The sequence below is a fragment of the Triticum aestivum genome, chromosome 5B (assembly GCF_018294505.1).
Source record: "Triticum aestivum cultivar Chinese Spring chromosome 5B, IWGSC CS RefSeq v2.1, whole genome shotgun sequence".
Lineage (NCBI taxonomy): Eukaryota > Viridiplantae > Streptophyta > Magnoliopsida > Poales > Poaceae > Triticum > Triticum aestivum.
The window spans coordinates 66,247,850-66,319,526 of record NC_057807.1 but is presented as its reverse complement, the minus strand read 5'-3'; the positions used below and the strand labels follow the sequence as shown (position 1 = coordinate 66,319,526).

General features: G+C 47.9%; 2 protein-coding genes and 3 long non-coding RNA genes across 6 annotated transcripts; 2 read left to right on the top strand and 3 right to left on the bottom strand.

Moving 5' to 3' along the window:
- The first annotated feature begins 20,279 nt into the window (after positions 1-20,279).
- LOC123110446 (CBL-interacting protein kinase 4) lies at positions 20,280-21,901 on the top strand. The gene has a single exon (XM_044530961.1). It carries the CDS (start codon positions 20,400-20,402, stop codon positions 21,696-21,698), a length of 1,299 nt encoding a protein of 432 aa, XP_044386896.1. The 5' UTR covers positions 20,280-20,399; the 3' UTR covers positions 21,699-21,901.
- A 511-nt stretch (positions 21,902-22,412) lies between these two features.
- Positions 22,413-25,275, bottom strand: LOC123115690 (uncharacterized). The gene is made up of 4 exons (XR_006456705.1): positions 24,085-25,275; positions 23,795-23,878; positions 23,409-23,599; positions 22,413-23,313 (listed from the first exon to the last, which is right to left on the bottom strand). It is a non-coding gene; the product is annotated as an uncharacterized lncRNA (long non-coding RNA).
- A 23,123-nt stretch (positions 25,276-48,398) lies between these two features.
- Positions 48,399-48,964, bottom strand: LOC123115689 (uncharacterized). Its single transcript, XR_006456704.1, has 2 exons — positions 48,574-48,964; positions 48,399-48,490 (listed from the first exon to the last, which is right to left on the bottom strand). It is a non-coding gene; the product is annotated as an uncharacterized lncRNA (long non-coding RNA).
- A 2,471-nt stretch (positions 48,965-51,435) lies between these two features.
- On the top strand, positions 51,436-53,737 carry LOC123115688 (uncharacterized). Of its 2 annotated transcripts, XR_006456703.1 has the most exons (5): positions 51,436-51,890; positions 51,988-52,216; positions 52,542-52,890; positions 52,968-53,060; positions 53,133-53,737. It is a non-coding gene; the product is annotated as an uncharacterized lncRNA (long non-coding RNA). The 2 variants fall into 2 exon arrangements; XR_006456702.1 differs by having other exon boundaries at positions 52,968-53,737.
- A 2,073-nt stretch (positions 53,738-55,810) lies between these two features.
- On the bottom strand, positions 55,811-60,397 carry LOC123110445 (light-inducible protein CPRF2). Its single transcript, XM_044530960.1, has 6 exons — positions 60,045-60,397; positions 58,969-59,056; positions 58,210-58,330; positions 57,577-57,652; positions 57,373-57,498; positions 55,811-56,300 (listed from the first exon to the last, which is right to left on the bottom strand). The coding sequence occupies exons 1-6, from the start codon at positions 60,168-60,170 to the stop codon at positions 55,941-55,943; spliced, it is 897 nt and encodes a 298-aa protein (XP_044386895.1). The 5' UTR covers positions 60,171-60,397; the 3' UTR covers positions 55,811-55,940.
- Positions 60,398-71,677: the final 11,280 nt, after the last annotated feature.

The window sequence follows — 71,677 nt, the reverse complement described above, 5'->3', positions numbered from 1 at the left end:
AGCATGTGGGAGCCAACATGGGTATCCAGATCCCGTTGTTGGTTATTGCCCGAGAACCGTCTCGGCCATGTCTACGTGTCTCCCGAACCCGTAGGGTCTACACACTTAAGGTTCGGTGACGCTAGGGTTGTATGAATATGAGTATGCAGCAAACCGAATGTTGTTCGGAGTCTCGGATGAGATCCCGGACGTCACGAGGAGTTTCGGAATGGTCCGGAGGTAAAGAATCATATATAGGAAGTGCTGTTTCGGCCATCGGGAAAGTTTCGGGGTCACCCGGTATTGTACCGGGACCACCGGAAGTGTCCCGGGGTCCATCGGGTGGGGCCACCCATCCCGGAGGGCCCCATGGGCTGAAGTGGGGAGGGGAACCAGCCCATAGTGGGCTGGTGCGCCCCCCCCCCTTGGGCCTCCCCTGCGCCTAGGGTTGAAAACCCTAGGGGGGAGGCGCACCACTTGCCTTGGGTGGTACTCCAACCCCCCTGGCCGCCGCCCCCCTTGGGAGATTGCATCTCCCAGGGCCGGCACCCCCCTGTGTCTTGGCGCCTCCCTCCCCCTGCTACACCTCTTCCTCCTCCCACAGTAGCTTGGCGAAGCCCTGCCGGAGTTCTGCTGCATCCACCACCACGCCGTCGTGCTGCTGGATCATCATCAACCTCTCCTTCCCCCTTGCTAGATCAAGACGGAGGAGACGTCACACTGACCGTACGTGTGTTGAACGCGGAGGTGTCGTCCGTTCGGCGCTAGGATCTCCGGTGATAGGATCACGACGAGAACGACTACTTCAACCCCGTTCTTTTGAACGCTTCCGCTCGCGATCTACAAAGTGGTATGTAGATGCATCTCTCCTTTCACTCGTTGCTTAGATGAACTCATAGATGGATCTTGCTGAAGCCGTAGAAAAAATTTTAATTTCCTGCAACGTTCCCCAACAGTGGCATCATGAGCTAGGTCTATGCATAGTTCTCTATTGCACGAGTAGAACACAATTTTGTTGTGGGCGTAGATCTTGTCAACTTGCTTGCCGCTACTAGTCTTATTTTGCTCCAACGGTATTGTGGGATGAAGCGGCCCGGACCAACCTTACACGTACGCTTATGTGAGACCGGTTCCACCGACTGGCATGCACTAGTTACATAAGGTGGCTGGCGGGTGTCTATCTCTCCCACTTTAGTTGGAGCGGATTCGACGAAAAGGGTCCTTATGAAGGGTAAATAGAAGTTGACAAATCACGTTGTGGCTTTAACGTAGGTAAGAAAACGTTCTTGCTAGATCACCTATAGAAGCCACGTAAAACTTGCAACAACAATTAGAGGACGTCTAACTTGTTTTTGCAGCAAGTGTCTTGTGATGTGATATGGCCAAAAGTTGTGATGAATGATGAATGATATATTGTGATGTATGAGATCATGTTCTTGTAATAGGAATCACGACTTGCATGTCGATGAGTATGACAACCGGCAGGAGCCATAGGAGTTGTCTTTATTTTTTGTATGACCTGCTTGTCATTGAAGAACGCCATGTAAATTACTTTACTTTATTGCTAAATGTGTTAGCCATAGAAGTAGAAGTAGTCGTTGGCGTGACAACTTCATGAAGACACGATGATGGAGATCATGGTGTCATGCTAGTGACAAAGATGATCATGGAGCCCCGAAGATGGAGATCAAAGGAGCTATATGATATTGGCCATATCATGTCACTACTATATAATTGCATGTGATGTTTATTATGTTTATGCATCTTGTTTACTTAGAACGACGGTAGTAAATAAGATGATCCCTTACAACAATTTCAAGAAGTGTTCTCCCCTAACTGTGCACCGTTGCTAAAGTTCATAGTTTCGAAGCACCACGTGATGATCGGGTGTGATAGATTCTTACGTTCACATACAACGGGTGTAAGACAGTTTTACACATGCAAAACACTTAGGGTTAACTTGCGAGCCTAGCATGTACAGACATGGCCTCGGAACATAGAGACCGAAAGGTCGAACACGAGTCGTATAGAAGATACGATCAACATGGAGATGTTCACCGACGATGACTAGTCCGTCTCACGTGATGATCGGACACGGCTAGTCGACTCGGATCGTGTAACACTTAGATGACTAGAGGGATGTCTAATCTGAGTGGGAGTTCATTGTAATAATTTGATTAGATGAACTTAATTATCATGAACTTAGTCTAAAACCTTTGCAAATATGTCTTGTAGATCAAATGACCAACGCTCATGTCAACATGAACTTCAACGCGTTCCTAGAGAAAACCAAGCTGAAAGATGATGGCAGCAACTATACGGACTGGGTCCAGAACCTGAGGATCATCCTCATAGCTGCCAAGAAACAATATGTCCTAGAAGGACCGCTAGGTGATGCACCCGTTCCAGAGAACCAAGACGTTATGAATGCTTGGCAATCTCGTGCTGATGATTACTCCCTCGTTCAGTGCGGCATGCTTTACAGCTTAGAACCGGGGCTCCAAAAGCGTTTTGAGCAACACGGAGCATATGAGATGTTCGAGGAGCTGAAACTAGTTTTCCAAGCTCATGCCCGGGTCGAGAGATATGAAGTCTCCGACAAGTTCTATAGTTGTAAGATGGAGGAAAATAGTTTTGTCAGTGAGCACATACTCAAAATGTCTGGGTTGCACAACCGCCTGTCCCAGCTGGACATTAACCTCCCGGACGAGGCGGTCATTGATAGAATCCTTCAGTCGCTCCCACCAAGCTACAAGAGCTTTGTGATGAACTACAATATGCAGGGGATGGTGAAGACCATTCCTGAAGTATTCTCAATGCTGAAGTCAGCAGAGGTAGAAATCAAGAAGGAACATCAAGTGTTGATGGTTAATAAAACCACTAAGTTCAAGAAGGGCAAGGGCAAGAAGAACTTCAAGAAAGACGGCAAGGATGTTTCCGCGCCCGGTAAGCCAGTTGCCGGGAAGAAGTCAAAGAATGGACCCAAGCCTGAGACTGAGTGCTTTTATTGCAAAGGGAAGGATCACTGGAAGCGGAACTGCCCCAAATACTTAGCGGACAAGAAGGCCGGCAACACCAAATGTATATTTAATATACATGTAATTGATGTGTACCTTACCAGTACTCGTAGTAACTCCTGGGTATTTGATACCGGTGCCGTTGCTCATATTTGTAGCTCACAGCAGGAGCTGCGGAATAAGCGGAGACTGGCGAAGGACAAGGTGACGATGCGCGTCGGGAATGGTTCCAAGGTCGATGTGATCGCCGTCGGCACGCTACCTCTACATTTACCTACGGGATTAGTTTTAAACCTTAATAATTGTTATTTGGTGCCAAGTTTGAGCATGAACATTGTATCTGGATCTCGTTTGATATGAGATGGCTACTCATTTAAATCCGAGACTAATGGTTGTTCTATTTATATGAGAGATATGTTTTATGGCCATGCCCCGATGGTCAATGGTTTATTCTTAATGAATCTCGAGCGTAATGTTACACATATTCATAGTGTGAATACCAAAAGATGTAAAGTTGATAACGATAGTCCCACATACTTGTGGCACTGCCGCCTTGGTCACATTGGTGTCAAGCGCATGAAGAAGCTCCATGCTGATGGGCTTTTAGAGTCTCTTGATTATGAATCATTTGACACATGCGAACCATGCCTAATGGGCAAAATGACCAAGACTCCGTTCTCCGGAACAATGGAGCGAGCAACCAACTTGTTGGAAATCATACATACCGATGTGTGCGGTCCAATGAGCGTTGAAGCTCGCGGAGGATATCGTTATGTTCTCACTCTCACTGATGACTTGAGTAGATATGGGTATGTCTACTTGATGAAACACAAGTCTGAGACCTTTGAAAAGTTCAAGGAATTTCAGAATGAGGTAGAGAATCAACGTGACCGAAAGATAAAGTTCCTACGATTAGATCATGGAGGAGAATATTTAAGTCACGAATTTGGTACGCACTTAAGGAAATGTGGAATCGTTTCACAACTCACGCTGCCTGGAACACCTCAACGTAACGGTGTGTCCGAACATCGTAATCACACTCTATTGGATATGGTGCGGTCTATGATGTCTCTTACCGATTTACCGCTATCATTTTAGGGATACGCTCTAGAGACAGCTACATTCACTTTAAATAGGGCACCGTCTAAATCCGTTGAGACGACACCGTATGAATTATGGTTTGGGAAGAAACCTAAGCTGTCGTTTCTAAAAGTTTGGGGATGCGATGCTTATGTCAAGAAACTTCAACCTGAAAAGCTCGAATCCAAGTCGGAAAAATGCGTCTTCATAGGATACCCTAAGGAAACCATTGGGTATACCTTCTACTTAAGATCCGAGGGCAAGATCTTTGTTGCCAAGAACGGATCCTTTCTGGAAAAAGAGTTTCTCTCAGAAGAAGTAAGTGGGAGGAAAGTAGAACTCGATGAAGTACTACCTCTCGAACAGGAAAGTAGTGCAGCTCAGGAAAATGTTCCTGTGATACCTACACCAACTGAAGAGGAAAATAATGATGATGATCAAGGTACTTTGGATCAAGTTGCTACTAAACTTCGTAGGTCCACAAGGACACGTTCCGCACCAGAGTGGTACGGCAACCCTGTCCTGGAAATCATGTTGTTAGACAACGGTGAACCTTCGAACTATGAAGAAGCGATGGCGGGCCCAGATTCCAACAAATGGCTTGAAGCCATGAAATCCGAGATAGAATCCATGTATGAAAACAAAGTATGGACTTTGACAGACTTGCCCGATGATCGGCGAGCGATAGAAAACAAGTGGATCTTTAAGAAGAAGACGGACGCGGATGGTAATGTTACCATCTATAAAGCTCGACTTGTCGCTAAGGGTTATCGACAAGTTCAAGGGATTGACTACGATGAGACATTCTCTCCCGTAGAGAAGCTGAAGTCCGTCCGAATCATGTTAGCAATTGCCGCATACTATGATTATGAGATATGGCAGATGGACGTCAAAACGGCATTCCTTAACGGACATCTTAAGGAACAGCGGTATATGATGCAGCCGGAAGGTTTTGTCGACCCTAAGAATGCTAACAAAGTATGCAAGCTCCAGCGATCCATTTATGGGCTGGTGCAAGCATCTCGGAGTTGGAACATTCGCTTTGATGAGATGATCAAAGCGTTTGGGTTTATGCAGACTTATGGAGAAGCCTGCGTTTACAAGAAAGTGAGTGGGAGCTCTGTAGCATTTCTCATATTATATGTAGATGACATACTCTTGATGGGAAATGATATAGAACTTTTGGACAGCATTAAGGCCTACTTGAATAAGTGTTTTTCAATGAAGGACCTTGGAGAAGCTGCTTACATATTAGGCATCAAGATCTATAGGGATAGATCAAGACGCCTCATAGGTCTTTCACAAAGCACATACCTTGATAAGATTTTGAAGAAGTTCAAAATGGATCAGTCCAAGAAAGGGTTCTTGCCTGTATTGCAAGGTTTGAGATTGAGCTCGGCTCAATGCCTGACCACGGCAAAAGATAAAGAAGAGATGAGTGTCATCCCCTATGCTTCAGCCATAGGATCTATTATGTATGCCATGCTGTGTACCAGACCTGATGTAAACCTTGCCGTAAGTTTGGTAGGAAGGTACCAAAGTAATCCCGGCAAGGAACACTGGACAGCGGTCAAGAATATCCTGACGTACCTGAAAAGGACAAAGGACATGTTTCTCATTTATGGAGGTGACGAAGAGCTCATCGTAAAGGGTTACGTCGACCCTAGCTTCGACACAGATCTGGATGACTCTAAGTCACAAACCGGATACGTGTATATGTTGAATGGTGGAGCAGTAAGCTGGTGCAGCTGCAAGCAGAGCGTCGTGGCGGGATCTACATGTAAAGCGGAGTACATGGCAGCCTCGGAGGCAGCGCATGAAGCAATTTGGGTGAAGGAGTTCATCACCGACCTAGGAGTCATACCCAATGCGTCGGGGCCGATCAAACTCTTCTGTGACAACACTGGAGCTATTGCACTTGCCAAGGAGCCCAGGTTTCACAAGAAGACCAGGCACATCAAGCGTCGCTTCAACTCCATCCGTGAAAATGTTCAAGATGGAGACATAGATATTTGCAAAGTACATATGGATCTGAATGTCGCAGATCCGTTGACTAAACCTCTCTCGCGAGCAAAACATGATCAACACCAGAACTCTATGGGTGTTCGATTCATCACAAAGTAACTAGATTATTAACTCTAGTGCAAGTGGGAGACTGTTGGAAATATGCCCTAGAGGTAATAATAATAATAAAAGATTATTATTATATTTCCTTATTCATGATAATTGTCTTTATTCATGCTATAACTGTATTATCCGGAGATCGTAATACACGTGTGAATACATAGACCATAATATGTCCCTAGTAAGCCTCTAGTTGACTAGCTCGTTGATCAATAGATAGTCATGGTTTCCTGGCTATGGACATTGGATGTCGTTGATAACGGGATCACATCATTAGGAGAATGATGTGATGGACAAGACCCAATCCTAAGCATAGCACAAGATCGTGTAGTTCGTTTGCTAGAGCTTTTCCAATGTCAAGTATCTTTTCCTTAGACCATGAGATCGTGTAACTCCAAGATACCGTAGGAGTGCTTTGGGTGTACCAAACATCACAACATAACTGGGTGACTATAAAGGTGCACTACAGGTATCTCTGAAAGTGTCTATTGGGTTGACACGGATTGAGATTGGGATTTGTCACTCCGTATGACGGAGAGGTATCTCTGGGCCCACTCGGTAATGCATCATCATAATGAGCTCAAAGTGACCAATTGTTTGGTCACGGGATCATGCATTACGGTACGAGCAAAGTGACTTGCCGGTAACGAGACTGAACGAGGTATTGGGATACCGACGATCGAGTCTCGGGCAAGTAACGTACCGATTGACAAAGGGAATTGAATACGGGGTTGTTTGAATCCTCGACATCGTGGATCATCCGATGAGATCATCGAGGAGAATGTGGGAGCCAACATGGGTATCCAGATCCCGCTGTTGGTTATTGCCCGAGAACCGTCTCGGCCATGTCTACGTGTCTCCCGAACCCGTAGGGTCTACACACTTAAGGTTCGGTGACGCTAGGGTTGTATGAATATGAGTATGCAGCAAACCGAATGTTGTTCGGAGTCCCGGATAAGATCCCGGACGTCATGAGGAGTTTCGGAATGGTCCGGAGGTAAAGAATCATATATAGGAAGTGCTGTTTCGTCCATCGGGAAAGTTTCGGGGTCACCCGGTATTGTACCGGGACCACCGGAAGTGTCCCGGGGGTCCACCGGGTGGGGCCACCCATCCCGGAGGGCCCCATGGGCTGAAGTGGGGAGGGGAACCAGCCCATAGTGGGCTGGTGCGCCCTCCCCCTTGGTCCTCCCTGCGCCTAGGGTTGAAAACCCTAGGGGGGAGGCGCACCACTTGCCTTGGGGGGTACTCCAACCCCCCTGGCCGCCGCCCCCCTTGAGAGATTGCATCTCCCAGGGCCGGCGCCCCCCCTGGGGGCCTATATAAAGGAGGGCAAGGGGGAGGGCAGCCGCACCCTGTGTCTTGGCGCCTCCCTCCCCCTGCTACACCTCTTCCTCCTCCCACAGTAGCTTGGCGAAGCCCTGCCGGAGTTCTGCTGCATCCACCACCACGCCGTCGTGCTGCTGGATCATCATCAACCTCTCCTTCCCCCTTGCTGGATCAAGACGGAGGAGACGTCACACTGACCGTACGTGTGTTGAACGCGGAGGTGCCGTCCGTTCGGTGCTAGGATCTCCGGTGATAGGATCACGACGAGAACGACTACTTCAACCCCGTTCTTTTGAACGCTTCCGCTCGCGATCTACAAAGTGGTATGTAGATGCATCTCTCCTTTCACTCGTTGCTTAGATGAACTCATAGATGGATCTTGGTGAAACCATAGAAAAAAATTTAATTTTCTGCAACGTTCCCCAACACCTTTATAGCCACCCAGTTACGTTCTGACATTTGGTACACCCAAAGCACTCCTACAGTATCCAGGAGTTGCACGATCTCATGGTCTAAGGAAATGATACTTGACATTAGAAAAGCTCTAACAAACGAACTACATGATCTTGTGCTATGCTTAGGATTGGGTCTTGTCCATCACATCATTCTCCCAATGATGTGATCCCGTTATCAATGACATCCAGTGTCCATGGTCAGGAAACTGTAACCATCCATTGATCAACGAGCTAGTCAACTAGAGGCTCACTAGGGACATGTTGTGGTCTATGTATTCACACATGTATTACGATTTCCGGATAACACAATTATAGCATGAACAATAGACAATTATCATGAACAAGAAATATAATAATAACCATTTTATTATTGCCTCTAGGGCATATTTCCAACACATGGTAAGTGTGAGAGTACGATCCGTAACCAAGTAGGAAACCTTCATGTGTTTTAGGAGCAAATTTTGAACAGTGATGCTTATCAAGAATGTAACATTTCGAGCCGAATACTCGAAGGTATCCAACTTGTCGCTTGTTACCGGTGAGTAGCTCGTACGTTGTTTTAAGAAGAAGCTTGTGAAGATAAAGTTGATTTGTAGCATGACAAGCCGTCTCAACCGCTTTCGCCCAAAAATGCTTTGGCATTTTGTATTCATCTAGCATCGTTCTTGCCATCTCGATAAGGGAACGATTCTTCCTTTCAAGAACTCCATTTTGTTGAGGTGTGTACGTAGCCAAGAGCTCATGTGAGATTCTTTCCGTCAAGAAATGTATCCACATTAGCGTTCTTGAACTCCGTTCCGTTGTCGCTCCGAAACTTCTTGATCTTCACTTCAAATTGATTTTGGGCCTTCCTAGCGAAGTTCTTGAAGATCTTTTGTACCTACGATTTGTCATCAGAAAGAACACACACGTAAATCTGGAAAAATCATCAACAATGACCAAACCAAAAGAGTTACCTCCAAGCCTCTTGTAAGCATTGGGACCGAAGAGATCCATATGGAGTAGCTCAAGTGGTCTCCTCATGGTCATGATATTCTTCACGGGGGGCACGTTTGCATAGACTTCTTAGATGGGCCTGGCTGAGGAAAAACAACCTATAAACCACCAACTACACATTGTTTGGTTGTGTGCATATAGGTTAGCTGCATGAGGGAACTAATTTTGACTCGCTGTTTGGTTGGCCGCATAGCATTAGGCACACATAGGACATGTTTGGTTGCCACCTGCATTAGGTGTTGTCACCACTTCTCACTAGTGGTGACCTTACCACACACGATCTTAACAGTTTCACTCATAGCTATGAAACAAATTATGGTTCATCCTAGCTACTATCAAATGGCAGTACCCATTATTAAGAGCCAAAAGGCTCAATGGGGAAAGTTCATCATCGCTCCTCTTCCTCTTCCTCTTACCTCTATTGTTGTTCCTCTTCGTCTTCCTCTTCTATTGCTGTTCTTGCTCTTCTTCTTCTTCTTCGGATCCTTGTCTGACCTCTGTTATCCCACATTGCCTTTGCCCACTCCAGCCTTTTGTTCTTCCAGGCTTTTTTGTCAAATGCCTCAACACAATATGGCCACCGAGGTCAAGATCATCAGGCGTCACATCTTCCTCCTCAGGCACCAGTTCATCACAACCCCATTGCAGGATCCAGTTATGCAGAATGCAACATGCAAGAACAAGCTTAACCTCGGTAGGGTAAGTGTGGATTGGCTTCTAATCTTGGATCTTGAACCTATTCTTCAGAGCTCCAAATACCCTCTCAACCGTTACTCTAAGGCTGGAGTGTCTGGGATTGAACAGTTCCTGTGGAGTCCTAGGGTAGTTCCTACTAGAGAACTCATTCAGATGATACCTGGTCTTCCTGAAGGGTGGAAGAACACCTGGCTGACATGAATAGTCAACATATCCTAGGTAGAACTTGCCATCATGAATGTTGATGCCATCAGGATGACTCATGTTGTCACTGAGTATGTTAGCATCATGTGCTGACCCTTCCCAGCCAGCCAGCACATAGGTGAATTTCAGACCGAAGTCAACAACAGCAAGCACATTTTGGCTTGTTTAGTGTGTTGGGGAACGTAGCAGAAATTCAAAAAATTTCCTACGTAACACCAAGATCTATCTATGGAGAGACCAGCAACGAGTAGAAGGAGAGTGCATCTACATACCCTTGTAGATCGCTAAGCGGAAGCGTTCAAGTGAACGGGGTTGATGGAGTCGTACTCGTCGTGATTCAGATCACCGATGATCAAGTGCCGAACGGACGGCACCTCCGCGTTCAACAAACGTACAGCCCGGTGACGTCTCCCACGCCTTGATCCAGCAAGGAGAGAGGGATAGGTTGAGGAAGACTCCATCCAACAGCAGCACAACGGCGTGGTGGTGATGGAGGAGCGTGGCAATCCTGCAGGGCTTCGCCAAGCACCTACGGGAGAGGAGGAGGTGTCACGGGAGGGAGGGAGGCGCCAAGGGCTCAGGTATGGATGCCCTCCCTCCCCTCCACTATATATAGGGGCAGGGGAGAGGGGGGAGGCGCAGCCTTGCCCCCTACTCCAAGAAAGGGGTGCGGCCAAGAGGGGGGAAGGAGTCCATCCTCCCCAAGGCACCTCGGAGGTGCCTTCCCCCTCGAGGACTCTTCCCTCTAGGGTTCCCTAGGCGCATGGGCCTCTTGGGGCTGGTACCCTTGGCCCATGTAGGCCAAGGCGCACCCCCTACAGCCCATGTGGCCCCCCGGGGCAGGTGGCCCCACCCGGTGGGCCCCCGGGACCCTTCCGGTGGTCCCGGTACAATACCGATGACCCCGAAACTTGTCCCGATGGCCGAAACAGGACTTCCTATATATAAATCTTTACCTCCGGACCATTCCGGAACTCCTCGTGACGTCCGGGATCTCATCCGGGACTCCGAACAACATTCGGTAACCACATACAAGCTTCCTTTATAACCCTAGCGTCATCGAACCTTAAGTGTGTAGACCCTACGGGTTCGGGAGACATGCAGACATGACCGAGACGTTCTCCGGTCAATAACCAACAGCGGGATCTGGATACCCATGTTCGCTCCCACATGTTCCACGATGATCTCATCGGATGAACCACGATGTCAAGGACTTAATCAATCCCGTATACAATTCCCTTTGTCTAGCGGTATTTTACTTGCCCGAGATTCGATCGTCGGTATACCGATACCTTGTTCAATCTCGTTACCGGCAAGTCACTTTACTCGTTCCGTAACACATCATCCCGTGATCAACTCCTTGGTCACATTGCGCATATGACGATGTCCTACCGAGTGGGCCCAGAGATACCTCTCCGTTTACACGGAGTGACAAATCCCAGTCTTGATCCGCATAAAACAATAGATACTTTCGGAGACACATGTAGTGCACCTTTATAGTCACCCAGTTACGTTGTGACGTTTGATACACCCAAAGCACTCCTACGGTATCTAGGAGTTACACGATCTCATGGTCAAAGGAAGAGATACTTGACATTGGCAAAGCTCTAGCAAACAAACTACACGATCTTTGTGCTATGCTTAGGATTGGGTCTTGTCCATCACATCATTCTCCTAATGATGTGATCCCGTTATCAACGACATCCAATGTCCATAGCCAGGAAACCATGACTATCTGTTGATCACAACGAGCTAGTCAACTAGAGGCTCACTAGGGACATATTGTGGTCTGTGTATTCACACGTGTATTACGATTTCCGGATAATACAGTTATAGCATGAATAAAAGACTATTATCATGAACAAAGAAATATAATAATAACACTTTTATTATTGCCTCTAGGGCATATTTCCAACAGTCTCCCACTGGCACTAGAGTCAATAATCTAGTTCACATCGCCATGTGATTAACAGTCACAGGTCACATCGCCATGTGACTAATACCCAAGAGTTTACTAGAGTCAGTAGTCTAGTTCACATCACTATGTGATTAACACTCAATGAGTTTTATGTTTGATCATGTTGCTTGTGAGAGAGGTTTTAGTCAACGGGTCTGAACCTTTCAGATCCGTGGTTGCTTTACAAATCTCTATGTCATCTCCTAGATGCAGCTACCACGCTCTATTTGGAGCTATTCCAAACAACTGTTCTACTTGGAGCTATTCTAAATTGTTGCTCCATTAAACGTATCCGGTATCTCTACTCAGAGCTATCCGGATAGGTGTCAAGCTTGCATCGTCGTAACCTTTACGACGAACTCTTTTACCACCTCCATAATCAAGAAAATTCCTTAGTCCACTAGTTACTAAGGATAATTTTGACCGCTGTCCTGTGAGCCATTCTTGGATCACTCTTGTACCCCTTGACTGACTCATGGCAAGGCACACTTCAGGTGCGGTACACAGCATAGCATACTGAAGAACCTACGTCTTAAGCATAGGGGACGACCTTCATCCTTTCTCTCTATTCTGCCGTGGTCGAGCTTTAAGTCTTAACTTCGTACCTTACAACTCAGGCAAGAACTCCTTCTTTGACTGGTCCATCTTGAACACCTTCAAGATCATCTCAAGGTATGTGCTCATTTGAAAGTATTATTAAGCATTTTGATCTATCCTTATAGATCTTGATGCTCAATGTTCAAGTAGCTTAATCCAGGCTTTCCATTGAAAAACACTTTCAAAATAACCCTATATGCTTTCCAGAAATTCTACGTCATTTCTGATCAACAATATGTCAACAACATATACTCATCAGAAATTCTATAGTGCTCCCACTCACTTCTTTGGAAATACAAATTTCTCATAAACTTTGTACAAACCCAAAATCTTTGATCATCTCATCAAAGCGTACATTCCAACTCCGAGATGCTTACTCCAGTCCTTAGAAGGATCGCTGGAGCTAGCATACCTTTTAGCATCCTTAGGATCGACAAAACTTTTCTGATTGTATTGCATACAACCTTTCCTTACGAAAACTAGTAAGGAAACTTGTCTTGACATCCATCTGCCAGATTTCATAAATGCAGCTAATGCTAACATGATTCCGACGGACTTTAAGCATCGCTACGAGTGAGAAACTCTCATCGTAGTCAACTCCTTGAACTTGTCGGAAAACACTTCGCCACAAGTCGAGCTTCATAGATGGTGACATTACCATCCACGTCCGTCTTCTTCTTAAAAGATCCATTTATCTCAATGGCTTGCCGATCATCGGGCAAGTCCACCAAAGTCCATGGATCCGTTCTCGGATTTTATGGCCTCGAGCCATTTATCGGAATCCGGGCCCACCATCGCTTCTCCATAGCTCGTAGGTTCATTGTTGTCTAGCAACATGACCTTCAAGACAGGATCACCTTACCACTCCGAAGTAGTACGTGTCCTTGTCGTCCTACGAGGTTCGGTAGTGACTTGATCCGAAGTTTCATGATTAATATATTAAGCTTCCACTTCAATTGGTGTAGGTGCCATAGGAACAACTTCCTGTGCCCTGCCACACACTAGTTGAAGAGACGGTTCAATAACCTCATCAAGTCTCCACCATCCTCCCACTCAACTCTTTCGAGAGAAACCTTTCCTCGAGAAAGGACCCGATTCTAGAAACAATTCATATTGCTTTCGGATCTGAATTAGGAGGTATACCCAACTGTTTTGGGTTTCCTATGAAGATGCATTTTATCCGCTTTGGGTTCGAGCTTATCAACCTGAAACTTTTTCATATAAGCGTCGCAGCCCCAAACTTTTAAGAAACGACAACTTAGGTTTCTCTAAACCATAATTCATACGGTGTCATCTCAACGGAATTACGCGGTGCCCTATTTAAAGTGAATGTGGTTGTCTCTAATGCCTAACCCATGAACGATAGTGGTAATTCAATAAGAGACATCATGGTATGCACCATATCCAATAGGGTGCAACTATGATGTTCGGACACACCATCACACTATGGTGTTCCAGGTGGTATTAATTATGAAACAATTTCCACAATGTCTTAATTGTGTGCCAAAACTCGTAACTCAGATATTCATCTCTATGATCATATCATAGACATTTTATCCTCTTGTCACAATGATCTTCTACTTCACTCTGAAATTACTTGAACCATTCAATAATTCAGACTTGTGTTTCATCAAGTAAATATTCTCAACATCTACTCGAGTCATCTGTGAAGTAAGAACATAACGATATTCACTGCATGCCTCAGCACTTATTGGACTGCACACATCAAAATGTGTTACTTCCAACAAGTTGCTATCTTGTTCCATCTTATTGAAACCGAGGCTTTTCAGTCATCTTGCCTATGTGGTATGATTTGCATATCTCAAGTGATTCAAAATCAAGTGAGTTCAAACGGTCCATTTGCATGGAGTTTCTTCATGCATATATACCAATAGACATGGTTCGCATGTCTCAAACTTTTCAAAAATGAGTGAGTCCAAAGATCCATCAACATGGAGCTTCTTCATGCGTTTTATACCATTATGACTTACATGGCAGTGCCACAAGTAAGTGGTACTATCATTACTATCTTATATCTTTTGGCATGAAAATGTGTATCACTACGATCGAGATTCAATAAACCATTCATTTTTAGGTGTAAGACCATTGAAGGTATTATTCAAATAAACAGAGTAACCATTATTCTCCTTAAATGAATAACCGTATTGCGATAGACATAATCCAATCATGTCTATGCTCAACGCAAACACCAATCTCGGTGGTAGAGGGAGCGTGCGATGCTTGATCATATCAACCTTGGAAACACTTCCAACATATATCGTCAGCTCACCTTTAGCTAGTCTCCGTTTATTCCGTAGCTTTTATTTCGAGTTACTAACACTTAGCAACCGAACCGGTATCTAATACCCTGGTGCTACTAGGAGTACTAGTAAAGTACACATTAACATAATGTATATCCAATATACTTCTATCGACCTTGCCAGCCTTCTCATCTACCAAGTATCTAGGGTAATCTTGCTCCAGTGGTTGTTCCCCTTATTATAGAAGCACTTAGTCTCGGGTTTGGGTTCAACCTTGGGTTTCTTCATTGGTGCAGCAGCTGATTTGCCGTTTCATGAAGTATCCCTTCTTGCCCTTGCCCTTCTTGAAACTAGTGGTTTCACCAACCATCAACAATTGATGCTCCTTCTTGATTTCTACTTTCGCGGTGTCAAACATCGTGAATACCTCAAGGATCATCTTATTTATCCCTGATATGTTATAGTTCATCACGAAGCTCTAGCAGCTCGGTGGCAATGACTTTGGGGAAACATCACTATCTCATCTGGAAGATTAACTCCCACTTGATTCAAGTGATTGCTGCACTCAGACAATCTGAGCACAAGCTCAACGATTGAGCTTTTCTCCCTTAGTTTGCAGGCTAAGAAAATCGCCGGAGGTCTCATACCTCTTGACGTGGGTACGAGTCTGAAATCCCAATTTCAGCCCTCGAAACATCTCATATGTTCCGCGACGTTTCGAAAACGTCTTTGGTGCCTCTACTTAAACCATTTAACTGAACTATCACGTAGTTATCAAAACGTGTATGTCCTATGTTCGCAACATCCACAAACGACGTTTGGGGTTCAGCACACTAAGCGGTGCATTAAGGACATAAGCTTTCTACTGTCCGCATAATTGCTACTTTCAACTTTCAACTATATTTTCTCTAGGAACATATCTAAAACAGTGGAACTAAAGCGCGAGCTTACGACATAATTTGCAAGAGGTCTTTTGACTATGTTCAGGATAATCAAGTTCATCTTATGAACTCCCACTCAGATAGACATCCCTCTAGTCATCTAAGTGATTACATGATCCGAGTCAACTAGGCCGTGTCCGATCATCACGTGAGACGGACTAGTCATCATCGGTGAACATCTTCATGTTGATCGTATCTACTATACGACTCATGCTCGACCTTTCGGTCTCCGTGTTCCGAGGCCATGTCTGCACATGCTAGGCTCGTCAAGTTAACCCTAAGTGTTTTCGCTGTGTAAAACTGTCTTACACCCGTTGTATGTGAACGTAAGAATCCATCACACCCGATCATCACGTGGTGCTTAGAAGCGACGAACTGTAGCAACGGTGCACAGTTAGGGGAGAACACTTCTTGAAATTTTGTAAGGGATCATCTTATTTACTACCGTCGTCCTAAGTAAACAAGATGCATAAACATGATAAACATCACATGCAATCAAATAGTGACATGATATGGCCAATATCATTTTGCTTCTTTTGATCTTCATCTTCGGGGCTCCATGATCATCATCGTCACCGGCATGACACCATGATCTCCATCATCATGATCTCCATCATCGTGTCTTCATGAAGTTGTCACGCCAACGACTACTTCTACTTCTATGGCTAACGCGTTTAGCAATAAAGTAAAGTAAGTTACATGGCGTTCTTCAATGACACGCAGGTCATACAAAAAATAAAGACAACTCCTATGGCTCCTGCCGGTTGTCATACTCATCGACATGCAAGTCGTGAATCCTATTACAAGAACATGATCAATCTCATACATCACATATCATTCATCACATTCTTCTTGGCCATATCACATCACATAGCATACCCTGCAAAAACAAGTTAGACGTCCTCTAATTGTTGTTGCATGTTTTACGTGGCTGCTATGGGTTTCTAGCAAGAACGTTTCTTACCTACGCAAGACCACAACGTGATATGCCAATTGCTATTTACCCTTCATAAGGACCCTTTTCATCGAATCTGTTCCGACTAAAGTGGGAGAGACTGGCACCCGCTAGCCACCTTATGCACCAAGTGCATGTCAATCGGTGGAACCTGTCTCACGTAAGAGTACGTGTAAGGTCGGTCTGGGCCGCTTCATCCCACAATACCGTCGAAACAAGATTGGACTAGTAACGGTAAGCATATTGAACAACATCAACGCCCACAACTACTTTGTGTTCTACTCGTGCAAAGAATCTACGCAATAGACCTAGCTCATGATGCCACTGTTGGGGAACGTAGCAGAAATTCAAAAAATTTCCTACGTAACACCAAGATCTATCTATGGAGAGACCAGCAACGAGTAGAAGGAGAGTGCATCTACATACCCTTGTAGATCGCTAAGCGGAAGCGTTCAAGTGAACGGGGTTGATGGAGTCGTACTCGTCGTGATTCAGATCACCGATGATCAAGTGCCGAACGGACGGCACCTCCGCGTTCAACACACGTACAGCCCGGTGACGTCTCCCACGCCTTGATCCAGAAAGGAGAGAGGGAGAGGTTGAGGAAGACTCCATCCAACAGCAGCACAACGGCGTGGTGGTGATGGAGGAGCATGGCAATCCTGCAGGGCTTCGCCAAGCACCTACGGGAGAGGAGGAGGTGTCACGGGAGGGAGGGAGGCGCCAAGGGCTCAGGTATGGATGCCCTCCCTCCCCTCCACTATATATAGGGGCAGGGGAGAGGGGGGAGGCGCAGCCTTGCCCCCTACTCCAAGAAAGGGGTGCGGCCAAGAGGGGGGAAGGAGTCCATCCTCCCCAAGGCACCTCGGAGGTGCCTTCCCCCTCGAGGACTCTTCCCTCTAGGGTTCCCTAGGCGCATGGGCCTCTTGGGGCTGGTGCCCTTGGCCCATGTAGGCCAAGGCGCACCCCCTACAGCCCATGTGGCCCCCCGGGGCAGGTGGCCCCACCCGGTGGGCCCCCGGGACCCTTCCGGTGGTCCCGGTACAATACCGATGACCCCGAAACTTGTCCCGATGGCCGAAACAGGACTTCCTATATATAAATCTTTACCTCCGGACCATTCCGGAACTCCTCGTGACGTCCGGGATCTCATCCGGGACTCCGAACAACATTCGGTAACCACATACAAGCTTCCTTTATAACCCTAGCGTCATCGAACCTTAAGTGTGTAGACCCTACGGGTTCGGGAGACATGCAGACATGACCGAGACGTTCTCCGGTCAATAACCAACAGCGGGATCTGGATACCCATGTTGGCTCCCACATGTTCCACGATGATCTCATCGGATGAACCACGATGTCAAGGACTCAATCGATCCCGTATTCAATTCCCTTTGTCTATCGGTATTTTACTTGCCCGAGACTCGATCGTCGGTATCCAATACCTTGTTCAATCTCGTTACCGGCAAGTCATTTTACTCGTTCCGTAACACATCATCCCGTGATCAACTCCTTGGTCACATTGCGCATATGATGATGTCCTACTGAGTGGGCCCAGAGATACCTCTCCGTTTACACGGAGTGACAAATCCCAGTCTCGATCCGCATAAAACAATAGATACTTTCGGAGATACCCGTAGTGCACCTTTATAGTCACCCAGTTACGTTGTGACGTTTGATACACCCAAAGCACTCCTACGGTATCCAGGAGTTACACGATCTCATGGTCAAAGGAAGAGATACTTGACATTGGCAAAGCTCTAGCAAACGAACTACACGATCTTTGTGCTATGCTTAGGATTGGGTCTTGTCCATCACATCATTCTCCTAATGATGTGATCCCGTTATCAACGACATCCAATGTCCATAGCCAGGAAACCATGACTATCTGTTGATCACAACGAGCTAGTCAACTAGAGGCTCACTAGGGACATATTGTGGTCTGTGTATTCACACGTGTATTACGATTTCCGGATAATACAGTTATAGCATGAATAAAAGACTATTATCATGAACAAAGAAATATAATAATAACACTTTTATTATTGCCTCTAGGGCATATTTCCAACATAGTGGTCCTCCCCATGTATGTTGTAGCTTGTGACCTCGGCACTATGGCAATGACATGAGTACCATTTATTGCCTCAATGCAATCCTGAAATGGCAATACAAGATTGTGTTAGTGCTCACCTTGAACAATCCAAGCATATCAAGCAAGGGACTACATACTGCAGTGCTCACCTTGAAGTATGGATACCATCTTGGGATAGTGCAAATCTTGGTAGGAGTCCAACCAGTTGGTGACTTGATCATCTCTCCTCTGAGCTCCCCAACAGCATACAACACTTGCTTCAAATATCTTGAGATGGTCTCCATTGATCTCCTGGTTGTGTTGTGGATAACCCTGAACCTCTGGTTATGGCCAACAACATGAAGGAACATGGCGACTTGCTCTTCCACACTGGTGTGGATGCTATCTTCTAGCAGCCCCCTGGTCCTGAAGGTATGCGCAAGTCTGGCAAATGGCGCTCTTTTCATTCTAAGCATCCACATAGCCTCTGTGTCGTTGCAGTTGTATATGTAGTTCGGATTGGCGGTCCTCTCCTACTCCAACATAAGCAGCGTATATAATGACAGGTCTGTCACCACGACGAACAACTCTCTTGTGCATGAATATGACCCATGCCTGAATAACAGCTATCAGTGCTCCTGCCTGAACTACTAGCCGCATCCGTGCGTCCATAACCTAGTCCACATTGAGGGTGCGTTGAGCAATGGGGAAATCGATCCTACACCTTGCCTAACGGCCTAACAACGTACCTAACATAGGGAAGAGGGGGTGTTGCTTACCAGCATCGGAGACGAGGACGACGAAGGGAGGGGGCATGGCTGAGTCAATGATGACCAGACGGTGGCCAAATGGAAGAGCAACAACAGCTTCTACTGCCGGATCTGCCGCTGCTTGCACAAATCTGAGTCGCCGCCGCCGGTAGTGATGAGGCTAGAGGAAGTGGTTGTCCTAGAGGTAGCGATGACCAAGTAGATGTATGGGGGGTGAGCCTAGATTTGGTGTCGTGGGCGCCCGATTTCCATCTCCCGCCATTCCCACTCACTTTCACCCTGCCCCCCGCCCCCTCCGCGTGCGAGCTTGCGCCGTCCTCAACTCGACTCGCTAAAAACTGCCGATTCGGCAGTTTCTAGCAAGCCAGGCTGAGGCTGCTTTAAGCTTCATGCAGTTGTGAGCCAACCCACTGCGTTCGCAACCAAACGCACATTTCGTGGCCCAACTGGGCCTGGTTGCGATTTTGTGGGCAACCAAACGCGCCTGGGATGACTTCCTTCAACTTGTTTTCCTACTTGGCAAGCGCTACAAAGTCTATCTTTATCAAAGATAATATTTTTCACACCAAAGATGTGATCTCCTTTAACAAGTTTATCAAAATTTCACATGTTTAATATGGTTCGCTGCGGGAAGTTGTGGGGCCAGCCGTTTAATTGATTCCTACCTCGTGATGCCACGATGGTGCCGTAAGTGTAGAGCGTATAAACTGTCTGTAAGTGTAGCATAATTGTTGTTGAAGTTAGCACTAACCATGGCTAACGAAAGCCCTAAACCCTAGTTAACAACTAAACGATTGCACAATTGCACAGCCAGCCAACTCAGCCCTATAAATAGCCAACACCACCACCAAATGCTACGTACACGGTGGCATCTCTGAGACTCTGACCTTGAGGAGCTGAGGTGTTTATGGATTTCTAGCTAGCAGCACGTAGGGACGAGCGTCGTCATTGGTCGTACGCACTAGCCATGAACGGCAAGAGCAAGAAGAGCAAGGGCACGCCATTGCTGGGCAAGTACGAGCTCGGGCGACTGCTCGGCCGCGGCACGTTCGCCAAGGTGTACTTCGCGCACCCGGTCACTGGCGGTGAGCCAGTGGCAGTGAAGGTGATCGACAAGGCGGAGGTGATGGGCATGGAGGGCATGGCGCCTCGCGTGCTCCGGGAGGTGGTGGCCATGCGCCGGCTTCGCCACCCGGGCGTGCTCCGCCTCCACGAGGTGCTCGCCACGCGCTCCAGGATCTATCTCGTCATGGAGCTAGCCCCCCGTGGCGACCTCCAGTCCATGCTCGCCGCTCTACCAAACCGCCGCTTTTCGGAGAAGGCCGCGCGGCGCGTGTTCGTCCAGCTCACGGCGGCGCTTGCCCACTGCCACGCGCGCGGTGTGACGCACCGCGACGTCAAGCCGCAAAACGTCCTCCTCGACAGCGCCGGCAACCTTAAGGTGTCCGACTTCGGCCTATCGGCGCTCCCAGACACGCTTCGGGACGACGGCCGCCTCCACACCGCCTGCGGCACGCCGGCCTATGCCGCGCCGGAGGTGCTCCGCCACACATCATACGACGGCGCCAAGGCCGACGCGTGGTCCTGTGGCGTCATGCTCTTCGTCCTCCTCGCCGGACGCCTGCCCTTCGACGACGCGAACATCCCCGATATGTGCCGAAAGGCGCACCGCCGTGACTACGAGGTCCCGCCGTGGGTATCCCCGCCGGCGCGCCGCCTGGTGCACCGCCTGCTCGACCCGAACCCGGCGACCCGCGTCTCCGTGGAGGCTCTGGCGGCGACGCACCCATGGTTCGTCAAGCGCTCCCTCAGCCTCGACTCGCAGCTCGACGGCCTCCTCGACGGCCAGCCAGAGCGCGCGCTGGCGTTCCGGGCGCCGGCGGTGAACGCATTCGACATCATATCCATGTCGCAAGGGCTCGACCTGTCCGGGCTGTTCGGCGGGAGCAAGAGCAGGGAGAAGCGGTTCATGACGACAGCGTCGCCGGAGCAGACGCTGGAGCAGCTCAGCCGGGCGAGCGGGAAGCTCGGGTACGTCGTGGTGGGGAAGAAAGGAGTGGGGTGCCAGCGCCGTCCTCCAGGGAGGCCGGCAATATCAGTGGGGATTTCGGAGCTGGTGCCGCCACTAATGCTCGTCGAGATGCGGCTGGAGATGGACGACGGCGACGGCGAGGTTCAAGTGTTTGGTTGGGATCAGTTGAGGGTGGAGCTAGGGGATGTAGTAAGGGCTTGGCATAGCTGTGAAGATTTGCAACAAGTTCAGTAAACTTTCTTATTCAGAACTAGTTATTTTGCAGCTTAGCTAGTTAATGGAGGTGTAAAAAGGTACTTTGCTCTAAAATGTCAATATGTGTGAATCTAGCTTGTTTGTTTCTTTTACTTGTTTTCTGTTTTGAATATTACACTGTACACTGCTATATGTAAGTTCCATTTGTATACAAGAAAAGATAGGGTAAGTTTTATGGGCAACGATCTGAATGTGTTGAGGAAGTAATGATGGTACAAAAGATTGAAGAAAATGAAACAAAGTTCTGTGTATGTTCAGCTCTGTAAGCAGCACACTCTAGATCAATGAGAAATTAGCCCATAATAACAGACGAGTAATCAGAATTTAGCCCATAATTATGTCTTGATATACTACTATGCATTTTGCGTATCAGTTAATTGGAAGGCAACTGAACAAGTTTCAAAAAATGGATGGCATGCTGCTCAACAAAATTCTGGTAAATAGTAGGAGTACGTAACTCTAAAAATAATACTACTATTATACAGTTTATACTTCATGTATATGCAATACCCCATTTTTGTTTAGTGAAAGGCACAATATCACAAACTAATAAAATACTTGCAAAAATAAGTTTCTACTGTAATTAACAATACCGCAGTCAAAATCAGGCATTTCTAATTACGCTGATTAGACAGCCTCTTAATCATTTGACAACACTGACAGCACTCGCGGGGCGGTTTAGCCGCTGCCCCTGAATAATCAGCACACTCTGAGCGTTTTTCACAACACCAAGAGACATCTATTTATGGTATCTGAATTGTTATGCTATCATGTATACAATTTGACAAATGAGTGAATGTACAATGATACACGCACCTTTTGCTTTTATTAGTGCTATCAAGATAACGAAACTGTAGTAACAGACAGACACAGAAGCAGTGACATGTTTGGCTCACCTGTGGCCGGCCTGCTAGCACAGATCCGTCGAACCAGGGCTCCTGTCTGCTCCGTTATGTTCATTGCATAGCAAACTAGTTGCCATTTTTTAGCCCAACAACTCAACCTCTATCTCTCTATCCCATTAATTTCCAAGAAAAGAATTCTTGAATTTGAATGAGATAAGTGCGCGGAGAAAAAAAAATACATGCTGAGAAGTAGAGTGTCCCTATCAATGTCTCTGGGGGCTTCATTTCTGGTGAATTAACTTTCTGAAGGATATGTTATCCTGAATAAAGTGAGAGGGAGGCCTGCATCCATGGCGACCGTTGGTTGTTTCCCAGGACTATGAACAGTTGCCAGGTCTCTCGGCATCGTCGATTCGCCATGATATGTTCGGAGAGAATGCGACCATAGATAGATACAGGTACGGAGTAGATGTCAGTAGCATCAACTCTCAATCAAGTGAAGGTATAAGATAGCTAGAAACAACCTGCCGCATCAACTGATAAAGAGGCCTTGTTGGAAGATATTTGTGCACACTCTGTGAAGCAACAGGTGATTGATTGGTTCCTTGGTTTGCAGCTAGCTATCAGTGGGAGCTATTTTCTTCAGAGCAGCAATGCAGGTTTCTCTTGTAAGAGCATAGACACCACAGAAAATTATCTCAGGGTTTTCCCCCTTTTTTGACATAATGGAAAGATTATCCTCCCGGTCTCTACATCGTGTGATGCAACAATGTCAGAGCCAATTCGCCGACGAAGAAAAGATAACCATATTTGGTGTCACTAGTCATGTCAGAGTGCAGATCACCTGATCACCTGCTCCCCTGAATGAAGTTCAACCCATTGAACTCTGCTTCTCACTGAAATTTCTGCGTTGTTCCTGTTACTTCTCTAGGAAGCACTCTGCTTTCCTACGCTTTTGTATCAGTCACTATGTTGCTTCGCTTTGTTCAATGGGGGCAGGGGAACCACTTTACATCTAAAAAATGGTGCTGCAACCTGCAAATTGCCAAAGCTGTTACTCTCAGGAGATGCAATTTGCCAGTTCTTTGTGCAAAACTAATGTGACCTGACCTGGACATGAGGGAATGGAACAACCAGTAGTGACAAACGAGGTGGCTCAGAAATTCAGCTCACCTCGTCATTGGTTCAAGAATCAAGACACTCACACACACATGCGTACAAGATGCTTACCTTTTGTGCGAACTAAGTTGGCTATCCATTGTAACCTCGCCCGGTAAAGCGGTGAAAAGGAAATCAGTATTTGACTGCACCTGTCTGGTCACAATACAGGAGGAGGAGAACTGTAAGCAAAGTAAACAACGTGCGAGAAATATGCAAGACAAGAAGTGCTGGTCTGAATCAGCACAATCTTTTTGGGCAAGATATGTAGCACGCTGGAATCAAGCAATCGTGCGATGCAATCAAAGCTTAAAACAGACCAAGCGCATACCCTTAATCTGCAATAAGTTAGGTGATATTACCTTTTGGGTGTAAATCCTCTCCTCCATGAGTACCCTCTCTTTTTCTACACAGATGACACTCATTAAAATCTGACAATTCAGTTTTGTATGAATGTGTATGTAGTGTTAGCATTTTGATCCAATCAGGAGCCTCTTTCAGTAAGATCTGTGATGCAAAGGACTATGGATGGATAAGCATGTAAATATACATATCAAGTCCCTAGACATAGCAACAAGGAGTTCTGCCCAAGATCAAGGCAACATGTTTTATCCAAAATACGGTGCGCTTTGCTACCATTATCTCTTCAATTAACTAGTCTATCCACTTGGTCATCCTCCTAACTTTCCATTGGAAGTACAGAAGAATAAGTTATCCCCCATATGCTCCAAAAAGTGCAAAGACAACTTGTCAAAGTCACAGAAGAACAGTCTCACACATCATGGTTCTCATGGGATATTTAGCGAAACAAGCTTTATGTCAATGTTAAAAAGAGATGCTATTTTACGCCATCTTCTGTATATCCTGCCTAGATCAGTTTACCATCTGTTTAGGATAGTCGTACGAGAGAATGGACTCATTGACGCGGGCTATGACCATTAGCCATTCATCCCCGTTTTCAGAGAAGAATTTCAGGAAAGAACATTGAGAAAGGGAAACAAAATTCTCTTGTCCATGCGCTGCGGTGTTTCTTGCGCGATAGCTGGAAACGTCTTAGCCTGTTGGGGCCGACGGGTTCGTGTTTATATGGAGTTGGGGCGCACCTCCCAACCATAGCGCATACATTGTTCAGATTACAAAAGAGAGAGAGAGATATTCAAGGAAGAGATAGAACTTGGAGAAGAAGGAAAATAATCTATCTCTATCTATCTATCCTAACTACCTCATGCGCCGGGTGGTGCAACCACATTATGTTTAACACCCTCCCGTAATCACAGCTTCATTAAGTTGAGATTATGCTTGAATTCTTCAAAACTTCTTGAGGGCAAAGGCTTTGTAAATCCATCTGCAATCTGATCCTTTGAATGCACAAATCGAATATCAAGTTGCTTTTGAGCAACTCTTTCTCTGACAAAATGAAAGTCTATCTCTATGTGCTTTGTTCTGGCATGGAACACAGGATTAGCAGAAAGATAAGTAGCTCCAAGATTGTCACACCACAGACATGGAGCTTGCTTGCTCTTTACTCCAAGCTCTTTCAACATAGACTGAACCCATATGATTTCAACTGTAGCATTTGCTAATGCCTTGTACCCTGCCTCAGTGCTTGACCTGGATACAGTAGCCTGTTTGCGTGCACACCATGATATTAAGTTAGGTCCAAAAAAGACTGCAAAACCACCTGTTGAGCGTCTGTCATCTAGGCACCCTGCCCAGTCTGAATCAGAAAAGGCACTGACAAGAGTAGAAGATGACTTGCTGAAATTTAGACCTATATTGAGAGTATGTTTAACATATCTGACTATACGCTTGGCAGCTGTCAAGTGAACATCAGTAGGTGCATGCAAAAACTGCCAGACTTTGTTGACAGCAAAAGATAAATCTGGTCTGGTAAGAGTGAGATATTGAAGAGCTCCTACGAGACTTCTATATTTTGTGCTATCTTCCTGACTCAAAATTTTACCTTCTGCAAGAGACAATTTTTCTAAGCTGGATAATGGAGTGAGTGAGGGTTTACAACCTTGCAATCCTGCTCTTTTTACCAGATCAGCTGCATATTTTGCTTGAGAGAGATGAAGTCCATTCTGATGTTTCTTTACCTCAATCCCAAGAAAGAAGTGCAAGTCTCCAAGATCCTTTAATGCAAACTCTGCACTCAGATCCTTTAAGAGACCTCTGATTGCTTCATCAGATGAGCTAGTCACAATTATGTCATCAACATAGATGAGAACAAATATGCATGTATTGGACTTGTTATAAATAAACAATGATGTGAATGATTTAGAGGGAACAAATCCAAGTTTTTGCATCTTGTGACAAAGGCGAGAATACCATGCCCTTGGAGCTTGTTTTAGTCCATGTAGAGCTTTATCAAGTTTACACACATAAGAAGGAGTACTCTTACTTTCAAACCCAAGAGGTTGTCTCATGTACACATCCTCTTCCAGAACACCATGGAGAAACGCATTCTGTACATCAAGCTGCCTGAGACTCCATCCTCTGGAAACAACAATAGACAAAACGAGACGAATAGTGGCAGCTTTTACCACAGGACTATCTATGCCATATCGTTACTTGAAACCTTTTGCAACGAGCCTAGCCTTATAACGGTCAATGGTTCCATCAGATCTCCTCTTGATTCTGAAAACCCACTTGCAATCAATTAAATTTTTACCTTGCTGTGGTGGAACCAGGTGCCAAGTTTTGTTTTTCTTTAGTGCCACGTATTCCTCATTCATTGCCTTCTTCCACTTATCATTACAAAGTGCTGCAGCAAGGGTTTTTGGTTCATCTGGTTCTCCTGTGGAACAAAACAAACCATATTTAGTCATATGTTTATAATCTACGGGTTGAGTTACCCCTTGTTGCAGCCGTGTACGCCGTGATGGTGGAGCCACAGAGGATCCAGGGTGCTGCGCAGGATCATCCGCAACTGATCCCGAGGCGGATCCTGTCGCTGCAGCAGCACCAGCGCCCGAGGCAGATCCTGTCCCAGCAGCGCCAGCGCCCGCCGGATCCTCCTGATCTTCTGTGGCAAATGGCTGAAGTGCGGCGTCTGAACTCGACGCAGAGAATCCCGAGCCCCGCGCCTCTGCACGCGCGTCGGTCGGTCGGCCGCTCGTGGCGGGGCCCGCTGGGCCCGCGTCCTCCCTGGCACGTGCCAAGTCCCACCGCTTGTACGTGACAGGTTGGGCGCCGTACCGCGCGCCAGTTGGAGGAGGCCGCGTGTCGGGCGCGGGGTCGTCGTGGCGTGAGTCGGGCGCGTGAGCGCGTGTGCCTGCGCCAGCGCCTGCGGTGGCTGATCCCGAGGAGGATCCTCCCTCCTGCGCCGTTGCCGATCCCGAGGTGGATCCGATCGCCTGCGCCGCTGCTGATCCCGAGGCGAATCTGTCTCCTGCCATGGGACACATGGGATATAGCCCGAAATTTTCACCGTTTGCTTCATTTTCTTCACCGTTTTCTTCGCCGTTTTCACCAGTTGCATCAACACAGGACTCATGCATGCCATTAGATGAGTTAGCCAACAGTTGATCATCAATACTTTGTCCCCCTCGATCAAAGCTAGTGAGGTGAGGTGGCAAGAGAAGAATCTCTTCTCGAAGAAGTGCGCCGGCGTTTGGATGGAGATCAGCGAAAGGGAACTTAGTTTCATCAAAAACTAAATCACGGGATATGTAAACACGTCCAGTGGAAACATCTAGGCACTTGACTCCCTTGTGCTGAGCACTATAGCCAAGGAACACGCACTGTTTTGATCGAAACATGAGTTTGCGATTATTGTAGGGACGTAGGTTTGGCCAACATGCACACCCAAAAACACGTAGGGACTTATAGTCTGGTTTTGTGTGAAGAAGCCTTTCTACAGGAGTTTCATAGTGAATGGCACGACTAGGAAGCATGTTGATGATATGAACGGCAGTGAGAAACGCTTCATCCCAAAATTTGAGAGGCATGGAAGCGCCGGCCAAAAGAGCAAGGCCAACTTCAACGATGTGTCGATGCTTGCGTTCAGCTGACCCATTTTGCTGGTGAGCGTGGGGGCATGACACATGGTGTGAGATTCCAAGTGTCTGGAAGAAGGAGTTCAACTTTTCTTACTCCCCTCCCTAGTCGGATTGGACAGCAAGGATTTTACTGTCAAACTTTCGTTCAACTAGAGCTTGAAAGTTTTTGAAAACTTGAAACACATCAGATCATTTCTTTAAGAGATAAATCCAAGAGAATTTGCTATAGTCATTGATAAAACTAACATAGTAGTTGTGTCTACCAACAGAAGTGGGAGTAGGGCCCCAAACATCAGAAAAAATCAACTGTAATGGTTTGGTAGAGATGCTGGTAGAAATTGGGTAAGGCAACTGATGACTCTTTGCTCTCTCACATGAATCACAAATTGTTTCATTATGACGCTCACCAACAAATGGGAGTTTATTTTTCCTAAGCAACTTTTCAACTAAAGAAAAAGATGCATGTCCTAAACGATCATGCCAACGTGTGGATGACAGCTTGATAACACCACAAGCTTGTTTATTTTGTCTTCGAAACTCCGGAATCAACGGATAGAGGCCGCCAACGCATCTACCTCGATAGAGAATTGTCCTCGTTGCCTGATCCTTGATCAAAAAATAATAAGGGTGAAATTCCAAGAAGACATGATTGTCAAGGGCAATTCGATGGACAGAAAGAAGACTTTTATTAGCACTAGGAACATGCAGAATTTTCCTAAGATGAATGTTGCGATGAGGGGTACGAAATATTGAGTGACCAAAGTGACTTATACTCATACCTTCTCCGCTGGCAGTATGGATTTGATCCTTGCCGCGGTATTTTTCCTTCATGGTGACTTTCTCGAGCTCGTTGGTGATGTGGTTGGTGGCTCCACTGTCGACATACCAATTTGTGTGACGCCATAGGAGCCATCGGCCGCCGCAGCAACTTTCTCCTCATCTTGCGAGTCGTAGTCGTCCTCCTCATACTTGTACCAGCAGTCCTTCGCTGTGTGTCCAGGCTTGCCGCAGATCTGACACCGGGGAGCATTGGGACGGTTTCTGCCGCCACCACTAGTGCCGCGGCCACGGCGACCACGGCCTCCAGATTGAGGTGGCGTGGAGCCACGGTTGCCGCCGCCGAACCTGCCTTTGGTGCGAGAGGAGCCACGCGATCGGGAGCCACCACCCCGTCCACGAGTGGCCATGTTTGCGGGCGACTTGAAGCCGACGCCGCCGGATCCTTGGAACTATGCCATGCGTTGATCGAAATTTGACAGCATGGCAAAGAGCTCATCAAGGGTTACCTGGGTCACGCGGGCGTCTAGGGCAGATACGAGGGGCTGATAGTCGGCGTCGAGCCCGTGGATGATGTAGGAGGCCAGTTCGTCGTCGGGGATCGCCTTGCCCGCGGCTGCGAGCTCGTCGGCGTAGCCGCGCATGGCGGCGAAGTAGGAGGCGACGGAGAGGTTGCCCTTCTGCGCGTTGATGAGGGAGGTTCGCATGTTGTTGATGCGGCTGGCGGACTGCGAGGAAAACATGCCGGCGAGCGTCGTCCAGAGCGCGCCCGCGGTGGTGACCGTGAGCAGAACCTCGCGTGTCAGATTGTTCAGCAGGTATCCAAGAACCTGCTGATCCTCCCTGACCCAGATTGGGTGGAGAGGGTTGGGCGATGACACCTCCTTGCCTTCCTTGGTGGTGACGAGGAGTCTCGCCGGCTCCGGCTGAGTGCCGTCGACGTAGCCGAAGACACCGGCGCCACGCAGCTGGGGAATCACTTGCGTGCGCCATAGCACATAGTTTGTGCGCGTCAGCTTCTCGGTAACTTGGCCATTGAGGTTGGATTGGGACGCGCCGGAGGATGAAGACATGGCTAGGGCTAGATGGAGTTTGTTTGGAGCTTAGATGGGGAAAGGATGGCTCTGACTACCATGTGCGATAGCTGGAAACGTCTTAGCCTGTTGAGGCCGACGGGTTCGTGTTTATATGGAGTTGGGGCGCACCTCCCAACCATAGCGCATACATTGTTCAGATTACAAAAGAGAGAGAGATATTCAATGAAGAGATAGAACTTGGAGAAGAAGGAAAATAATCTATCTCTATCTATCTATCCTAACTACCTCATGCGCCGGGTGGTGCAACCACATTATGTTTAACACACTTCTTAAGGCCCATGGGCAAACTTGGACTAAATTACACAAAACTTTGAGCATTTTGGTAATTGAAACACAGTACTGTATGCCATAATACAAATCCACTTCAGTTTGCACACCAAAATTTACTGGGCTCTCATTGGACTTCAACATGTATACTATTGAGAAGGTAATTGAAATATAGTGATGTATGCCATAATACAAATAGACTTTCAGATTTGATTTTGTTATGTTGGTTTGGTGTGCAAACTGAAGTTATGGAACAAAAAATCATTGTATTTGTCATAAAATTGTGGCATGGTCTGATTAAATAAATAGTTCCCTATATATAATGAGAGTCATGTGAGAGTTGAACAGCCCTTTCAAAATTTAGGCAGAATTCCTCAGTACCGTCACAAAGTTAACCGAATGGAAAATAAAGTTTTGCTCATCATTTGACATGTCCAATACAGTTATCTGCTTATGCGTGATATTCACAAGGCTGAGAAGCAGGATCATACAACTGATGTGGTGGAGAACAAGAAGGTGTTTCTCACTTCTTAAGGCCCATGGGCCAACTTGGAGTAAATTACGCAAAACTTAGAGAATTTTGGTAATTGTAATACAGTGTTGTATGCCATAATACAAATCGACTTTCAGTTTGCACACTGTTAGACTATGTATCGCTTCTGTATTTGTGTATGTATATTGTACCTATTGTAACACACCCATTATATATATGAGATAAGCCACCCTTAGAGGGTTGTGCTGGTTCCCCCAAACTTATTGTCTTGCATGGTATCACACTAGGTTACGATCGCTTCCGCTCAAAACCCTAATACCCGCACCGCCGCCGCCGCCGTCTTCACCGCCGCGCCACCGATCGCGCCGCCACGACTGGTTCCACCGCCGCGGGACTCCTCCCGGCCTCCCTTGTGGCCCTGCTGAACCTTCCGTTGGACGCCGTCGCCGTCGCTGTCCCGGCCCCGCTCGGGACCCGGAGCATTGGCTCCGTCTACTCGACACCGCCGGCGCCCTCGCTCGGGCGCGACCTCGCGGTCCACACCGCGGCGACGCCGTCCGCCACCGATCTCGCGGGCGTTGTTGTCCCGCCGCTCCTGCCGGCAGCGCCCGACACCGCCCCGATGGCGGGGTTTGCGGCGTCCGCCCCGGCCGCGGTGCTGCCTACCCCCGCACCGTCTTCGGTGACCCCAGCTGCCTCCATGGTGCTTGCACCCCAGGGAGCCTCCTCGATGGGATCGTCACTACCGCCGCCGTTTCACTTCGGTCATCTCATCACCATCAAGCTCTCCGCCGACAACTACATCTTCTGGCGTGCGCAGGTTCTCCCGCTCTTGGGGAGCCACTATCTGCTCGGCTACGTCGACGGCTCTCTTCCCTGCCCCCCCCCCCCCCCCCCCGCACTGGTGGACAGCGTGCACGGTCCGGTCTACAATCCGGCCCATCGCGTCTGGACGGGGCAGGACCAGGCGAACCTCTCCTCCATCCAGGGGTCGCTCTCGCCGGCTGTCGCCGGGCTTGTTGTTTTCGCGAAAACGTCTCATGAGGCCTGGACCATCCTTGAGCGCACCTTCGCGGCGCAGTCTCAGGCCCGTGTCTCTGCACTCCATCGTCAGCTTGGCGAGTGTCAGAAGCTTGACTCCACTGCCACTGAGTTCTATAACAAGGTCAAGGGCCTCGCCGACACGTTGGCCTCCATTGGACAGCCCCTCACCGACTCCGAGTTCAACTCGTTTATTGTCAATGGTCTTGATGAGGAGTATGATGCCTTAGTCAAGATCATCAACGAGCGGGGCAACTCGACACCCATGCTGGCACACGAGGTTTTTTCCCGCCTCCTTCTCACTGAGCAACGGGTCGAGACGCGCCGCTCCAGGGGCAATGGCTCCCTCTCGGCCAACGCCGCCACCAAGGGTGGCCGCTCTTCTTCATCATCCCGGGCTCCTTTGGGGCTGCCACCACCGCCCGCCTCGGCCCCCCCTCCTACTGCGACATTACCTGGGGCTGGCGGTCCGCGTGTGTGTCAGCTTTGTGGCCGCGATGGGCACTGGGCCTCCAGGTGTCACAAGCGCTTCCAGCGGAGTTTCCTTAGTCTTGGCAATGACGGCAAGGATACACGCAACAATGCCCGTCAGGTCGCCATGGCTGATCGTCCGGCGCCGCAGAAGCAACAGGGACACACTCAGTCCTACTCCATCGATCCACACTGGTACATGGACTCTGGGGCGACAGAGCACCTGACAAGCGAGATGGGGAAGCTTCACACTCGTGAACCCTATCATGGCTCCGACAAGATCCACACCGGCAATGGAGCAGGTATGCACATCTCTCATATTGGTCAAGCATCTCTTCTCACTAGACATGCCAATAGGAGTCTTCAGCTTCGCAATGTTCTTCGAGTTCCATCTGTGACACGTAATCTTCTTTCAGTTCCTAAACTCACACGTGATAATAATGTGCTTTGTGAATTTCACCCTTTTGATCTTTTTATTAAGGATCGGGGCACGAGGGACATTCTTCTTACTGGGCGGCTGCGCCAGGGCCTCTACCATCTGGAGCATCCTGGCGTCGCCCGCGTTTTCAGTGGAGTTCGGGTCTCTCCGTCACAGTGGCATGCTCGTCTTGGTCACCCGGCCACACCTATTGTTCGTCATGTTTTGCGTCGTCATGAGCTTCCTAGCCTGTCTAGTAATAAAGATGTAGCAGTGTGTGATGCTTGTCAGCAGGGGAAGAGTCATCAACTTCCTTTTTCGGAGTCCAGTCGTGAGGTGAAACATCCTTTAGAACTTGTGTTTTCAGATGTATGGGGTCCTGCTCAGACTTCTGTCAGTGGTCACAATTACTATATCAGTTTTGTTGATGCTTATAGTCGCTTTACCTGGCTTTATCTTATTAAACGTAAATCTGATGTGTTTGACATTTTTGTTCAGTTTCAAAAACATGTTGAACGCCTTCTCAAGCACAAAATTGTTCATGTCCAGTCGGACTGGGGCGAGTATCGCAACCTCAACTCCTTCTTTCAGTCGCTTGGGATAGCTCATCGTTTAGCATGTCCACATACACATCAGCAGAATGGTTCAGTAGAACGTAAGCATCATCACATTGTTGAAGCTGGTCTTACTCTTTTGGCCCATGCATCTGTTCCGTTTCGGTTTTGGAGTGATGCTTTCACCACTGCATGCTTTCTCATAAACCGTACTCCCACTCGTGTTTTAAACATGAAGACTCCCATTGAGGTTCTCCTTAATGAACAACCTGATTATACCTTTTTCAAGGTTTTTGGGTGTGCTTGCTGGCCGCACCTTCGTCCATATAACAAGTGCAAGCTTGAGTTCCGTTCCAAGAAGTGTGTTTTTCTTGGCTATAGCTCCCTTCATAAAGGTTACAAATGTCTTCATGTTCCCACAAATCGTGTCTATATATCTCGGGACGTCGTGTTTGATGAGCATGTTTTTCCCTTTGCCAAACTTCCTGTGTCCACTGCCGAACCACCATCTCTGCATTCATCCTCTGTTGCCTCTGACCAATTTGATGATGTTGCATACTCTCCTGTGCTGTTACCTAACCATGGTGCAGGAACCGGACGTGGGGCTCGCTTGGAGCTGTTGGAGGATTCACCATCATCACCGCCGCCCTCTGATGGGCACGTCGATCGCCCTATGACGTTACATGGCATCGATTTGTGTGCCCATGCACGGTCGCCCGAAGAGCTCGTCGCGTCGAGCTTGTCCACTGCTCGGCCTGCTACGCCAGCGCCCGCCGCGTCTCCAGTGGCTCGGCCTTCTACGCCGGAGTCGTCTGCGGCTCGGCCCGTCACGCCGCCTGTCGTGGATCTAAACCTAACAGTAGAGTGGGGGTAGGTATGGAGAGGCAAGGTCCTAGCTATGGAGAGGTTGTAAACACAAGAGATGTACGAGTTCAGGCCCTTCTCGGAGGAAGTAAAAGCCCTACGTCTCGGAGCCCGGAGGCGGTCGAGTGGATTATGTGTATATGGATTACAGGGTGCCTAACCCTTCTGCCTGTGGAGGGGGGTGGCTTATATAGAGTGCGCCAGAACCCCAGCCAACCCACGTAATGAAGGGTTTAAGGTACATTAAGTCCGGGGCGTTACTGGTAACGCCCCACATAAAGTGTCTTTACTATCATAAAGTCTACTTAATTACAGACCGTTGCAGTGCAGAGTGCCTCTTGACCTTCTGGTGGTCGAGTGAGTCTTCGTGGTCGAGTCCTTCAAGTCAGTCGAGTGAGTCCCTCGTAGGTCGACTGGAAGGTGATCTCTTCTAAGGGTGTCCTTGGGCAGGGTACTTAGATCAGGTCTGTGACCCTACCCTAGGTACATGACTCCATCATTAGCCCCCGAATGGATTGAGGCTTGAGTGATGAAGGAGTTGACGCTGTTTCCGATTAGCCTTCGCATACTGGTCGTGCGTTGTTTTGAACCAAAAAAATCTCTTTGTTGATAGTGAACAACTTTTCTTCAGTCGACTCGATCCATTCTTTTCCTTCGTCGAGTGATCTTTTGGACTTCGCCGATTTCCGAGCGACGGATCGCAGGAAATCCCGCGTCTGGCAGACCGATCTGCCGTTCGCGGATTCCGCGGGATACGAAATTTGGGGAAGTGCGCGAAGCGGGGCGGACCGCGGCGCTCGGATGGGACAGGGCATAAACGCCTCGATCCCCGCGCCGCTTTTTTTGCCACGTATCACGTCCGCGCAACTGTTTCAGGATATGATTAGATCGACCGGGCCCACCTGTCATCCACTCGGAAGGGATCTTATAAACGCGCCCGGCGAGGGTTTTTTGAGCAGTGCCTCAGCATTCTCTCTCTGCTCCCTTCGTCTCCGCCCAACGCGCTCGCTCTCGCCTCCGCACAACTTCTCGCGCGTCTCGCCGGCAGCCATGGTCAAGGAGAAGACGGCGGCGCTGGAACGCGCGAAGAAGGCGTCGGCGACGGAGAAGGCGAAGGGGAGATCCACCAGTCGCGGCGGGTCTTCGTCTAGATCTCGCCTGCCGAAAGGCTGGGTCCAGGGAGATTGGATCCAATCGACCATCACGGAGACGGATCTCCTCGACATGGCCAACGAGGGCCTGATCCCTCATGGAGCTGCAAGGCTTCCGGGGAAAGAGTGGCAGCCCCAGCCGGAAGAGGGTGAGTGCGTGCTTCTGGCTACCCATGTTGACCGCGGATTTTCTTTGCCGCCGAGCGTTTTCTTCCGTGGTTTCTTGAACTTCTTTGGAGCGCAACTCCACCACTTCACCCCGAATTCTATCGCCTATCTTGCCGCGTTTGTGTCCATGTGTGAGAGTTTTCTGGGTTGTCGACCGCATTGGGGTTTGTTCAAGCACATATTCACGTGTCGCTCTCAGACCGTGAAGAAGGCGAGCCCAGGCGATGAAAAAACCCGAGTTGTCAAAATGTGTGGGGGTCTGGGGATCCAGGTGAGGAACAAGAGCACCTTCCCAGCCATGACATTTCCCGAGTCAGTCAGAGGCTGGCAGTCGACCTAGTTCTACTGCCAGGACCAGCCGACGCCGGGGCAGTCGAGTGGACTCCCTCAGTTCACCATGGGCCGAGTGAACAAGCCCTCCTCTCTGAAGGTGATTCCGGAGGATAAAGCTGACGTGAAGATGCTGATGGAGCGTGTAGTTCAGTTGGTTCGGGAGGGAGTGACGGGTATGGATCTCCTGGAGGTTTTTCTTAGGCGTCGTATCCAGCCTCTTCAGTTCCGGAGCCATTGCATGTGGTTGTACCGCGGGACTGAGGATGAGACTCGGGTCAATCCAGAAGCAGTCGACGATGCCACTCTGGAGAGGTGGATGGCCGCTGTTACTGGGAACAAAGATAACCCTCGTGGAGCCAGAAGGATTCCTCCACTCGACCACCACAGTGATCCAAACAGGGTATGTCTGCTCCACTTCCCATTGTGTTCTTGTCACATTTATTTCTGTTTTCTCTGCCGATCGGTCGACTGATCTTTGTCTTGATGTCTATCAGGTCCTCACTGAGCTGTACTCGATGCCCAATGGAGCCCAGGCTCCGACTGAGGAGGGAGAAGCGAGCGGGGGCGAGATCCAGGAGGAGGAGTGGGACTCGGACGCCGCTGAGGATGATGATGATGACGATGACGATGATGATGATGATGATGAGGACGAAGAAGAGGAGGAGGAGGAGGTCGCACCACCGCGCTCGGAAAGGCGGTCGAAGCTTGTCCATGACCCTGCGACTGAACGTGGCAAGGGGGTTGCGACTGTTACACAGTCGACCAAGCGCCCTCGGACCACCTCTCCGGCGCCGACTGAAAAGGCGTCGAAGCAGCCCAGGGCGGCCCCGTCAAAGCCGACCAAGCTCCTGCCGAAGATGAAGGTGTCCATCCCCACCATATCAGGGTAATCATGCTGCTTAAGTCTTCTTGTTTTGTGCGAACTTTATCTCTGGTTGGCGCTGGAGTTAGTCGACTGATTCTTTGGAGTTACAGTGCTGCTACTTCCGAGACCTCAGCCCGGGCTGACGACCATGAGATGGAGGACGCAACAACCTCAAAACCTGGTACTATACTCTTAACACCGTTTCTAGTCGACTGACTCATGATCTCTAATTCTGATTCTTTTCTGTAGCTCCATCCAATGTTGTTATCACTCTTCCTGATGATGATGAAGATGAGGAACCGCTGAAGCACAGAAGGACTAGGAAAGCGTCTGCCGGCAGGGTGCCCCAGGATGTGACGGTGCCTGAGACTCTGGTCGCAGAGGAGGAGAACACCACTCGACACACTGTGTCCTTCGCAGATCCACTGACGAGTGCTCTGCAGCCCTCCCTCTTCACGACGCACCACGTCCCAGAGGACCAAGCTGGCGCCGCGAAGGAGGCGATACGCCAGGCAGGGATCATGATGGAGCAGTTGAAGACCATCTGGGATGCGAGCCAGGCAGCTTACGACGCCAGTTCCGCCCTTCAAAGCAATGTTCAGGTCAGTCGACCACCGCTTGTTCTGTTAGGATATGCTATCAAAAACTTTTCTTTCCAGAATTTATAGTAATCACCCACTGGGTGTGTCGATTTAAACTCTGTGTTAGCGGGGGCACGCTGAGTGCACCCGCTGGGTGTAGTCCCCAAGGCTAAGGTCGACTGCTGGCAGTCGGCCTTAGGCTTTATAGGTTCAGTCTTTCCGTCATTCGACTATGGCGACTGGATTTCGCAAACCGGTAGGGGCACGCTGAGTGCACCCACTGGGTGTAGTCCCCGAGACTGTGGTCGACTGCTTGCAGTCGATTACAGTCTTAAAGAATACATCTTGTTTTTTTTTGAGGTCGACTGGTCGACTCTGTCTTCAATAGGATTAGTGGGGGCACGCTGAGTGCACCCACTGGGTGTAGTCCCCGAGACTATGGTCGAATGCTTGTATTCGGCTGTAGTCTTAGAAACGCATGATTTTTCCTTTTCCACTCGGAAGTGAATTATCTTTGACATTTAATCGATTGATTCTTCGCAGAGATCCTGTGACCTTGCGGCTCGCTACACTGAGCTGGAAAACAAGCACATTCAGCTCGAGCTGGATTTGAAGCTGGCTCAGGAGAATCTGACAAAGGCAAAGGAGGAGACCAAAGGTATGTTTGGTGAGACCTCGACGACTGCTTTTTTCCTTTATTTGTTTCAAAATCTGATCTTGCTGTAACTTGCAGGTAAGGTGAAGGAGGCCCAACAGAAAAAAGACCTTGAACTAGCTGAGAAGATCAAGCTTGCTGACGAGAAGTTAGCTTCAGTCACCAAGCTTGAACAAGAAAGCTGCTCTTGGGAAGAAAAATGATCTGGAGGCCTTCCTGAGTGGTCTTGCCAAGAAGCTGTTCCTTATGCTTGAAGGTAAACCTTTACGCTCAACAATCATTTTCAACTGTGATTTTTCCATTCGACCATTGCCTTGACTCGGTGATCGCCCTTGCAGAATTTTGTCAAGACTTTGAAGAAGAGACTAGCCGGCTGGAACCAAACCTTGACCCCGTCAATTCTCCGGTGAACGACGAAGTTGCCATGAATGTTTTCCGACTGGAATCCCGTGTTGCAGCTGTCGTGGACTATCTTGCAAGGCTGAAGGTCGCCACATCTCGCATCGACTCAATGCTCTGGCCCAGGGAGACACTCCAGAACGACCTCGAGTCGCTGATGGCTCGCTTGAACACGGTCCCTGGTCGAGTGCAGGAGTGGAAAAAGTCCTCGGCTCGGTGCGGTGCAGATGTTGCTCTGTGTCTGGCCCGAGTCCATTGCAAAGATGCGCGAGAAGACAAGCTGGCGGCCCTCCGGGTGGCCAACACCAAGAAACACGACTTCAGGTCCTTTATGGAAACTTTCATTGCTGCTGCCACTCGGATTGCAGATGGAATTGATCTTGATGAGTTTGTTGCACCTTCCAGCCCTCCACAGGAGGGGTAAAAAACTTCTTTTAAGCTCGACGCTTTAAATTTGCCTCGGTATGCCGAGTGGAGTTGTAACCGATAAACCTTAACAGGCTTAGCGCCTGAGCACTTTCGGTTCCTTTAGGTATCATTCCGAACTTGAATTTGATGTTTGAATATGATTGCTTTTGGCTTGAAATGTCTTTTGCAGGTTCAAAGCAAGACGCTCACTGCAGTCGACTTATTCCTTAATCCACTTAGGCGAGCACTGGGCTGCAGCTAAGCCCCCGAGTGAGAGGTTTGCTCTTCACTCGGTAGGATTTTTATATCTTAGGCGAGCACTGGGCTGCAGCTAAGCCCCCGAGTGAGAGGTTTGCTCTTCACTCGGTAGGATTTTTATATCTTAGGCGAGCACTGGGCTGCAGCTAAGCCCCCGAGTGAGAGGTTTGCTCTTCACTCGGTAGGATTTTTATATCTTAGGCGAGCACTGGGCTGCAGCTAAGCCCCCGAGTGAGAGGTTTGCTCTTCACTCGGTAGGATTTTTATATCTTAGGCGAGCACTGGGCTGCAGCTAAGCCTCCGAGTGGAAGTCTGGCTTACCACTCGGTAGGAATTTTATAACTTAGGCGAGTACTTGGACTGCAGCTAAGCCTCCGAGTGGAAGTCTGGCTTACCACTCGGTAGGATTTTGATAACTTAGGCGAGTACTTGGACTGCAGCTAAGCCTCCGAGTGGAAGTCTGGCTTACCACTCGGTAGGAATTTTATAACTTAGGCGAGTACTTGGACTGCAGCTAAGCCTCCGAGTGGAAGTCTGGCTTACCACTCGGTAGGATTTTATTTAATCTTAGGCGAAACGGATTCGCAGCTAAGCCTCCGAGTGGGAGTCTGGCTCACCACTCGGTAAGGATTTTTACAAACTTAGGCGAAACGGATTCGCGGCTAAGTCACCCACTGAGGGGAAAATTTTATTGGACAAAATAAAAAGTGACAAAAATTATGGAGGAACTATGACACTATTATTTTGAAACCCATGAACTACAGGAGTACTTTATTGCAACTCATCCAAGTGATAAACTTAAGTGTAAAATGGGCGGAGTAGATCCGCGTTCCAAGCTCGGGGCTCGTCGATATTATGTTCGACGTTGTAAAGACGGTACGCCCCCTTGTGGAGAACTTTGGTGACGATGAAGGGTCCTTCCCAAGAAGGAGCAAGCTTGTGATGTTTTTTCTGATCCACTCGGAGAACTAAATCTCCTTCCTGGAAGGCTCGACCCCTCACATTTCTGGCATGGAAACGACGCAAATCTTGTTGGTAGATGGTCGATCGGATCAGAGCCATCTCCCTTTCTTCTTCTAAAAGGTCGACTGCGTCCTGCCGCGCTTGTTCAGCTTCTGCTTCGTTGTAGATCTCAACTCGAGGAGCATTGTGGAGAAGATCACTCGGCAAGACTGCTTCAGCTCCGTAGACCAAGAAGAATGGAGTTCTTCCGGTCGATCGATTAGGTGTGGTCCGCAGTCCCCAAAGCACCGAGGGAAGTTCGTCGACCCACGCTCCAGCTGCATGCTTGAGATCACGCATCAGTCGGGGTTTCAATCCCTTGAGAATCAGGCCATTGGCTCGCTCTGCTTGTCCATTCGTCTGCGGATGGGCGACTGAAGCGTAGTCGACTCGTGTGCCTTGAGAGTTGCAGAAATCCCTGAATTCCTCCGAGTCAAAGTTTGACCCATTATCCGTAATGATGCTGTGCGGGACTCCATATCTGAATATCAGTTCCCTGATGAAGCTAACAACAGTACCGGCGTCAAGGTTCTTGATTGGTTTAGCCTCAATCCACTTGGTGAACTTGTCGACTGCCACCAGTACATGCGTGAAGCCACTTCGACCTGTTCTCAAAGGACCGACCATGTCCAACCCCCATACTGCGAAAGGCCAGACGAGTGGAATGGTCTTCAGAGCTGATGCAGGCTTGTGCGACATATTCGAGTAGAACTGACATCCCTCGCACTTATCCACTATTTCTTTTGCCATCTCATTCGCCTTTGGCCAGTAAAATCCGGCTCAGTATGCTTTGGCCACGATGGTCCGAGAGGACGCATGATGACCACAGGTCCACGAGTGGATATCATTAAGGATGATTCGACCTTCTTCTGGTGTTATGCACTTCTGACCAACTCCAGTCGCGCTTTCTCTATATAATTGTCCTTTGATTACGGTAAAGGCTTTAGATCGACGAATGATCTGTCGAGCCTCTTCCTCATCCTCCGGAAGCTCTTTTCTCAGGATATACGCGATATACGGAACTGTCCAGTCGGGAATGACCACCAAGACCTCCATGACCAAGTCGACCACTGCTGGGACTTCAACCTCAGTCGGATCTGTGGCACTCTTGGGCTGTGGAGCTTCTTCGGTGAAAGGATCTTCTTTGACTGACGGGGTGTGTATATGCTCCAAGAACACACCACTCGGAATGGCTCCTCTCTTGGAACCTATCTTTGCTAGATCATCAGCTGCTTGATTTTTCAGTCGGGGTATATGATGGAGCTCCAACCCCTCTAACTTCTTTTCCAGCTTCCTCACTGCACTGCAGTATCCAGTCATGGCTGGGCTTCTCACGTCCCACTCCTTCATCACTTGGTTGACCACTAAATCTGAATCGCCATAGACCATCAGGCGACGGACGCCGAGTGAAATGGCCATGCGCAATCCGTATAAGAGGGCCTCATACTCTGCCTCATTGTTGGAGGAATCAAAGTGAATCTGGAGCACATATCTGAGCTTATCTCCTCTGGGGGAAACCAGGACAACCCCAGCACTGGAACCATTCAACATCTTAGAGCCATCAAAAAACATGGTCCAATGCTCCGAGTGAACTTCAGTCGGCTGCTGCTGTTCAATCCACTCGGCGAGGAAATCTGCTATTGCCTGGGACTTAATGGCTTTCTTTGCCTCAAACTTGATATCAAGGGGAAGAAGTTCAATCGCCCATTTCGCCACTCGACCAGTTGCATCTCTGTTGTGCAAAATCTCTGATAGTGGAGCGTCGCTGACGACTGTGATGGAATGATCAGAGAAATAATGAGCAACCTTCTTTGTGGTCATGTATATTCCATACACAAGCTTCTGATAATGAGGATATCTCTGCTTGGATGGAGTCAAGACTTCAGACAAATAATACACTGGGCGCTGAACTTTGAAAGCTTTTCCTTCTTCTTCCCGCTCGACCGTAAGCACTGTACTGACGACTTGTCCTGTGGCTGCGATATAAAGCAACAGAGGCTCTTTGCTGATTGGAGCAGCAAGCACCGGCTGGGTGGAGAGCAGAGCTTTTAGCTCGGCAAACGCTGCATCAGCTTCTGGAGTCCACTCGAACTTGTCTGCCTTCTTCATTAGTTGGTAAAGAGGCAATGCCTTTTCACCGAGTCGTGAGATGAATCGACTTAATGCGGCCAAGCATCCAGTAAGCTTCTGGACATCATGCACTCGCACAGGGCGTTTCATTCGGAGAATAGTGCCGATCTTTTCTGGATTAGCGTCGATCCCTCGCTCGGAAACGAGAAAACCGAGTAACTTGCCACCAGGAACTCCGAATGTGCACTTTGATGGATTGAGCTTGATATCATACCTTCTGAGGTTGGCAAATGTTTCGGCGAGGTCAGCGAGCAGGTCGGAACATTTTCTTGACTTGACGACGATATCATCCATATACGCTTCCACATTCCGACTGATTTGAGTGAGTAGACACTTCTGAATCATTCGCATAAATGTGGCTCCGGCATTCTTGAGGCCGAATGGCATGGTGATATAGCAGAAGCACCCGAATGGAGTGATGAAAGCTGTTTTTACCTCGTCGGGTCCGTACAGACGGATCTGGTGGTACCCGGAGTAGGCGTCTAGAAAAGACAATCTCTCGCATCCCGCGGTCGAGTCAACAATTTGATCTATGCGAGGGAGAGGAAAATGATCTTTCGGCAGGCCCGGTTGATGTGCTTGAAATCAATGCACATTCGGAGCGATTTGTCCTTCTTAGGAACCATGACGACATTAGCGAGCCATTCGGAGTGGTATATCTCTCGGATAAATCCTGCCGCCAACAGTCGAGCCACTTCCTCACCAATGGCTTTTCTCTTCTGGACGGCGGACCGCCGAAGATGCTCTTTGACTGGTTTTGCTGATGAGTCGACTCTTAGGCGATGCTCAGCCAGTCCCCTGGGAACACCTGGCATGTCAGCGGGCTTCCATGCAAAAATGTCCCAGTTCTCACGGAGGAACTGGATGAGCGCTTCTTCCTATTTCGGGTCGAGTGTTGTGGAGATGTGGGTCGGAGCTGCATCGGGGTCGGTCGGGTGAATGTGAACAGGCTTTGTCTCACCGGACGACTGAAATGCAGATTCTGTGGCGGGTTTCTTGGATCGCAGCAAATCACTCGGATCTGCGTTTTGCTTGTATTCTTCAAACTCGACCGCTGTCACCTAGGAATCTTTGAGCCCTTCTGAAAGCACTCTTCTGCCTTTTTCCGATCACCAGTGACAGTGATCACTCCTTTGGGGCCGGGCATCTTCAATTTGAGGTACACGTAACATGGTCGAGCCATGAACCATGCATAAGCTGGTCTCCCCAAAATGGCATGATATGCACTCTGAAAATCCACGACCTCAAACGTCAACTTCTCTTTGCGAAAATGTTTCGAATCACCAAACACCACGTCCAGAGCTATTTGGCCGAGTGACTCGACTTTCTTCCCTGGTATAACTCCATGAAAGCTCATGTTACTGGTGCTCAGTCGGGACATCGGAATGCCCATTCCTTTCAGTGTGTCTGCATACAACAAATTCACCCCGCTACCACCGTCCATCAGCACTTTTTTCAGTCGAGTGCCTTCGACAACTGGATCGACCACCAAAGCTTGCCTCCCAGGGGTGGCAATATGAGTCGGGTGATCAGATTGGTCGAATGTGATGGGTGTTTGGGACCATCTCAGATAATTTGCTTTTGCTGGGGTAACCATGTTCACCTCGCGGTTAATGACTTTCAATCGACTCTTGCTTTCCACATCTGCAAAGATCATCAGAGTGGAGTTGACATGTGGATATCCTTCCTCACTGTCCTCCTTGTCTTCAGCCTTGTCCGACTCCTTTTCCTTGTCTTTAGATTGTTTTCCTTGAAACTGCTGGATCAGGAGTCGACATTGGCGAGTGGTATGCTTTGGGTAAATGATATTCCCCTCTTCGTCTTTCTTCGTGTGGATGTGACACGGCATATCCATCACGTCGTTCCCTTCTTTATCCTTTACCTTCTTAGGGTTCCAGGATCCTTTTGGTTTCCCTTTAAACTTTCCAGGAGTCCAGAGCCTCTCCAGGAGCTGCCGGTTCAGCCTTCCGCTTTTGTTTCCGACTGGTGTTTCCCTTCTCCGACTGGCTCGGCTTGTGCTTGCCGCTTCGGAGTCGGTCTTCTTCTTCGCCGTTGGCGTACTTGGTAGCAATTTCCATCATCCGGCTCAAGGTCATGTCTCCGGTTCGACCAAATTTCAAACTCAATTCTCTGTTCTTGACGCCATCCTTGAAGGCGCAGACTGCCTGATGATCAGACACATTTTCCACAGTATGGTGCAAAGTGATCCATCTCTGAATATACTCCCTGAGAGTCTCATTGGTCTTCTGCACGCAGACTTGCAGCTCCGTCAATCCAGCCGGTCGCTTGCAAGTTCCTTCGAACGTTCTGACGAACACTCGGGACAGATCTTCCCAAGTGTAAATGCTGCTAGGAGGTAACTGATTCAACCATGCTCTGGCAGAACCTTCCAACATGAGGGGCAAATGCTTCATGGCCACCTCGTCATTCCCACCACCAATCTGAACCGCCACTCGGTAGTCCTCAAGCCAAGTTTCAGGCTTAGACTCACCGGTGAACTTGCTGACTCCTGTTGCCAACCTGAAATTGGGAGGAATCACTGCGGCTCTGATAGCTCTGCTGAAACATTCTGGACCAGAAACGTGCACTCGACTGCTCGTGGGTGCATCTCTGTCGAGTCCACCTCGATGGGCTCTGTTCCGGTCAACCAAGCCTTGCACGATAATGGATCGCGCGTCGAAGCCTGGTTCTCTGGGGTCGACTGGAACTCTTCGCCCCGCACTGAGCTGACGTCTGTCATCTTGCTGCCGAGGAGCGTAAGACCCACCCCTTGGAGGGGAAGTGGGCACTCGACGCCTATCATCTCGGTCGTGTCGGTCTCCATATTGGTCTCGCCGATTCTCGCGCCCTTCATGCCGCGGAGGCGATCTGGGACTGTGAGCCGACTGAACCGTATTCGCAGCGACGGATCGACTGTGAATTCTGTTGCACGACTGCGACACGACTGAATTCTGATCTCCTGCTGCCCGGAGCAGATCCCTGATCTGCATCAAGCCTCTGCCAGCTTCTGACTGAGAGGGCTGGATGGACTCTGCTATACGGGTTGCAGCTGCTAAATTCTGGATTGGGGTTTGATATACCTGAGTCGGCGGGAAGAGTTGACGTCGATTGGCGTCGGGAACTCGTTGCCGCGCGCGCTCGTCGAGTGCTCGCTGAAGATTCTCCAGGCGAGCGCGTTCGGCCAAATTGGCCAAATGTGCCTCCTCCAAGGCGCGAGCCTCGGGGGTTTCTCCCGCGATGGGAGTATGCAGGGCATCCATGTTCCTGCGGCGAAGTTCCTCTCTTTGCAGAGAGTCGAGTGGCTCGGGCTGGTACTCTTCGTGGTCTCGTGCGGGGTCGCCTCCGTCGCCTGCCCCACCATCACGGGCAAAGCCAGGGGGGCTGCGAGGCCCGTCGACCATCAGGATTTCCGCCGCTGGATCACTGCTATCGCATTCGGATGCAGTCTCTACGGAGCCAGTCGACAGATCGAACAGGCCGTAGAGAGATTCGTCGGGCTCGATTGCCGCAACTTGGGTGGTGGCCGTCTGGCGAGCCACCGCGTGTCTCACCCACCGCTGAAGCCTCGACCGACCCGAGCGCTTGCGCTGGCGGGAGACCGGGAGGGTGGTTGATAGGGGAGTCGGCCGATATGGGGTCGACGGTTGCCGCAGAAGAATGCCGCGGACACATGCGTGAAAATGCGTCGCACCGCGGACGGGGAGCGCATCGACGTCGAGTGGAGCCTCCTGGAGCCAGGCGGAGTCGTCAGCGACGAAGGTGAGAGCACCGAGACGAATCTCTCGACCCTCGACCAAAACTCCAGCAGCTACCATGATGAAAGTACTCGGAAGAATCGCAACTTCTCCACAAAATCGCTAAAACACCGGCCCCACGGTGGGCGCCAACTGTCGTGGATCTAAACCTGACAGTAGAGTGGGGGGTAGGTATGGAGAGGCAAGGTCCTAGCTATGGAGAGGTTGTAAACACAAGAGATGTACGAGTTCAGGCCCTTCTCGGAGGAAGTAAAAGCCCTACGTCTCGGAGCCCGGAGGCGGTCGAGTGGATTATGTGTATATGGATTACAGAGTGCCGAACCCTTCTGCCTGTGGAGGGGGGTGGCTTATATAGAGTGCGCCAGGACCCTAGCCAACCCACGTAATGAAGGGTTTAAGGTACATTAAGTCCGGGGCGTTACTGGTAACGCCCCACATAAAGTGTCTTTACTATCATAAAGTCTACTTAATTACAGACCGTTGCAGTGCAGAGTGCCTCTTGACCTTCTGGTGGTCGAGTGAGTCTTTGTGGTCGAGTCCTTCAAGTCAGTCGAGTGAGTCCCTCGTAGGTCGACTGGAAGGTGATCTCTTCTAAGGGTGTCCTTGGGCAGGGTACTTAGATCAGGTCTGTGACCCTACCCTAGGTACATGACTCCATCACCGCCTTCGCCCGCGGCTCGGCCCGCGACACCGGCCTCGCCAGTGCCTCGGCCCACTCCGCCGGGCTCGCCCTCGGCTCGGTCTGTGACGCCGGCGTCGCCAGCCGTTCCGCCTGCCTCGCTGGCATCGCCTATGGGCCGGCCTGCTACGCCGACCGCGCCCGAGGCCACCGCTTCTGGCTCCTCATCGCCTGAGCCATCCATGATCAGTCTCTCGCCGGCTGACTCGTCTACATCGACGTCCTCCAGCCCATTGCCGGCTGCTCCGTCGACCTCGGTGGCTCCTGTGTATCGACCACATACACGCAGTCGCAGTGGCATTTTTCGACCCAAGGAACGTAAGGATGGTACTGTTGCTTGGTTGGCTGCTTGTTTGGCTGTTGTTGTTGCGGATCCGTCTTCTGAGCCCCGCTCATATCAGGCTGCCATGCGCGTTCCTCATTGGCGAGAGGCTATGGAGCAGGAGTTTCATGCTCTTCTTCGTAACAAGACATGGACTCTCGTTCCTCCACCACCACGGGTCAATGTTATTGACTCCAAATGGGTATTCAAAGTGAAAAAGCATTCAGATGGATCTATTGAGCGTTACAAAGCGCGCCTTGTTGCTCGAGGATTTCGGCAGCGCCATGGTCTTGACTATGAGGACACCTTCAGTCCCGTTGTCAAGCCTACCACCATTCGGCTTCTTCTTTCTCTTGCTGTTTCTCGTGGTTGGTCACTTCGTCAACTTGATGTGCACAATGCTTTTCTCCATGGATTCTTGGAGGAAGAGGTTTATATGAAACAGCCGCCTGGTTTTTCTGATCCTGATCATCCTGACCATATCTGTCGTCTCACTAAAGCACTCTATGGTTTGAAGCAAGCTCCTCGTGCCTGGCATGCCCGCCTTGCCTCTGCCCTTCGTGCTCATGGGTTTGTGTCGTCCACTGCTGACTCTTCATTATTCCTTCTACAGAAGCCAGAAGTCACTATGTATCTTTTGGTATATGTCGATGATATTATCCTTGTCAGCTCTTCTCAGTATGCTGCTGATGCTCTTGTCTGCTCTCTTGGTACTGATTTTGCGGTCAAAGATCTTGGGAAGCTTCACTACTTTCTTGGAGTTGAGGTCACTTCTCGTGCTGATGGTCTTGTTCTGACGCAGAAGAAGTACTCCTTGGATTTGTTGCAGCGAGCTGGTATGCTGAAGTGCAAACCGACTACCACACCCATGTCGTCTACCGACAAGATCACAGCTGTTGATGGTGAGCTTCTGTCTCCTGCGGATGCCACAGAGTACAGGAGCATTGTTGGTGGGCTTCAGTACTTGACGATCACGAGACTAGATATCTCTTATGCTGTTAATAGGGTTTGTCAGTATCTTCAGGCTCCTAGAGACACTCATTGGGCTGCTGTTAAACGCATTCTTCGTTATGTTCAGTTCACGGTGACCTTTGGGATGCATATTCGGCCGACTTCCTCTCGGGTTCTTTCGGCCTTCTCTGATGCAGATTGGGCTGGCAGCCCAGATGACAGATGATCCACGGGGGGTTATGTTGTGTTCTTTGGCTCTAATTTGATCGCCTGGAATGCTCGGAAACAGGTTACTGTGTCACGTAGTAGTACTGAAGCTGAGTATAAGGCTGTGGCTAATGCTACTGCAGAGATTATCTGGGTGCAGTCTTTGCTTCAGGAGTTGGGTTTGTCTCAACCGCAGCCTCCTATCCTTTGGTGTGATAACATCGGTGCTACATACCTTTCTGCAAATCCGGTATTTCATGCCCGAACGAAACACATTGAAGTTGACTATCACTTTATATGGGAACGTGTGTCGCAGAAGCAACTCCAGATCAAGTTCATCTCTTGTAAAGATCAACTTGCAGACATCTTCACTAAGCCTTTACCTCTACCACAGTTTGAGGCTTGTAGGCGCAATCAGTGGCGGAGCCAGGATTGGTGCAAGACCCGGGCCCAGATTTTTTTTTCAGCGCGGGGAAAAACTTAGCATCATAAGGACCTTAGAAAAGACTCCGTAAGAAACATACAGAATATGGTTCAATTGCACAATAAATTTAGAATTTAAACTCGATGCTTAATGATACAACAAAATTAATAAAACATGTCAACAGCAATAAAGAACAGGACGGGCCAATGTAACTGAAATAGCTATCCCGTTTGTTTCTATATATCAGATGTTTTATTACCCAGACAAACAACATATTGAGTACTCAGTACTACACCACATTGCTGAACATAGATAGTAACAAGAAATTTTCACCGCAAAATCATAAGCTCCGCAAGCATTCCCCCACAATAAACGTGCAATCCCTTAAAAAACAATACATACCCAATTTACAGGCCGGTAAAGGGGGAGAAAGGCTGCTTCATGTCGCCGCCCATCTCTTCTCCCGTTCCTTGAATCACACACGCAAACTGACGCTAGAATTCCCACAACGGAAGGCATATCAAATGACACGTGGCCCAAAATCGAACAGAAACGAAGGGAGCTCTCCTTCAAATACCTGTTTCATGGTCAGAGCTTCAGAATCGGTCGAGGGGTGCTGCCGTGCTGGGGATTGAGGAGGCTCAGGGAGCGCGGCCAGTGACATACGATGGACGACGACTGCAGCCAACAGCCGTGGGCTGGGGCCGCACACTCGCGCGGGCCGACAGGACTAGGCGAGCAACCAGGGTGCTCAGAACTGGGGAGGTCGGGATGACGGCTGGTAGAAGACGACGGCGGAACTGGAACAGCCGAGCAGGGAGGCGGCGGCGCGGCGCGACCGCACGAGCGTTGGAGGTTGCGATCTAGGTCGTGCATGGGTTGTGCCCGTCCGTGCGTGCAGTGGCCGAGAGCTGCGTGGATCGTTCATCAGTGTGAGCGAGTAGGCCTGGGCCTTCGTCCGTGTTTGGCTGTACCCCGGGCCTATACGAAAACTAGAAGAACACTCGTGCGTTGCAACGGGGCCACATTAAATTTAAGAGTTTAATATCAATTATGTTAATATTATATTTAATATACTCATACATATCAAGTAACATTGGCGACTTTTTTACTATCAAATTCTCACACACACACACTCTCCCTCCCTCCTCCTCACTCTCTCTCCCCCTATCCCTCTCTCTCTCTCTAACACACACACATATCCATCTTACTGGGTACGGGACCATAATCCATCTATTTCACACGCACACGCGCTAGTACATAACAATATGGATTATAAAACAGGTTCAAGGTAGTAACAAGGATTTTTCTCATGCATTAATAAACAAATGTTCTGCACTGAAGACAAGATAAACAATTCTCAAAGTGCATCAGAGCATCACAGAACATTACTGGCAAGATAAATGCACGATGTATCGGAACTGCTCGGATGAACCGGAACAGAGCCAACATATATCATCCTAGACAAACGCAACATCAACCATTTACCTTGGTACTTTAGGGACCGACAGGAGGATGCATGTAGAAACGCTTATTGCCTGCGAATCCACAGTCAGAGAGAGAATTTGGAACCCATTCCCATCACCAACTGATAAAGAAAGCATGTAAGAAAATTGATATCGGGCCAACTTGGATCTTCGGTGATTGTCCGCCGGTATGGAGAATTTAGGAGGGTGGGTGCAGGGAGTGGCCTTGTGGATGATGGATGGAGGCGCGGAGGGATGTGGTCGCCGGAAGGTCGAAAGCGGACAGGGTCGGGCACGTTAGGTGGAGCCGGTGGTGCGCGACAACCGGAGGCGGCCCAATCGTGGGCGGCGAACCGACGATAGCCTCGGCCCATCTCTCGACGCAGCGAAGATAGAGAGGGCGGCACTGCCGGTGCTCGAGGCCGCCGCTCGGCACCATCTACATCGAGGGGAAAGAGAGGCGAGAAAGAGATAAGGTGGTGCGGGGCTAGGGATTGTGGAGGAGGGTGGGGGTGTGCGATTTGAATGGATGGTTCTGCCCACCATTTTCTTGTACGTGGCGGTGGAGACGGCGGCGTCCAGCCATGCAGGCGAGGCATGGGTCGAGCCGGGCACACGGCGAGGCGCAGTAGCAGAGGCGGGGGCGATTTTTTGCTACTGAGATGCATGGTGTGGGATTGATCGTTCATGTTCTCTTTTCCTTTTTAACGGGAGATGGATGCGATTTTTTCACGAGGGGAGAGATGCGACCACGTACAGATTCCATAATAAATTAATTAGGTCCATAACGGGAATTCTTTACAATGCGTTAAGATTTACGTGTTAGTTTTCTTAATAAAGAAATGCACTGATGTAGGGATCGATTGATTCGGGTAAGGAAAGATAGATTCGTGGTCTTTTGTATGTTAGGAAATTAGTGGTTTGCAAGGAAAGAGTGGAGAGAAAAAGAACCAATGCGACCACGTATAGATTCCATAATAAATTAATTAGGTCCATAACGGGATTTGTTTACAATGCGTTAAGATTTACGTGTTAGTTTTCTTAATAAAGAAATGCACTGATGTAGGGCGCGATTGGTTTGAGTAAGGAAAGATAGATTCGTGATCTTTTGTATGTTAGGAAATTATTGGTTTGCAAGGAAAGAGTGGAGAGAAAAAGAACCAGTGGAGGTGGCAGGAGGACAAAAATAAACCATACGAGGCTACCAACTGCTCCATTAGGAGTAGAGATTGTGAAAATAACGTGCGACGACGACTTAGCGAGCGGATCCCCTTAAAAAAGACATAGCGAGCAGATTCCCTTAAAACTGGTAGGAATGGATACGATTGATGACATTGATAAATAGTGGTGAATATTGGCCTAATTTACTATCATCATGCATGGAAACGAATCATCAAGAAAAAGAATACTTCCTATTACTACACTCATAGGAAGCTTCCTAATCTCTGCTACCAAACAGTTTTTGCCCAAACAAGGAAGGAAAGTTATGGACGTGATTCGAAAGGAAACAAACGTTATGAAGATTAATTAATTTAGATTTGATCTTTAGAGATTGATTGTGAATGATTCTTTTACATAAAGACATTACTAAATAATTTGCGTCAGTATGAAAAGTTCTGATCCGTTCAGTTTTTTTTGTTGTGTGAGAGGGTGAAGTGAAAATAAACCGATGAAGTGTGGGAGGAGACGAAAAAAATCTACGACGGTTAACCTACGAAAAAACCCGGACGAAAGTGGTGGGACGAAAAAAAACCTGGAAGCGAGACTATCAACTGCTCCATTAAGAGTAGAGATCTACCTAGGTAATAGCTAGTAAAAAAAACCACGCCCCGGGCCAGGGCCCTAGGTGCCCAGGGCCTGGCTCGCCCCTGGGCGCAATCTTACCCTTCTCAGTTCTTTAGAAAGTGGCTAAGATTGAGGAAGGGTATTAGGCTATGTATAGCTTCTATATTTATGTACGTATATTGGGACGCGGAGGAATTGATCCCGAGCACACAGGCTCTCGGAATCTGTCTCGCCCAATATAACGTCGTGATTCGTTTTGTGTAAGAGATGGGGCCGGTGTCAGGAGCATCAGACAGCGTTTCAGGAGCATCAGACAGCGTGGAAATGAGTAGGAAAAGGAGAAAAATCTCCTGGCCGGTGGACCTGAAGTGCGTGGTTATTCGAGGCCGTGGAGATTGGGCGTCAGAGCCGTGGCTCGAGACCTGCGCGAAATTCTGGTCCGTGATTCAAGCGTGGAAACGACGTCATTGTGTTGCAGCAAATGCAAACGTGGGGTAGGTGGATCGAGCTGCCTCATACCTCCACCATCTCCTGGTCTGGTCTGGTATTATCGAGAACGGCTCGGCGGCGGCGGCTCCATCCCTTAGGGTTGCGGTGAGGCAGCTCCGACGGCCATGGAGTTCTTGATGCAGCCAGTCAACAGGTGCGACTCTTGCCCCTTGTGACTGCCCTAGGTTGATTTGGGTTTGTAGTTCTTGCAAGATCTTATTTTTTTTCTTGCCGTGGGTGTGTTCGTGCAGTAGAACTTTTGATAGAGGAAGTGAATGACAGCGACATACCTATGGAGCCTCTTAGCCATCCGGTTCTATCGATGCCGGGCGGGGAGTTGCCGGCAGCCAGTGCAACAGGTGCAGATGCGCTCATCTGCTCGGCGACTGCTGTGGGAACAGGCGAGGGTGCAGACCGGCCACAAGCATCTGAACACTCAATAGAACAAGTTGATCCATAGGCTCCGGGATGGACACAGAGGTATGGTCGCCTGCGACGCCCTGTATACATTACCTAAATTTGTAGATTAGTACAGTTGTTGAAACTGGATTCAGCACGCGGATGCAGGTTGTTTCTTGCATGGACTGAATAAGTAGGCATGTTTGCTGTCAGTAAACCCTTTCAAAAAACTAGTTCAGATAATTGAAAACAGAGCATGCAATTCATGAATAGAGATATGGCGTATAAATTATATGTGTGTACACTGTACCAATTGAAATGATGAATTCTCTTAGATTAAACTGCTATTAATGGGGTACATGTGAATCTAATTACGAATGCATTTCTGTGCTGATGGAAAAATCAGGGTCCAGGTGAGAATGTCATTGTGCCAAAAATAGGGATCAGCTTCGATACACTTGGAGAGGCATACGATTTTTACAATTTGTACTCCTGGGAGAAAGGACTTGGAATCAGATATGGGAAGAGCAGACTAAATGTCAACAGGACAAAGTGCAAGAAGTGTGGTGTTGAAGGGCACCGCAGGAACAACTGCCACAAAGCGGCTGAGCTGAGGCTTAAGATGTGATCGTATGAGCCTTTGTACAATGTTAATCTAGACATTGTTCTGTATTTTTATGGATCAGAATGGTTTCTCCATCTCTGCATTAACCAGCTCTAAAGATTGCTCTCTTGCCCGTGTCGTTCCTGTTCAGGTAAATCTAAGTTTATTGCTAAATGATTGTAGAACCAGAAGTGCATATGCAGACATTCATGGCTTCTGCATTTTCAGGAAGATGCAGATTCGGAGCCTTCGGTGAATCAAGGAGCAGAATCCCAGCTCAGCGAACCTGACGCTTCAATTGTTTCTTCGGTTTCAGAGAATGTAAGCAACTAATTCATTGGATTGGACTTGCACCCGTGCTTACTGATTAGTATTACCTCGTATGATATGAAGGCAGGGGAAGCAGGCTTAGAGACGCATGCCGGTGAGGTAGCAGTCATGCACCCCGCTGTTGCAGATGCAGTAGAGGGGTGCGGCAACCATGATCCCGAAGCTGGTTGGAAGATGGTCAACACTTCAGATGCTGAGTAGGAAGGAGCCACGGGACAGGCTTCAGAATCAGTGATGGAGGAGGATGCTGTTGAAGAGAGCACCGTGTCGGTTGCCAAGCGACGTAGGATTATGTAGGGATCTGTAGTTAGCCACGTGTAATAGGGGAGCAGTGCAGGCAAAGACGTCTTTGCCGTTTTAGGCTGGTCACAATGGTCAAGAACATAAGCTAGTAACTTACACACTTCCCTAGACTATGTTACTATCTCCATAGTGGGTAGGAACATCTATGTAGTGTCATGCAACTATGTATTTATTAGGTTATAGACTCATTGTTTCTTGGAGTGTGTGATGTTCGGGTAACTTAGCTACTCCCTCCGTTCAGGTGCATAGGGCATCTAACGAAAATCAGCTATTCCAAATGTATAAGTCGTGTAGCTATTAATTCAATCTCGTTATCCTCCAACGCCTCGTATGCCTCATATCCATACGCAGCCCGCTGTGATTAATTTCCCTGGAAAATTATGCATGCACGCCCCCTACCAATCGGGCTTCATGCAAAAGTCAAAACGACCCCACTATATTAATTAGCAATTGATTGCTGTATACAAATCCATTTAAGAGGAAGAAAGGGGAGCGGTGATTGGTTGGAGTCATAGTCCGATTTACTTTTTCTCGACCAATCTCTTTGCGCCTAAATTAATGTGCTTTTTCTTAGATGCCCTATGCACCTGGACGGAGGGAGTAGTTACTCCCTCCGTCTAGGTGTGTAAGTCACATTAGAAGGTGCATCACGACCTAGATACAAGCTGATTGGAGGAGAAGAAAAATTTGGACCGGTCCTTCTTTCAATCAAAACGTTGATTTCCTTCTTCTAAACATAGCATTTAATCGCAACAATTAAGAGAATGACGTATTAACTACCATGCATGCCCACGTGCTTCTAGCATGCAAAGCCGCATTGATTTCTCGCCTAATCAACGCATAGACATGCTGCATGCATTGGTCATTGCCTGAGAAAAAAAGGGCAGAGGGGCTTTTGCTGGAAGATAACGAGGTATAGGAGGTAAAGCTGGCTGGCGAACAAGGCTGGGAGGGAACGGAGATGAGAAATTAATGAACGACGCCTAAACGTTTTGGGAAAATTTGATTTTCGTAAGGTGACTTACACACCTAGACGGAGGGAGTACCACAAGCACCTCTCTCTTCATTAAATACGTGCCACATAAGCAAAGTTGTATTGGAGTGTGTGATGTTACTCATAAGTTCCTCCCCACTGTGACCGGATCCGGCTTGCCTGCTCCCTTCTCATGCTCCCGTCCGTGCTCCCACTTCATCCTACGGCTGTTATTTTCTCTTTTTCTTTTCTAATCTAATCATCTCCCCCCCCCCCCCTGATTTTCAGGGGGTGGGGCCGGGCTTTATTTTCTTCCAATCAAATCAAGCCACGTACGCGGGAGCACGGATGGGAGCACGGGGAGGGAGCAGGCAAGTCTCGTCCACTGTGACCAGCCTTAAGCATGCGCATGACTTAATTAAAGACCAAATCTTAGTTGGAAGTGGTGGCCCGTTCCTGCCGGCGCATAAAGAAATGGCATGCTAGCCCGTGCATGGACGCATTAGGGAGGGGTGAGCAGTAAGTACTGGCTGTCACATGGGCCATGCAGTGGTTAGGCAGCATGAACAAACGATTTGTTTACTGTTCCGAGTAGTAGTAGTAGAGCTACAAATTTTTGTGATGAGTTAACCACTGGGAATATGGACCTGCATAAATAGATGAGAACCGTGCCGGAGGAGATTGCTTGGTCGCTCCAACGGGTAAATGCATTAAATGACTGTAGGTGCTGTCGCCGTTCGTCCAGAATCTCGTTCGAGACGGCTCATATCATGGCGGAATTTCTGATCCGCGACGCATAAATTCTGTCCCGCGACAGACCTGGCTAACGGATCCTCTATTGGTTCCGACAGCTGGGCCATGGCCATGCAACGGAAATTCCAGCTGTAAATAGCGAACCAAACCAGCCCATCTCGAGAGAAGCGTGTGGTAAAGATAAAGAGACCACTGCAGCTCATGATCACATTAGCACTTTCGCGTATATTGTACCTATTGTAACACACCCATTATATATATGAGATAAGCCACCCCTAGAGGGTTGTGCTGGTTCCCCCAAACTTATTGTCTTACACACACCAAAATTTACTGGGCTCTCGCTGGACTTCAACATGTATACTATTTTGAAGGTAATTGAAATACAGTGTTGTATGCCATAATACAAATCGACTTTCAGTTTCTGATTTGTTTTTGTTGTGTTTGTTTGGTGTGCAAACTGAAATTATGGCGCCAAAAATTACTATATTTGTCATAAAATTATGGCATGATCTGATCAAATAGTTCCCCATATATAATGAGTTCAGTGAGAGAGTTCAACAGCCCTTTCAAAATTTAGGCACAATTCCTCAGTACCATCACAAGGTTCACCAAATGGAAAACACGGTTCTGCTCATCACTGACATGTGCAGTACAGTTATCTGCCTGTGCACGATATTCACAAGGCTGAGAAGCGCGAAGAAGCAGCAGGATCAGAAGACTGAAGTGCAGGTTATTTACCTTCAAAATAGTATACACAAAGTTCAGCATCCAGATATACACGGACGCCACAGCCTCCATACTTTACGACAAAACTTAGCCCACTGGAGAATTACACAATCCAGTTACTGAGCATTGGCAGGGACTTCATGGTCCGAGAAAATCGACGTGTCCTCAGAGTGCACTGAATCTCTATGGATCCTCTTCTGCAGGTTCTCCAGGCTCGCGACGCGTCGCAAAGGGGCCGGCCTTGAGGTCATCTCTTCCCCATTGGGCAAAGGGGTTGCTACCTCTGAGAGGTCATGTTTGATCATATCGTCTTCAAGTAAACCCTGGAGGAAATGGCTCATGCTTTCCTCTGCGGGAGCAGCATCAGCAGAAGCTGCAACAGATACACATGAAGCCAAGGGCGCCCTGTTTGACGTAGTGGAGAACATCAAGCTTGCCCCAGTTACTCTCCTGACAGCTTCTTCAGCTATATTCACCTGAACACAAGTACATACTTTGTTAACATAGAAAAGAAAAGAAAATTATGGCACTAGTTACATTTGGTTTATTGACCCTGTTTCAGATAATATAAAGCAAGCTGTATCTCACTAGCACCTCATCTCGACTATTTTTGTAGAATCTAAGTATTAGCTACTGCCAACGTTTTGGAAAGAGAAAAAAAACAGCTTATACATAGCACCTCATCTAGACTATTTTTGTAGAATCTAAGTATAAGCTACTGCCAACGTTTTGGAAAGAAAAAAAACAGTTTATACACATAGGGGTAACATACGTCTGATTTAGAAAACATAAGTTTCTGTATATACATGTTTGTGAATACAATATTGAAATATGCCTGGTGTTTGCAGAGAAAAGACAACAAGTAATGGCTGTAAAATGGATGTTCTAGAAACACCTTTACCAAGACATAAATACAGAGTTTGGCATGTACTCACACACAAGCAGTAACAAATGTATGTATGATTGTGCCTGTTTGGACTCCTCAGGTGCGGTATGAGACAGAACACCCTCCCATAAGGACCAAAACCACAGGCTTAATGAGACACACTCTCTGAGCATTGCAACATGGTATGAGCGCTTTTTTATATTTTGTTTCGTTTTTACAACACCCACACCTGTAAGAAAACATTGTTATTCTTGACACCAAAAAATTAAAAGAATAGAAGAGAGTGAAACATAGAACTAAACTACTCCTTGTTCACTAATGGAAGAGGATAGTACCTGCCTGCCTCCTTATGAGAATGGCAAACTCAAACCCAAAATGGCAATGTAATCTTTAATAGTACAGTTAGGAATAGGAAGTTACAAATGATGCTAAACAAGGAATGTCAAATCCCAGATCGCTTTAATTGCCATGCATGGGTTCTCCAAAGAAAAGAAAGCACATCAACCATGGTCTGTGCAGAGCCTAAAAAAGTAACTAGTAATGACACATATGATGCACAATATTATGCCATGGCTATAATCAACAGATTCACTAGCACAGACCTTCAAATAGTTACAGCAGGTTGCAGGATGCAGTTAAGAGTTATCAAGAGAAGGATATACCTTTCTCCTCATAGTCTCAATATCAACTGTAAGATTCCTGTTGCCAAGGAAAGCTTCCTTGTATTTCTGAGTCATGTCAGTCAGGCGCTTTAGCAAAGATGCATTATCAGCTCTTAACTGGGTAACCTAGATGACAGTGCAGTAATTAGCATGGCCGGCCTAACTTCAGTTGAGTTTCAAACATCGTTAGGCACAATTTCAAACCTGTGATTCTATATCATTTTGGTGGGCTTGCTTCCTTTTCCTTGACCTCCTGGCAGATTCTCGATTTGACAGCATCCTGATCATAGAATTAAAACAGAGAAAATTCAGCATGGCAAACATTGCACTAGTTTTCCAACATGGCACAATGGTAAGGAATTTACTTGAAACTAACCAAGTACGAAACTACAGCCTCCTGCTATTTGAGACTTTGGTGGGATTGGTTTAAATTTAAAAAACAAGGCCATTTCTAGTTTTATAGTGAAATATGTTGGGTGTGTAAAAAATAATCTGGTACCACACAAGCATATATGTTTGGAGGGATTGGATCTTCTATGGTACCCTCTGCCTTTTCACTTGTCCTGAACCATTCAACTGGCAGGGCAAGGAAAGAGATCAAGATATATTATATCCTTGCAAGATAAACTAATTTCTTGCCCCATTACTATCAAGTATTTGTTTCCAACTAGATAACTGAATATTGTTAAAAGGTGAAAGCAGATATTTCTGGATGACAATTTCTGGTGACAGCAGAACATAATGTTCGCATGATACCATTAGAAACTTATAATGATTAAAGTTGATGCTTTGTACTGCATGTTGAAGATAATGGTGATGAGAAAAAGTCTGCAGTACCTCTTCACGCGCTTGGCACTGGCAGGGTCTGTATTTTCCTCGAGATCCCCATCATCATCATCTGACTGCTCCTTTGATGTACAACTATTAGCTGGCTTTCCTTGAACAACAGTACCGTCACCTATGCACAGAAGTAAATAACAAAAAGGCTTAATGAGGATGCACACAAGAGTTAGAAGTTCTAATGGTACAAAAAATGCCTAGTTCCGTATCACGCTTGTAGGTGCTCTTCTAAAACAGATACTATGATGTGAAAATATGTCTAGACTCTAGACATGGTCAGAATGCAAACTGGTGTCAACAAGAATGCTTCTCTGATGCAATTGCCAGTATTCAGCATCCATGAAACGGGATCAAAATATCCATTTATCATCTTTTACATATTTGATCTCAACAATATTATATATATTTTAGCTCTTTTCTCCAGACATGTCAACATGGCACCATATTGCCAAAGCAAGAGTGAAAATTTCTCCCCATTTTGCTGGATTCTCTGGACAACAGTTAACCTACTCTACAGAAACTGCTAGTGACATTTGCCTCTTCTGCTGATTCAGGAGTGCTAGAAGCCAGAGAGCACCAAATAAAAAGGCACCTAATGTTCAGAGGTGGATTTGATATATAACATTCACTCTAGCAGAACTGCAGAATACTGTCAACCTAAACTGTACTTTGTCAATTACTGCCTTTTGATTACTTCCTGTTGCGAAGTTACTTGGACTTAAATGAATGTGAATATCGAAGTTCGTTCATACATACCATCAAAAGAAGCTTGAGAAACCAATGGCGAAGTGTCCGAAGCTTGTGAATTGAGGCAGTTCAAAGAAGATTCTTGAGGTTTAGCTTCCTGAAATCAAATTACAGGCAAAATTAGCTCATGGACATCACACTTAGATGGCATTTGGCAGAGCACACTGCAAAATCTAATTTGATTGATGAGGAATGCAAAATCACACATATCGCCCGGACGGTTACCGATTATAATAAACCGTAAGTTTCAATTGAATCAATGGGTAAATGTGGATAAGAGAAATACTGATGTGAGATATGAAATGGTAGAAAACTAGGGATGATTGATTCAGCCACTCATCTACGATCGGCTACTAACAGGCACAAAGCGTGAATTGAATGGTGTAGGAGAATTAAAGCAAAGAATTATGTCATTACGTGCTTGCGTGTCACTCTCAGTAAAATATCAGAACATACTTTTTTTTCCATATCAGACATGAAAAAGATTGGAGAACCCAATTGTTTCAGACTGTCCGACAACATCAAATCATTTAATTATATAGTCATCTGTGGTCGACCATATTCCATCAGAATATACTCATTATCTGTATATGTGGTTGAAACAAGTCATCTACCCTCCTAGAAACATGTTACATGTCACATGTCAGTATGTCACACTAAAACCAACTGTGATCCTATCCTATGCACCAAGATTCCCCTGAGAATCAAGGAAACTAGGATTCTTCTCCCCTCGCCTTCATTCAGGAATAAGAGGCACATCATTATCATTTTTGTTTCGTGCGGATTCCTGGCCAGAGAATAATACTCAACTGGTACAATTTTCATGTAAATTATAACAGTAACAAATCTAGCGCATTAGTATAGCAGCAATTCGGCCAGTAAGGCAATTGTACTTGGAAAACTGAACTGGTCAGGTTGTTCATCAGAACTCAAAAGACTGAAGCAGATCCGTGTGGTGTTTTCTTGTAAACAAAAAATTGCTGGACAACTCTTCTAAGAGGGATCTGCGGTGGAATTAGTAGAGCTTTATGAAACGCTCCAGATCGACCTAAAACTCAGTCAGACCAGAAAGGAATTGACCGTACCATAGTCTTGGCCACGGCGGCGCAGTACAGTTGCAGCTTCCTCTTCAGCACCGCGGCGTACTCCCCGGGATCTCCGCCGGCGCGGGCACAGTTCAGCTCCACCACCTCGTCGCCGCTGCACTCCATTCTCTAAATAGCTGCTCTGTTTTCCCACCCTTGATAATAGCAGTTCTATTCACAAGGGCAAAGAATTACTACACCGGGACAGCGGGAACTGGGAGCGAGTGAATCGCAAAACTGAAGCTTGGGAACAAGAAGGATGGTGGAGATGGAGGCGGCGAGGGGGGAGGGTTTATAGCGGCGGTGGAGGGGACGGGGAGTCGCTGTCTCGGCGGCGCTGTCCATGTGTTTCACTTCTCCGCCCTAAAAAAGATCTCAGGAGCCTACTTGCAAGCCAAGTGGCCAGAATCCGCTCCGGCGCGCTCCTGTCCACAAAATTTAGATCTTTCGTGTGGGGACCACAGTGTGTTTTTCATGGAAATTTACTGGCTCCGCTTCAAAATACATTGCTAGACACAAACATGGGTGGCGGCGAAGACCAAATCCATGACACATGCAATCTTAATGTTCAGAAAGCTTAATAAAGATCCGAAAGAGGACACATCCATACCCCAACTAATTGCTAGAGTAAGTGTATTCTATAAAAGTTACTTCTTTGGAGGGGATCTAGACAAATTACTTGTTAAGCAATATTGTAAAAGGCGAAAGAATAGTTCGCTTTGTGCTCACCACGCAGCAATTGCATCCCGGTCCCTCCCTCCCTCCCTCCCTCCCGCGCCGCCACCCGCGAGGCGGCCGGGGAGGGCGCCCCGATCTCCTCCGCTCGGCCCCCTCTCCCTCCCTACTCCCCCTCGCCGCCGCTGGAGGGCGTGGCCGGGCGAAAGCCCGGTCTGCGCAGGCGGCGGCGGGGCCTCCTTCGTCCCCTCGCGCGGGTGGTCAGGCGCGGGCCAGATCCGCCGGGCCTGGGCGCCGGACTGGTTGACGGGTGCGGCGGCACGGCGTGCTGCGGAGTGGTCGAGCTCCTGGCGGCGGTGCGGCGGGAGTCATGGTGGTGGTCCTCGCCTATTGGCGCGCGGGGCTGCTCCGGGGCGGCGGCGCGGGCATGTCCTGTGGGCGCGGCCTCGGCCTCCCCTGCTTGGCCGGCGGGTCTCGGTGGGGGGGGGGGGGCTCCTCCCTACTGAGATCTGGCTTGCGGGATCTTCCAGATCCCGGCAAGGATGGCGGCGACCCGTGCACGAGAGATGAAGGTCTTCGATCAGATCCGGGTGAAAACCTGCTATTGGCTATTGCCAAGGCCGGCGATGGCGACGCTGTCTGCGTCGTTCCCTTCCTGAAGGCATCGTCGTGGAGATGTTCAAGGCCACTCTCTGCTACCTCCGGGGGAAACCCTAGATCAGTAGATCGGATGGCGGCGGCTCTCTGGTGTCGTCTTCCCCCCTGGGGGCGTCATTCTTGGAGGTGCACACGGGCTCGAGGGACTAGAGGACGGCGACGTTGGTGGAGCGGTGCTTCATCTTTCACATTGATGATGGCGGATCTCGGCGGCATGGTGCTGTGGAGACTCGGCGTCTGATGCGCGGAGATGGACTCGTGCAGGAGGAGGAAGCTGTCTGGCGTCATGGGGACGTCGATGGCAGACTGGCCAGACAAGGTAGAAGCCTCAATTTGATCTGAAGACGGACCTGTGGAAGATGGCGGCGACGACACACGAGTGCGTCTGACCGGATTGCGCCCCAGACCCAGTATGTGGCTCGGCTGGGGTTACCGAATGAGTTTCGGCTTCCGGCTTTTGATGTTAGGCTTAGGTGAGTGGTTTGGGTAGTGGCCCAGCTAGCACCCCCTCATCATATTGGATAGGAGTAGCGGCACATGTTGCCAAGATGGTGGATTCAGACACATTGTTGTAATACTTTGTATGGTTATCGAGAATAATCAATAAAGTGGCCGTATGCATCTCCCAGATGTAGAGGCCGGGGGTCATCCTCCTTTAAAAAAAAAGCAATATTGTAAAATAATCTTGATCTTTTATGCTCTATCCGAATGGTGCAGTATGGGGCCAGGACATACATATTTTATGGCTATCCAACAACCGAAGCCTAAAAATCAAGGAGAGACAACTGTCATTGTCAAATTATTTTGCCTCCCCAAGTTGCAAAAAATATCTGAGGCCAAGTTGCATACACTGCTAGCCAAGTGGGCAGAATCTATGCACGTTCCTGGTTGTGGACCTTTCTCCTCCGGGACCCACAGGCCACAGCGTATCTTTAACTTGGCTGGGAGGCTAGCCAGCTCAGCGGGCAGTGCGATCCACCGAACATGCTCCGCGGCTGATATTTTTCCTGGGTTTTTTCGATATTTTTCTGGGTTGAGTACACGTCGGACACTACCGAGTGCGCCGCTCGTTCCTATCCACACGATGACACGAACCAGATATTATTTTATTATATGTCAGCATCTCGCTAGACGTCGGAATTTTATTTGATGCTGATGGCTGGGCACCACGAAGCTTCATGGCGGTTCGGTGTGCAAAGTAGGCAAATAGAAAGATGGAACGAGTTTCCTAAAAAGAAAGACCGAAATATTGCGATTTATTGTTTTGCTGCTTTTGTTGCATTGCAGCTGGGAAGCTTGGGGCATTTCTAACTCTTTCCCTATTTTTTTTAACTCTTTATAAAACCCTCCTAAAGTTGAGAAATTAAAAAATGTGGAACTAATCTTTTCTTCTTTTTTTTAATCTTTTCTTTATTCTTTAAAAACACATAAAGCATTTGTCAAAGTTAATCCCAAAAAGATATCTGAGTTTTTACTAGTATCTTTTTTTACTGATCATCGGAGAGCATTTGAGCTCGGGTGCAGATACTACACGTCGCGATTTTGGTGACTATGGTGAATGTACTTTCAGAATTGAACTGGTCAAATTGTTTAGCAGACGAGTGAAGAAGATTTGTGTGTACTTTTCCTAAATAAAAAATTGATGTACATCCTCTAAAAGAGATATGTGGTAGAACTTAAGAGCATCTACAACCATAGTCGCCTAATATGAGTCCCTATACACCCGCGGACGCGTCCGGACACGCACGTTGTGTAGTCCCCATATGTCCGCACCAAATCCATACAATGCATGCAATAACGTAGATCAACATCCAAAGAGAAATTTAGGGCATAGTTCATCGGACAAACTAAATCGAACCCAAAAGACATTTTTCGCCGAATTATACTACAAACAAAATAAACATAGACGATGCGGAGAGGGTGAGATCACCACTTCTTGCCCGGGCCCTTGCCCTTGCGGTCACCTCGGCGACGGTCCATCTCCTCTCTATATGCGTCCATGGCGGGAGGATCATCGTCGTCCGTGCCGGTGGTGCCGCTCTCCTCGCGTGTCATGCCGCCTTGGCGACAGCGGGCTCCTCCCTCGCGAGGCGCTCGGATGCTTCGAGCCCGAGCTGGAATGCCTTCGCATTTTTGCGCCAGAGGTGCCTGGTGTCCAAATCCACCGTGGTCAGCGGATGGCGCATGACCTCGTGGAGGAGCACCTCCTCCGAGTTGAGAGGGACGGAGCGAGTGCGATGGTGGGAAGAGACCGGCTCAGCCGTGGCCGTGGCCCGCTACCGTTCGCGCAGGGCCACCTTAGCTTCCGACTTTGGCATCTGCACTGGAGCCGTGGGCACGAGCACCCAGCGGCTGCCTGGGCGGGGCTGGCATTGGGGGAGGGAAGACGACCACCATGCTCTATTTCTGGAGCGGCGCATAGCGGGATGGGTGACCACGACTCGCATTACGACGGAGGACACGATAGAACTCGAGCTCCCGTAGGTGTCCAACAGCGACCACTGGATGGCGATGTGGAGCGCCAACTCCTCTTGGTCCAGCGAGTCGCTGCTGGAGTCGGGCTCCTTCTTCATGCAGAGATGAAAAAGGGTTACCCCGCTTTATATATAAAGCAACCATCACCGAACAAGCCAATACAAAACACACACCCCACACCAACACAACACACACACCTAAGGCTAGATACAAGGATGTTGAAAACAATACCACCACCCCTACTCCAAGCAAACATCGGATGAAACATTAAGCACTACTATGAAGTCGTCGGGGCCCTCAACCGTGGATGAGCCATCGCGATGAGGAGAAGCTGTGCATGATGAACAATGGGCTCCAACGCAGTGCCTTCAGGAAGGGAACGACACCAGAGTGCCGCCACCACCCAATCCGAGGATTAGGGTTTCCCCCGGAGCACCACGGCGACAAGTGAGATACCGCGACAACGCCTTCAAGAAGGGTACGACGCTAGAACACCGGCGGCGGTGGCCTGACAAGACATAGCAGGTTTTCACCCCAGCCAACACTCGCCGTCACCAAATTGGGGTACGCACTACCACACCACCGCCATTGAACGACACACCCCGACCACCATGTTGTCCACACGGTCATGGTGATCGGACAGCGCCCGAGCCGCATGCTCCGTGATACGTCTCAATCGTATCTATAATTTTTGATTGTTTCATGCCAATATTCTACAAGTTTCATATACTTTTGGCAACCTTTTATACTATTTTTGGGACTAACATATTGATCCAGTGCCCAGTGCCAGTTCCTGTTTGTTGCATGTTTTTTGTTTCGCATAAAATCCATATCAAACGGAGTCCAAACGCGATAAAAACTTACAGAGATTTTTTTGGAATATATATGATTTTTGGGAAAAAGAATCAACGCGAGACGATGCCCGAGGCGGCGGCAAGGCAGGGGGCGCGCCCTGGGCCCTTGTGGCCACCCTGTGAGGCAGTTGGTGCCCTTCTTTCGCCGCAAGAAAGCTAATATCCGAATAAAAATCATGTTAAAATTTCAGCCCAATCGGAGTTACGGATCTTCGGGAATTTAAGAAACGGTGAAAGGCCAGAATCAGGGAGCGCGGAAACAGAAGGAAACAAAGAGAGAGGTCGAATCTCGGAGGGGCTCCCGCCCCTCCGCAGCTATGAAGGCCAAGGACCAGAGGGGAAACCCTCCTCCCGTCTAGGGGGAGTCCAAGGAAGAATAAGAAGGAGGGGGATCTCTCCCCCTCTCTCCCGGTGGAGCCGGAACACCGCCGGGGCCATCATCGTGACGGCGATCTACACCAACAACTTCGCCCCCATCATCACCAACTCTCTCCCCCTCTATGCAGCGGTGTAACACCTCTCCTGCCCATTGTAATCTCTACTTAAACATGGTCCTCAATGCTATACATTATTTCCCAATGATGTATGGCTATCCTATGATGTTTTAGTAGATCCGTTTTGTCCTATGGGTTGATTGATGATCATGATTGGCTTGAGTTCCATGTTTTATTATTGGTGTTGTCCTATGGTGCTCTCAGTGTCGCGCAAGCGTGAGGGTTCCCCACTGTAGGGTTTGCAATATGCTCATGATTCGCTTATGGTGGGTTGCTAGAGTGACAGAAGTTTAAACCCGAGTAAGTAGGTTGTTTGCGTATGGGAATAAAGAGGACTTTATACTTTAATGTTGTGGTTGGGTTTTACCTTAATGATCTTTAGTAGTTACAGATGTTTGCTAGAGTTCCAATCATAAGTGCATATGATCCAAGGAGAGAAAGTATGCTAGCTTATGCCTCTCCCTCATATAAAATTGCAATAATGATTACCGATCTAGTTATCGATTGCCTAGGGACAAATATCTTTCTTGTGACAAAAAGCTCTCTACAAAAACTAACTTAGTTATTTCTTTATCTAAACAGCCCCTAGATTTTATTTACATGCTCTTTATTATCTTTCAAACCTATCATATCACACCTACAAAGTACTTCTAGTTTTATACTTGTTCTAGGTAAAGCGAACGTTAAGCGTGCGTAGAGTTGTATCGGTGGTCGATAGAACTTGAGGGAATATTTGTTCTACATTTAGCTCCTCGTTGGGTTCGAAACTCTTACTTATCGAAAGAGGCTATGTAAGTGCATCTAGTGCCACCCCAGTGGGTTTTAGAGTATTGACGACAAACCTGGTTGAGGGATTAATGTGTTTGTGAGAATTGCAGGATAACACAGGTAGTAGTCCCTCATTGATTCGGTTTACCTACCGGAGTTGACCCCTAAAAATGTGTGAAGACATTGAAGACAATGGTGGTCTGTGAAGATATTCACGTTGAAGATTATGAGATAAGAAGACATCGCATGAAGACTATGGAACGCGAAGACTTAGTTGTTTCGTTGTTTCCTTTTCTTCTTTGTTGAGTCATAGGAACCACCGCACTGTTAAGTGGGTCCAAGTGAACAAAGTCAGAGTGACTAAAGTGATGCTCAACCAAATCCTATGTCTTCGACCAAAGATAATGGGAGCAAATCTTATCTAGAGGCGGATAAGTTAGCTTTACTTGTAGCCCAAGTCAAGTTGCCGCGTGTGTCTGAAATCTCACTGTTGGAACATGTGTCAGTTCCTTAGTGACCCAGGGTCATTTCAGACAAATCAGGTCGGGTTGCCTACTGGCTATAAATAGTTCACCCATACACCGTAAATTGGTGGTTGCTCAGAGTTAGTACACGGCTTTTGTCGTTTGAGAGCAACCCACCTCCGAAGCCTTTGAGAGAAAGATCCTTGCAAGGACAAAGCCCAAAACACCCAGAGCCCAAAGAGTGTTTGGCATCACTGAAGTCTTTCTATCCGCGTGATCTGAAGACTTGCTACACTTGAGGACTGTGAATCCTCCAGCCAATTAGGCATCGCGTTCTGAGCATCCAAGAGTCATTGTGGATTGCCGGTGAACAAAGTCTCTGAAGGTTTGGAAGTCTACCTTGAAGACTTACCAGAGTGATTGGGCGAGGACTAAGTGTCCTTGGCTCAAGGGGAATAAGGTGAAGACGCGGTCTTCTGAGTTAAATCTTAGCCTCCCTAACCAGACGTACAGTTGTCAAAACAACTGGAACTGGTCCAACAAATCACTGTCCTCTCCAAGCTACTGGTTCTATCTCTTCCTTTTCTTTACTTACAGTTTGTCTTCGTGAAGTCATTGCCGGCTTGCATTATCTGTTTGACTTCACTGTGTGACGACTTGTGTTGTTTGGCTTCATACTATCTTCCATCCTGATCCATACTGCCTAGCTGCTAATAGTCTTCGTGCTTTCACTTCATTGAATACTTGACTATGGCTTGCCCAGTGTAGTCTACCTTCCGCTGCATATCCATAGGTTCATTTTCTATTGTTTGTCTTTGAAACTCCCATGTTTTGAAGACTTTCATAAAAATCGCCTATTCACCCCCACCTCTAGTCGATAACTAGCACTTTCAATTGGTATCAGAGCAAGGTACCCCCTTGTTTTGTGTGATTCGGTTTAACCACCTGGAGTTTTAGCTATGTCGACTGCAGGGATAATCAAAGTCTCTGCTGCGTGCCTTGTCTTCGATGGCACTAATTACCCCTACTGGAAGAATAAGATGCACATGCATCTTGAAGCCATTGGTGTCGATCTATGGTATGTTGTCAAGAACGGCATTCCCAAGACTGGTGAAGGTGTCACCCCTGCCGATGTCAAGAAGTTCATTCAACTGGATTCTATTGGCAAGAACATCATTTGTGGTCATCTGACCAAAGGACAGTATGGTCGTGTGAGTGCTCTAGAAACATCAAAGCTAGTCTGGGACTGGCTCTCCAAGGTCAACGAAGGCGTCTCAACCCAGAGAGACTCAAGGATCAGTGTTCTTCGCAATCTCTTCAACCGCTTCAAGAGACACGACAATGAGAACGTCCAACTCACATTTGATCGCTTCACTGATATCACAAATGAGCTTCATGCACTCGGCGCCACTGAGATCGCCAAGCATGAAATCGTCAAGACACTCCTGAGATCTCTTGACAGCTCGTTTAACACCCTAACCCTGATGATTGAAGAACGCCCCGACTTCAAGACACTCAATGCATCTGACATACTTGAGAGGCTCAACACACATGAGTTTCAGATATTTGAGAAAACATCTATGGTCCCAACTATGGCCGAACTCACGCTTTGAAGGCAAAGGTTGTTTCCTCATCTGAAGAAGAAACTGACTGCAGTTCTGGTGATCCTAAAGACATTGGAAAGGATCTTGCTATGCTTGTGAAGAAGTTCTAGAAATTCACTAAGAAGAAAGGCTTCAGAAATTCTTCATGGTCCAGCTCAAGAAATGATGAAGCTTCTACTCATGACCACAAGAAGAGAACATGTCACAAGTGCAAGAAACCTGGTCACTACATCTCTGAATGTCCATAGTGGGACAATGAGAAGAAGAAGAAGAAGAAGAAGAAGAAGAAGAAGAAGAAGAAGAAGAGCAAGGAATATGATTCTAATGACAAGAAGAAGAAGAAATCCTCAAAGTCTTCTTCCAAGTCTTTGTCTAAGTCTTCATCACACAAGAAGAGTTCATCTGGCAAGGGTCGTGCTTTTGTTGGCAAGGTGATGGATTCAGAGGAGGAGTCTGCTTCTGAGGAGGCGGAGGTGGAGTCTGAGGAGGAGTCCGACTTTGGCGTTGCAAGCCTGGCTCTAGCTACAGCCTATGTTGCCAAGTCCATATTCAACACTGAAGACAATGTCTCCGTCACCAACCCTGACGCTAATAACCAGGACGACTCTGCTCACACCTACTGCTTCATGGCGCGTGGTGCCAAGGTAAACTCATGTGATGCTTACTTTCAAACATCAAGTGAAGACGACTCTGATTGTGAATCTAAACCTAGCTACAAAACACTTGCTAAAATTGCAACTGAACAACAGAAAGCTATGGAACATATTCAAAAATTGCTAGACAAAAGCGACGACCTGTTGGACGTGGAAATGACCCGATCTCAGTCCTTAATTGAAGACATCAAAAATCTTCATGTTAAGTACGAGGAACTTGAAAGTCGTCATGATACACTCTCAACAACTCATGAAAAGCTCTCCTACGATTATCTTCAAAGGAAGCAAGAGCTTGAGAAATTGAGAGCGGCTCATGAAGATCTTCAAAAGGAGAACGAGTCACTTCGCGCTCAACAGATCAGTCCCGCTCAGGAAGGGTTTGAACCACCATGTCTAAAATGCCTTGAGCGTGATAACGCTACCTCTGTTGCTGAATGTTCTACTGTTGCTACTGTTGCAATATCTTCAACTGCTGATGTGGTAACTAACCCCTCTGCTAAGGATACCACTACTATTGCTGATGAAAATGCTAGGTTGAAGACATTGCTTGAGACAAGGATGTACAAAAGCCTCAAAGGGCATCAGACATTATGTGATGTCCTCAAAAAGCAGATTCTGAACCGAAACCCTAGGAAAGAGGGTGTTGGGTTCGAGAGGAAAATGAATGTTGATGGTTCTTACTGGAAGCCTGAGCAATACCCCAAAACCACATGGGTTGCTGCAAAGGAACCCTCAGTGGATCCATCCACCTTATATGGCTTTACTTGTGCTAACCCCATTATCATTGATGAATCCTTTGATGCAAACTATAAGTTGTTTAAGAATCAGAATGGTGAAGTGTTTGCCAGGTATATTGGTACTAACTGCAGGAATGGGCCACCTATGAAGAAGATCTGGGTACCCAAAAGTTGTCTTGAGAATCTTCCTATGAATGTCATCATGACACCACAAGGGAAGAAGACAAACCCTAGACCAAAGGCTTCATATGGTCCAAAGGCTTCATACAGACAGAGGATTCACCAGAGTCACCCTAACGCCAATGTTTTGCAGGGAAATCATACTCAGACTTATGAATATGAGCGTGTTTCTTCGAACCGCTATGTTCATAAGACTAAGAACTATTCTGCTTATTCATATGAGTATTATTCACCTCTTGCAAGGCTATTTGCTAGGGCTCCAAAGCCGAAGTTCTCAGATGTTGCACTTAGACTCATTGCTTCGAAGCCACCCCTGAAGATGTGGGTGGTTAAGAAAAATTAACTTTCTTCTGCAGGGAAAGGTCTCCAGCCGGAAATCAAAGGCGTCCGATGCTATTGCTGTGGACCTAAAACATCTTGTAGGGCGCAAGATAAAATGCCCAAATGGTCTTACTATGTATTTTGTTCCTGAATCGCTTGCCAGTCATCCAATCAGCCCTAACCTAGATCTAAGCTTTGATAATCCGCTTGTTCGTCAAATGTTTATGCTTCACAATACCCTTAGTGAAGCCTATCCCCCTAACTACACTGTAGGGTATGACACCAAAGTCTACAGAATGGATTATGGACAGTGGATGCACTAACCACATGACTGGCGATCGAAGTCTTCTGATGGACTCAACACTATGTCCATCTGGCAAGAGTCATATCACATTTGCTGATACTAGTAAAAGCAAGGTATTGGGTCTAGGTAGAGTTGCAATCTCAGAGGATCAGCACATGGATAAAGTGATGCTTGTTGAATCCCTTGGTTTCAACTTAATGTCTGTCTCAATGCTTTGTGACTTAAACATGATTGTGATATTTGGAAAATATCGTTGCCTTGTTCTAATGGAATCTGACAAGTCTCTAGTCTTTGAAGGGTATCGAAAAGATGATTTGTATATGGTAGATTTCTCAGCAGAACCACAGTTGGCCGTATGTCTTCTAGCAAAAGCTTCAGAGTGTTGGCTTTGGCATCGGAGGCTAGGACATGCGGGCATGAGGAACTTGTACACACTCGCAAAGAAGAAACACGTCGTTGGCATCAAGGGCGTCAAGTTCAAGAAGGATCATCTGTGTGGTGCCTGCGAAGCTGGAAAGATGACGAGGGCCAAGCATCCCTCGAATACAATCATGACGACATATCAACCCTTTGAGCTGCTTCATATGGATCTCTTTGGCCCTACTCACTACTCTACTCTCACTACCACTGCTCGCCTCTATGGCTTCGTCATTGTTGATGATTATTCAAGATATACATGGGTGCATATAATACTCTACAAGAATGAAGTGCAGGATGTCTTCAGACGCTTCGCCAATCATGCCATGATGAACTATGGCATCAAGATCAAGCACATCAGAAGTGACAACGGCATAGAGTTCAAGAACACTGGCCTCGACCTTTATCTAGATACATTAGGCATCACTCATGAGTTTTATGCTCCATATACACCTTAACAGAATGACATCGCGGAGCGCAAGAACAGAACACTCATTGAGATGGCCAGGATGATGCTTGATGAATACAAGACTCCAAGGAAGTTCTGGCCCGAAGCTATTGATACTGCATGCCATGTCATCAACCGTGTTTATCTTCACAAGCTTCTGAAGAAAACATCCTATGAGCTCCTGACTAGTAAGAAGCCAAATGTAAGTTACTTCAGAGTATTTGGTGCTAGGTGCTGGATCAAGGATCCACATCACACTTCAAAATTTGCATCGAAAGCACATGAAGGTTTTATGCTTGGTTATGGAAAGGATTCGCACTCCTACAGAGTCTTCACCCTCTTTCACTATAAAGTGGTTGAAACTGTGGATGTGTGGTTTGATGAGACTAACGGCTCGCAAAGAGAGCACCTGCCAAATGTGCTAGATGAAGTTCCACCTGGTGAATCCATCAAGCTTATGGGAACTGGAGAAATCATACCTTCTAAGGCACAGGCTGAAGAGGAACTTATCATTTCTGTGCCTAATCAACCCGAAGACAATGCTCAATCTGAAGCCAATGCTCAAAATGAAGACAATGATCA

Excerpts from the sequence above, each read along its gene's own strand:
- LOC123110446 (XM_044530961.1), top strand. The coding sequence starts at position 20,400 with ATGAACGGCAAGAGCAAGAAGAGCAAGGGCACGCCATTGCTGGGCAAG.
- LOC123110445 (XM_044530960.1), bottom strand. The coding sequence starts at position 60,170 with ATGGAGTGCAGCGGCGACGAGGTGGTGGAGCTGAACTGTGCCCGCGCC. Across the intron at positions 59,057-60,044 it reads CCGCCGTGGCCAAGACTATG|GAAGCTAAACCTCAAGAATC; the intron begins GTACGGTCAATT and ends ATTTGATTTCAG. Across the intron at positions 56,301-57,372 it reads TTGAGACTATGAGGAGAAAG|GTGAATATAGCTGAAGAAGC; the intron begins GTATATCCTTCT and ends ACTTGTGTTCAG.